Genomic DNA, 72089 nt, shown 5'->3' on the forward strand with positions numbered 1-72089 from the left:
ATCAAAATCTGTAAAAAATGGCCTGCAAAATCTGAAAGGTGCACTTTGGAATATGTGCCCCTTTGCCCACCTTGGCAGCAAAAAAGTGTGAGACATCTGGTATCGCCGTACTCAGGAGAAGTTGGGGAATGTGTTTTGGGGTGTCATTTTACATATACCCATGCTGGATGAGAGAAATATCTTGGCAAAAGACAACTTTTCCCATTTTTTTATACAAAGTTGGCATTTGACCAAGATATTTTTCTCACCCAGCATGGGTATATGTAAAATGACACCCCAAAACACATTCCCCAACTTCTCCTGAGTACGGCGATACCAGATGTGTGACACTTTTTTGCTGCCAAGGTGGGCAAAGGGGCAGAGGCGTACATAGGAATCACTGGGCCCCATAGCAAAAATCTGAATTGGGCCCCTTAACCCCGCCCACTACCCACCATGGCCCCTCCCACTTCCTGACTTTGCTCCTCCCATGCCACACCCCCATTAAATAAATTTATACATGACCTACAGAAACTGTTAGGGGTTTCCTGGGGGTGACCTGTCACATGGGATATCTGCTGCAGCCTGCAGGTCTCCTTATTTGGGGTGCCATGTTAGGCTACTTTCACACTTGCGTTCGGGTCTCCGCTTGTGAGTTCCGTTTGAAGGCTCTCACAAGCGGCACCGAACGGATCCGTCCAGCCCTAATGCATTCTGAGTGGATGCGGATCCGCTCAGAATGCATCAGTATGGCTCCGTCTGTCCTCCGCTCAGCAGGCGGACACTTGAATGCTGCTTGCAGCGTTCGGGTGTCCGCCTGGCCGTGCGGAGGCAAACGGATCCGTCCAGACTTACAATGTAAGTCAATGGGGACGGATCCGTTTGAAGTTGACACAGTATGGCTCAATTTTCAAACGGATCCGTCCCCCATTGACTTTCAATGTAAAGTCAAAACGGATCCGTTTGCACTATCATGAAAAAAAAAAAAAAAGTGTTTTTTTTTTGTTCATGTTAATGCAAACGGATCCGTTCTGAACGGATCTAAGCGTTTGCATTATAGGTGCGGATCCGTCTGTGCAGACACCAGACGGATCCGCTCTGAACGCAAGCGTGAAAGTAGCCTTAAAGGGAATCTGTCACTAGCAATTTACCAATTTTTTTTTCATGAATCCATGTTTAACAGAGTACCTGTTTTCCATCTGTCTTGTTCTTTTGATTGTGAGTCTTGTCATGTCTTCAAAAAATCGATTCTTATGATATGTAAATGAAGCTGTAAGGAGCCCAGAGGGGCGTTATTCTTTCTCCACGGTGCCCAGGAACGCCCCTCTGAAGTGCCGTGCCCGGCTAAGTTTGAAAACTAATAACGCCTCCAAGTTCATCTAAATCGCCTCCCAGAGGCACGGCTAAGTGCTCAACACCCCCCCCTCCTCAGTGCCACGCTCTGCGGCAAACACCCCGATCCTCCTCTCGCCGGCATCCCAAATCCCGCGCAGGCGCAGTGCCGTCAGTCATCTTATCATAGCGCAGGCAATCGCCGGCACTGCGCCTGCGCGGGATTTGGGATGCCAGCGAGAGGAGGATCGGATTTGGGAGGCGATTTAGATGAACTTGGAGGCGTTATTAGTTTTCAAATTTAGCCGGGCACGGCACTTCAGAGGGGCGTTCCTGGGCACCGTGGAGAAAGAATAACGCCCCTCTGGCTCCTTACAGCGTCATTTACATATCATAAGAATCGATTTTTTGAAGAAATGACAAGACTCACAATCCAAAGAACAAGACAGATGGAAAAAAGGTACTCATGGATCCATGTTTAATAAAGTACCTTTTTCCATCTGTGTTCTTCTTTTCCATGTCAGTCTTGTCCTTTCTTCTAAAAATCGATTCTTGCTGTAAGCCGGACTGGAGCCCAGAGGGGCGTTTTTCTTTCTCCACGGTGCCCCTCTGATTAGTGCCGTGCCCGCCTAAATATGAAAACTCTAACGCCTCCATCATTTAGCTGAATCGCCTCCCAGAGGCGCGGCTAAGTCCTAGACACCCGCCCCCCTCCTCAGCGCTGCGCTCTGAAACACCCGATCCTCCTCTCGTCGGCGTCCCAAATCCCGCGCAGGCGCAGTGCCGGCGATTGCCTGCGCCTGCGCTCTGATAATACGGCTGAGGGCAACAGCTTCAACATCGTCACTGGGCTCGGCGCATGCCCAGTGACGATGTTGAAGCTGTTGCCCTCAGCCGTATTATCAGAGCGCAGGCGCAGGCAATCGCCGGCACTGCGCCTGCGCGGGATTTGGGACGCCGACGAGAGGAGGATCGGGTGTTTCAGAGCGCAGCGCTGAGGAGGGGGGCGGGTGTCTAGGACTTAGCCGCGCCTCTGGGAGGCGATTCAGCTAAACATGGGGGGGGGGGGGCCCTGGGGAGAAAAGCAGCCGCATAGCCGGCTGCTGGTCATCAGTGGGCGGGGCCTTATCTGCGCTACGGGCCCCCCAGTGCCGCGGGCCCCATAGCAGTGGCGTGGTCTGCCTCTATGGGCGGTACGCCACTGCAAAGGGGTACATATTCCAAAGTGCACCTTTCGGATTTCACCGGTCATTTTTTACACATTTTGATTGCAAAGTTCTTCTCACACATTTGGGCCCCTAAATTGCCAGGGCAGTATAACTACGCCACAAGTGACCCCATTTTGGAAAGAAGACACCCCAAGGTATTCTGTGAGGGGCATGGCGAGTTCCTAGAATTATTTTTTTTTTGTCGCAAGTTAGTGGAATATGAGACTTTGTAAGGAAAAAAGAAAAAAAAAGAAAAATCATCATTTTCCGCTAACTTGTGACAAAAAATAAAAAATTCTAGGAACTCGCCATGCCCCTCACGGAATACCTTGGGGTGTCTTCTTTCCAAAATGGGGTCACTTGTGGCGTAGTTATAGTGCCCTGGCAATTTAGGGGCCCAAATGTGTGAGAAGTACCTTGCAATCAAAATCTGTAAAAAATGGCCTGTGAAATCCGAAAGGTGCACTTTGGAATGTGTGCCCCTTTGCCCACCTTGGCTGCAAAAAAGTGTCACACATCTGGTATCGCCGTACTCAGGAGAAGTTGGGGAATGTGTTTTGGGGTGTCATTTTACATATACCCATGCTGGGTGATAGAAATATCTTGGCAAAAGACAACTTTTCCTATTTTTTTATACAAAGTTGGCATTTGACCAAGATATTTTTCTCACCCAGCATGGGTATATGTAAAATGACACCCCAAAACACATTGCCCAACTTCTCCTGAGTACGGCGATACCAGATGTGTCACACTTTTTTGCAGCCTAGATGCGCAAAGGGGCCCAAATTCCTTTTAGGAGGGCATTTTTAGACATTTGGATCCCAGACTTCTTCTCACACTTTCGGGCCCCTAAAAAGCCTGGGCAGTATAGATGCAGTGTCCCAGGGGGTCAGTAGTGTGTGCTGGGCTTTGTAGTGCAGATTGACCACTAACCTGGGATCCACTGTCGTCTTCAATTGGGGCAAACACTGGAACAGGCAGGTAGTTAAAGAGTTCGTGACGCCAGTGTCAATTAAACGGTGACACGCCGTGTAAAGTATGGTGGACAAATGAAGCAAGCACAGGATAGCCAACAAAAACTGGAACTTTACTGAATATCAGCGATAATAATACATGGACACTGGTAGTGCACAGTTCCATACAAGACGGTTGGTTTTGGAAGAATACAGATGGTTCTTGACAGTACAGAAAGGCCGGTCTTAGCGATGAATTCTACAGAGTGTTAATTACAGGAGATGCAGTACAGGCGGCTTGCACACTATTCCTGTCTGGTCCCGCTATATGTGAATTTCTCCAAGGTCTAATGCCCTTTATCTGGCGTACCCTTGAAGCTGTCCTTATCTCGTACCTCCTCTGTTATCTTGAGTACCTCTCGCTTTATCTGATCGGCCTCTGTGGTAATCTGTGTCTTGGCTTGTGGCTCACTTATGCTGCTTCAGCTGAACGGATGGTGACTCAGGAGGGGAACCTTTTCCTTGGATCCGGAACCCGGTTACAGGGCCTTTACTACCCTCTCCTAGCCGGCAGGCTTCAGGCCTGCTATGCTCTCACAGGCCCATAGCCTGGCCTTCTCTCAGACACAGGATCATTTCTGACCTCTGCTTCCCACTGTCTGTCTCCTCAGCCTGCTATTACTTCCTGACTGGGCCTTATATAACCTAGGGTTCTCTAGCTCCCTCTAGTGACTCAGAGCTGGAACTACACCCTAGCCGGCCTGCAATGCACGTTTCACAGTAACAGGAAATACATAACATGACATTATAAATTTTCTATACCAACTTCCCCTTAAATACAGGGGGAACGACAATACCCAAGTGACCCTTCAGTAGTGACGGGCATCTCGCTCCTGTACACTACATACCCCGCTGCTTTAAGCTGAGTACGACCTCGTACTCCATCAGGGCCCGTCCAACTGGAATCATGACCTGCAATAGAGGAAGACACATGCATGCATACAGATATGTCATTTACACTCTAATCAGACCCAATTGGAAATGGCGAAGTGCGGTGACAAGGGGCGTCGTTCTCTTTCTTCACAGGATAGTGAGTGGAACGGGGGCGCTGACCTGGCACAGCGGATGTTGAAAGAACCAGGATAGTCCATGACAATAAATAAGTCCATAATAAATTAACCTCTCAGAGGCTTGCACATAGGAAGTCCATCTCTGGGCACATATACTTGAATAGAAAAACCGGTTATTAAATACTGTCAGCAGCACATATATAAAATGACAATACAGGACTCTGACAATACCAGGGCCTTGTTATCCTGGCAAGTCCTGCTTACCCTTTAAAATAGTGCTGACAAAAAAATGTCTTTTCAACCTGAAATGGGGGTGAAAAGGGGTTAAATTTGTGCAAAACTTCAAGGCACAACCGGGAATTCAGCAGCAAACCGGATGTCCCAAACAAAAACAGAGGCAGCTGGAAGCCTTGGTACACAGTGGCACGTTATAGAATTAGAATGCCACCGGCCGTGGGTAACTGGCAGCGAGCTTCACCAGCTCTGCCAAACTGGAGGGACAAACGGCCATTAAGGAAAGGAACAAGAGGGCAAAAGTACTCACAGCCGGGTATCATGTTCCTCTTCTGACGATGAGTCGACATATGGCACCTGCAGCAGTTCTCCTGGCAAGGCCGGCCACATTTGAAATCCATCTCCCCTAACGATTTTTAGAGGGGGAGGTTTGTCCTTCACGGCCTCCATGTCGGCCTCCGTCCTCGGGAATGGAAACCATCTTATGCCTCCTGCGATACCGAGGTCCGCCACCCAATACACCCTCTTTCTCAGGGACTCTAGTTCTGCCTTGGTACAGGTGGTCGGATTCACCGGAGGTCCAGGGGGTCCGGCCGCTGGGGGAACGATGGCAGCGGCTGCTTGACGCCGGGCCTCAGCACTTTCCTCGGCTCTCCGATAGCTGTCATGCCGCTCCTGCTCTTCCTCTCGTTTCACTGCAGCCGGAGGGGGGTACCGCTCCTCCAGGCCCTGCAGCACGATCGGCTCCCAGAAGACATCTGTATTGAGGTAGGCCTGATTTTGAAGATGGGTGGTCCGGGCCTTTTCCACATGCGCTCTCTCTGTCTCAACTGGCTGCAGAGTCGACACTGACTCCTCCCACACACGGGGTCGGTCTACCTCAATCTGTGGCCCGCCTCCCAGGCGTAACTCTTCAAAGTAGTCAGCCGCGTCGTCACTCCTCAAGGTGGGTGGCGCTCCAGGGCAATCGTCTCCTCCTTCTTCTTGGAAGGTTTCGGCGCCAAGTTTTCGCGCCTCTGTACATCCTGATGGCGCAGTAAAAAGCCTCATGGCGTCGGCGGCCATTTTAGATGTCCTGATGCTGCAATTCACTGACAGCAAGCAGGATGATGAAAAGTCCAATAAATCACAGTCCATAAATGCGATTTTCTCTCTGGGGGTAGCGCAACACAGTATAGCGTCTTTGATTCTTCCCAGGCACAATTGTAATCCACAAGTTAGAAATAAAGGTTGCAGTCTTTGTAATACGGTGGTGGAATATTCAAAGCACACAGTTCACACTTCTCTGCACTTCAGAAGTATGCGTATCCTGTTCGTGACGCCAAAAAGAGCGATGCAGTGTCCCAGGGGGTCAGTAGTGTGTGCTGGGCTTTGTAGTGCAGATTGACCACTAACCTGGGATCCACTGTCGTCTTCAATTGGGGCGAATGCTGGAACAGGCAGGTAGTTAAAGAGTTCGTGACGCCAGTGTCAATTAAACGGTGACACGCCGTGTAAAGTATGGTGGACAAATGAAGCAAGCACAGGATAGCCAACAAAAACTGGAACTTTACTGAATATCAGCGATAATAATACATGGACACTGGTAGTGCACAGTTCCATACAAGACGGTTGGTTTTGGAAGAATACAGATGGTTCTTGACAGTACAGAAAGGCCGGTCTTAGCGATGAATTCTACAGAGTGTTAATTACAGGAGATGCAGTACAGGCGGCTTGCACACTATTCCTGTCTGGTCCCGCTATATGTGAATTTCTCCAAGGTCTAATGCCCTTTATCTGGCGTACCCTTGAAGCTGTCCTTATCTCGTACCTCCTCTGTTATCTTGAGTACCTCTCGCTTTATCTGATCGGCCTCTGTGGTAATCTGTGTCTTGGCTTGTGGCTCACTTATGCTGCTTCAGCTGAACGGATGGTGACTCAGGAGGGGAACCTTTTCCTTGGATCCGGAACCCGGTTACAGGGCCTTTACTACCCTCTCCTAGCCGGCAGGCTTCAGGCCTGCTATGCTCTCACAGGCCCATAGCCTGGCCTTCTCTCAGACACAGGATCATTTCTGACCTCTGCTTCCCACTGTCTGTCTCCTCAGCCTGCTATTACTTCCTGACTGGGCCTTATATAACCTAGGGTTCTCTAGCTCCCTCTAGTGACTCAGAGCTGGAACTACACCCTAGCCGGCCTGCAATGCACGTTTCACAGTAACAGGAAATACATAACATGACATTATAAATTTTCTATACCAACTTCCCCTTAAATACAGGGGGAACGACAATACCCAAGTGACCCTTCAGTAGTGACGGGCATCTCGCTCCTGTACACTACATAAATACCCCACATGTGACCCCACTTTGGAAAGAAGACACCCCAAGGTATTCAATGAGGGGCCTGGCGAGTTCCTAGAAATTTTTTATTTTTTGCATATGTTAGCGGAAATTGATTTTTTTGGTTTTTTTCTCACAAAGTCTCACTTTCCGCTAACTTAGGACAAAAATTTCAATCTTTCATGGACTCAATATGCCCCTCACGGAATACCTTGGGGTGTCTTCTTTCCGAAATGGGGTCACATGTGGGGTATTTATACTGCCCTGGCTTTTTAGGGGCCCTAAAGCGTGAGAAGAAGTCTGGAATATAAATGTCTAAAAATGTTTACGCATTTGGATTCCGTGAGGGGTATGGTGAGTTCATGGGAGATTTTATTTTTTGACACAAGTTAGTGGAATATGAGACTTAGTAAGAAAAAGCAAAAACAAAAAAAAAATTTCCGCTAACTTGTGCCAAAAAAAATGTCTGAATGGAGCCTTACAGGGGGGGGGGGGGGGGGGGGTGATCCATGACAGGGGGGGTGATCAATGACAGGGGGGTAATCAATGACAGGGGGGTAATCACCCATATAGACTCCCGGATCACCCCCCTGTCATTGATCACCCCCCTGGTAAGGCTCCATTCAGACGTCCGTATAATTTTTACGGATCCATGGATCGGATCCGCAAAACACATGCGGACGTCTGAATGGAGCCTTACAGGGGGGTTATCAATGACAGGGGGTGATCAGGGTAATCAGGGTGATCACCCCCCTGTCACGGATCACCCCCCCTGTAAGGCTCCATTCAGACATCCGCATGATTTTTTACGGATCCATGGATACATGGATCGGATCCACAAAAAACATGCGGACGTCTGAATGGAGCCTTACAGGGGGGTTATCAATGACAGGGGGTGATCAGGGTAATCAGGGTGATCACCCCCCTGTCACGGATCACCCCCCCTGTAAGGCTCCATTCAGACATCCGCATGATTTTTTACGGATCCATGGATACATGGATCGGATCCACAAAAAACATGCGGACGTCTGAATGGAGCCTTACAGGGGGGTTATCAATGACAGGGGGTGATCAGGGTGATCACCCCCCTGTCACGGATCACCCCCCCTGTAAGGCTCCATTCAGACATCCGCATGATTTTTTACGGATCCATGGATACATTGATCGGATCCACAAAAAACATGCGGACGTCTGAATGGAGCCTTACAGGGGGGTGATCAATGACAGGGGGTGATCAGGGAGTGTATATGGGTGATCACCCCCCTGTAAGGCTCCATTCAGACGTCCGCATGTGTTTTGCGGATCCGATCCATGTATCCATGGATCCGTAAAAATCATGCGGACGTCTGAATGGAGCCTTACAGGGGGGTGATCAATGACAGGGGGGTGATCAATGACAGGGGGTGATCAGGGAGTGTATATGGGTGATCACCCGCCTGTCATTGATCACCCCCCTGTAAGGCTCCATTTAGACGTCCGTATGCGTTTTGCGGATCCGATCCATGTATCCGTGGATCCGTAAAAATCATACGGACGTCTGAACGGAGCCTGACAGGGGGGTGATCAATGACAGGGCGGTGATCAATGACAGGGGGGTGATCAGGGAGTTTATATGGGGTGATCATGGGTGATCAGGGGTTTATAAGGGGTTAATAAGTGACGGGGGGGGGGGGTGTAGTGTAGTGTGGTGTTTGGTGCGACTGTACTGACCTACCTGAGTCCTCTGGTGGTCGATCCTAACAAAAGGGACCACCAGAGGACCAGGTAGGAGGTATATTAGACGCTGTTATGAAAACAGCGTCTAATATACCTGTTAGGGGTTAAAAAATTCGGATCTCCAGCCTGCCAGCGAACGATCGCCGCTGGCATGCTGGAGATCCACTCGCTTACCTTCCGTTCCTGTGAGCGCGCGCGCCTGTGTGCGTGCGTTCACAGGAAATCTCGCGTATCGCGAGATGACGCGTATATGCGTGACTGTGCGCCAGCCTGCCACCTCCGGAACGCACATGTGCGTTAGGCGGTCCGGAGGTGGTTAAAAGGGTTGTCCAAGTTATATTTATTAATGACCTAGCCTTGAAATGAATGGGACGGCTTGGGTGTAATTACACCTGCTCACCGCTGCAGATGCAACGGCGAGCAGGTAAACAGTGAAGAGGAGGCAGCGCTATCACAGCACGCACCTTCTCTTCTAACAGCTGATCTGTGGGGGTGTCGGACCTCAGCCGATCTGATATTGATGACCTATCCTGAGGATAGGTCAGCAATAACTATAAGGCCTCTTTCACACTGGCGTGTGTGGCCCGTTGCCGTATTGCGGCCCGCATTTGCGCATCCGCAATACACGGGTGCCATTCCGTGGGCATTCCGCATCACGGATGCGGACCCACTCACTTGAACATGTCCTATCTTTTTGCGAAACGGCTGGATCGCGGACCCATTCAAGTGAATGGGTCCGCGATCTGCTGCGGCTGCCCCATGGACTGTGCTCGTGTATTGCAGGCCGCAATATGGCAACGGGCCGCACACGCCGTCGCCAGTGTGAAAGAGGCCTAACTCGGACAACCCTTTTAACACCCTGTGTTAAGTCACGCCCCCACAGCACAACCCTAACTTGGCTGCTATTTTTGTTGAGAAAGGTGGCAACCCTATTTTAGCTTTAGTCTCAAACCTGCTTTGCTGGTCTGCACAGCACCAGGGCTGTGACTGTATATACAGCTGTAGTATTCTAGTAAGAACTCTTCTTACATCCTGAAAATAGAGAGCCACACTCCTCAAAACCACAACTACAAAATAGGCACAATAAAGTGGGCGTGTCTCGCGCCACCACCAACATGGCTGCCTCATGTACGACGTCATATCCCAGCGTTCTCGCCGTCTCTTCTGTGATGACGTCACCGCAGCCCGTTGGCAAGATGGCTGCGCCCGCTGCAGGCGTGTCGAGCAAGATGCAGAAACCCGGGGGCAGCGAGGGAACCGAAGAGCGGTTGGCAGAGCCCATCCCCGGTTTCCCTGACACCGACGCGTTTGTCAAGGTCGGTTAGAGGAATCCGTGTTGTGACCGGGAGTGGGCGCTGTGCATCATGGGATGCGCTGTGGTTATATATGTATTACGGTCCACAGCTGCATTCATCATAAATAGTTATCTTAATAATATACTTTTGGATCACTTTTACACCATCTGCTTGCTGTCAGTGAATGGAGACATTTATATCCAGAAGCTCATTACAATGTGGATGTCTGATACATTGTAACAAACCATTGACCTGTTGTCAGCTGAGCATCTGGATGTATAGAAGATGGTTTACATCAGGCATCCTCAAACTGCGGCCCTCCAGCTGTTGTAAAACTACAACTCCCACAATGCACTGCTGTAGGCTGTTTGGGCATGCTGGGAGTTGTAGTTTTGCAACAGCTGGAGGGCTGCAGTTTGGGGATGCCTGGTTTACATTCATTGAGAGCAAGCAGAGATTTAAAGAATAGTGAGGAATTGAAATACAAGTTATAGTGAAAAAGTTGCAGAACTTTTCATTGCACATGGATTATACACCAATCAGCCTTAACTAAACTATTTAAAGAGTTTGTCCAGAAGGCCTTCTGTAGCTGACGGCAGAGCTGCAGTGACGATCGCCATTCACTACAATGTTGGTGGCGCCATCGTCTGTCAGCGGAGCTATACAGAACAGCTGATCAGCGGGGGTGCGGGGTGCCGGTCCCCTGACAATCTGCTAGTGATGGATTATCTTGGGGATTCAGCTTGGGCCCCCGTCCCTCAGTGCTTGTTGGCCAGGGGCAGGGGAGCACATAGCCTTCCTGCTGCCTGAGGCAAACATTGAAAGGGCACCCCCCCATGCCAAATTCTTAACCTAACCCCTTTCCTCCAGCCAGAGGTGTAAATTGACCAGTATGCACTTTCTATAATGCCAGTGTCTTAGGTGGCACAAGGGTCTTTGGGCCCCCTCAGGCTCCTGGGCCCGGTAGCGACTGCTACCTCTGCACTCCCTATAGCTGCGCCCCTGAGCTGAAGGCATCTGTGTTGGTCCCATGTTCATATGTGTCCGCATTACACCTAGAGGCTCTGCTCCCTCTGCACTTTGACAGGACCAGGTGCGATGATGTTTGCACCTCCTGTCAGTCAGAGTAGGAGTTGTTGGCAGTCAGAGGTCGGCATGGTCGCTCTGGCCAATCTGCACAAGCCTATACACAGCAAGCAGTGATGCATTGTGTCTTCTGTGTACAGGGACAGCACGTAATGATGACCCAAACAGTGGGGAGAAGTTCACTAGGAGCTCCAAATTAATCTACAGCGACGTTTGAGAAGTACAAGTCATCGGGGACCTCCAGGTCCTGATCTCTGTCACCAGGACTTGCATTATAAAATATCAGTTATTTTGGTGACTTTGGAGCCCCTAATAAACCCTCTCACCAGTGTTTGCATTTCTGTCCGCCTATCTCTGTATACACCCGGATGTGACGGTGGCACTACCTGGGAGGGCGCTGCCTTTGGGTCGGATGTTCTGACACCTTTCTATCCTAACCAGCGCTACCTTTTCCCAGCCGCTTGTCTGAAGCGCAGCAGCCCTTCTGTGGTATTGCATTGAGAGCCTGGAGCTCAATGGAGCCCCATTGATGCTTTTACTCAGTCCTCTAGGCATCACAATTGGCCCTAATCAGTCATTCATATCCTCCCGCTTGCCCATATTTCCTGCTACCAACACTGACTGACACCCCACTTGCTGCCTAATATAGCGCACCCTATGACAGCTGCTGTCACGTAATGATCAATGTTATTCACTTCATGGGCAAGTGGTTTTAATATTACAGAGGTAAGACTGCAGCTGAGCTCATTACGGGACTGTATTAATTATAGCCAAGTTTTTCTGTGCGGTGGTATTTACACCATAGACTCGGACTTATCCATTCCCCACAGGAACTTTTATTCAGCGAACATCTTCAGCATATTGCGCTATTATGTGCTGGATTTCAACCACTATTGTTCACATCAAGTCACTTTATTTTTTCACTATGTTTATAAATGTAATCTCATTTTAATCAAGTTTATATTTCAGCACCAGACATTCAGTCAATTTATTTCATCTTATCACTTTGTATATTATATTATTGGAATCCCTATTTCTTGCTGCATTATTTTATGGTCGACCATAGCTATTGTTTTAATTGCTTTATATTATCTTATCCATTTTATGTCATTTAAATTAGTTATTTTAAGTAATAAAATCTGAGTGTGTGCCATAGTTCTGAGTGCTCGCTTCTATATTTCTATAAGTGGTTTTAATATTATGGCTGCCGGATGTATGTTTCCATCATAAATATTTGACAGTTATGGGTCTCATTTTCCAGGAGAACCTGATTGCTTCTTCAGGTTGGCCGGTATCCCCCCTAGTCAGTGAGATGTTCGGAAACGACCAATTGCTGACTAGTTGGAGCAGGTTGTCCTGCTGTGTTCCTTCAAGTGGAGTCTCACTTTTCGTTTTCTTCTTGTTGTCAGCACGCTCTCGGAACAGTCGTCGGCGCCACAAAGACCTCCACTGGACTCCCGCAATGTGGGGATGAGTACGACTTCTACCGCAGCTTTCCCGGTTTCCGGGCCTTCTGTGAAGCACAGGGGGATCGGCTCCTTCACTGGTAAGAACAGTGTTCTACGTACCATACATTGTTTCAAGATCCCTGCTTACTGTCAGCTAATGGGAACATAGTGGGGAGTGTATCCAGCCCAGCACTCCAAAACTCTCATTTCAAAAAGCCACATCATATGGTTTTGCGACTTGTCCAAAAATATTAGACTTTTTGCATTTTCACATCTCTCACTGCAGTTTTGAAAAGTGGGCGGCAAAGTGAGTGTGGTTAGCGGTGTTACTCCAGATTTATTACTAATAGTCACAAGCTCACTCCATGACCTTCATCATTTGCATGTAAGGGATGTATGTAGTGGGCTGAACCTGTTCTATACGCAGCAGGTGTCGGCTGTGTAATGTGGCTGACACCCCGCTTCAATGACTGGTATCGGAGGTGTTTCCAATCCTGGTCATTTAAAGGGGTTGCTCATTTTTGTAATATTGATTACCTGTTTAAAGAGACCGCAGCGTTCATACGAGCACTGCCTTCTCTTCGATGTTGACGCTGCAGCGGTGAGCAGTGTAATTACAGCTGTGCAGTCCCCTTTCACTTCAATGGAACGGCTCCGTCTTATTCCCTTGAACTAAGGCTTGTGCGACTTTTTGTCCGGCAGAAAGCTAGCATTTATACCAGAAAGCAACGGGATAGGAAGGCAGTGGTTCCCGCAATTGTCTGGCTATGCCGGATATAGTGAATCCAGCAGGTTGTTCCTCTGCGGGAGCAGCTTATAAATGATGTGAACATAGCCTAAAAAGTGATCAAAATGTCACATGTACCCCAAAACGGTGCCGATAAAAGCTGCATCTCATCCTGCAGAAAAGCAAGCTCGCACGCAGCTATCAAGATGGAAGTATAAAGACGTTATGGAGGTCAGAACATGGTAGAAATTTGGTATAGGTGTAAAGATCAAAGTTCAAAATATGAGTAATTAAAGAGGTTGTCCCATAATTACTGTAAAAAATTATAATCAGACATCCTATAGTACATAACAGTCTCTATCTAACAAAGCTAGAACCAGCCCTGTACCTCACATGGATCCAGAGATCTCCCCATTCATTGATCTGCTAGATTTATATCAAGCTGACAGCTCAAGGGGAGTGTCTTTTGTGCTGCAGCTCAGGGGGCGTGTCCATGATCTCCCTATCACAGCTCAGGAGGCAGTTGCAGGATGAAACTGAGCATGTGCGGCCATCTCGGTGAGCAGGTCAAAGAAATAATAAGCAAAAACACAGCAAGTGGCGCTAAACAGATATATTTTATTGAATAACTCAGTGGCTGCACAAAATTTTTAATTACATGCAATTACAAAAGTATTCACATCCAGGTGCTGGTTTGAAAGCTGTGGGACAATCTAAAAATTAGCCCTCATACAGCTATGTGAAGGGAATAATTAAAAAGTTATGGCTTTTGGAAAGCAGGAAGGTAAATACAAAAAAAAAAAACGCTAAATAGAAGATTGGCTTGGTCCTTAAGGACTCGGGCAACACTAACTTGAGATATTGCCTTTATGATACATTCCCCCCATGGTTCAGAGGCTGAAATCCTGTCCGGACCTTAAACTGCTGAGGATCCTCTGAGAAGGCTATGGACATGTTTACCGCGTATCGGGAGCTTTTTCTGGTGCACATACGAAACAAAAATTGTTTACGTCGCAGAGCATTGTCTACACGGGATACAATTGTAACAAACCCTCAGCTGTGAGAAGTATTAGATCAGGATGAGATTTCAGCCTCTGAGTTTAGACAGTAATGCTCCCACGCACTTACAGCAAGCAAAGATCTTGAAAATGGCAATAAATAGATATAATGTATAAAAAGTTGTTTAACTTTTCTATATTTTTTTCATGTGTTTGTTCTTCTCCCCGTAGTATGAGTCGGATTATGCAGTATCACGGCTGCCGCAGTCATCTGAAGGATCGTGGCAAAGTCACAGCACTGGAAGATAAATATGATTTGCTGGTGGATGCCAATGATGCGGTCCTGGAAAGAGTTGTAAGTTCTGCAGTCCTCAGCTGCAGGTGTCGCAGCGCAGACTATTCAATGATCTCTGAAAAGAGGCGTCACTGCTGCTCATATTACATTATTAGAGATTAAAGGGACCTTTCATTTCAGGGTATTTTACTTGATGAGGCCTCTGGCGTCATCCGGAATCAGCAGCCAATCCTCCCTGCTGGACTGCAGCCCCCGAAAACTATAGTCTCCAGCTGGAATCGAAAGGTGAGAAACTGAAGCGGCTTGAAGCGGCTCTCCAGGCTCCTCCACAGTCTGCATGCAGCAGGCTTACGGAAATGGCCGAACAGTCAGCGATCGGAGCTACACTATGTAACTAGATCCCATTCACTGCTACAGAATGTTACGGAAATCACGGATCACCGGACTATAAGAGGTTTCTGTAATTCCGGACACCCCAAACCAGCGCTTACTGTGGTTATTGCCATCTTGGCCGTGAAAGGCAAAGATGTGACAACCCCTTTAAGTTGCATGTAGTTTGCAGTTCAGCATGCACTGACTTCCTCCTAGGCTTATGCAGATCAGCTGTCTGAAAAAAAACACAGTGCTGCAGTGTAAAGCATGAAGGAGGGACAGAGCAGGCAATAGATTTATTTCAGACTACTTAAATGGACCCTGCAGCTAGGCTGGAGTGACTGACTATAGCTGTGTCCTAATGGAGCAGAAATGTAAGGGTAGATGGACCAGCCTCCTGAGACAGTAAGATGATTTTCCATTACATGGGGGCCGCAGTAGACAAGTGTGTGTGTAATTCATTTTGTGCTCTGTCTGTAGAGTGACCTATCCAAGAAAGGCAAAGCGGAGACGTTCCGACTGCTGCATGCCAAGAACATCCTCAGACCACAGCTGAAGTTCAAAGAGAAGATCGATAGCTCTAATACCCCATTTGTCCCAAAAATCTTTGTGAAACCCAATGCGCAGAAGCCACTGCCTGAAGGTGAGTTTACAAAGGCTCTTCCTAAGTGTCCTGCCAGAGTGCCAGGAAATACTGTCTGTAGGTACTGAAGGAAGTAACACATGACTACATAGGGTTTGTTTGTAGTCTGTAGCCGTAGAAACACAGTCCTACATAGGATCTGTAGACACAACACAGGAGTTTTTTGTGTGGATTTTATTGTCAATATTTCCTTAGTGCTCAAGAGCAGGCGGGACAAGCAGCAGCGTCCTGAAGACATGGATGTCTCCCCGGCTCTTGCCGACTTCATCCATCAGCAGAGAATGAAGCAGCCTGAGGAAGACATGTAAGCTAAAGGGATTGTCCCACCAGTAATTATTATATTTATTGTACAGATCAAGACAAATTCATGATATTTGAAATTCATAGGCATTAACCCCTTAAGGACCAGGCTCATTTTCACCTTAAGGACCAGGCCATTTTTTGCAAATCTGACCAGTGTCACTTTAAGTGCTGATAACTTTAAAACGCTTTTACTTATACAGGCCATTCTGAGATTGTTTTTTCGTCACATATTGTACTTCATGACACTGGTAAAATAAAGTCAAAAAAATTAATTTTTTTGCATAATAAAATACCTAATTTACCAAAAATTTGGAAAAATTAGCAAATTTCAAAGTTTCAGTTTCTCTACTTCTGTAATACATAGTAATACCCCCAAAAATTGTGATGACTTTACATTCCCCATATGTCTACTTCATGTTTGAATTATTTTGGGAATGATATTTTATTTTTTGGGGATGTTACAAGGCTTAGAAGTTTAGAAGCAAATCTTGAAATTTTTCAGAAATTTACAAAAACCCAATTTTTAGGGACCACTACAGCTCTGAAGTCACTTTGCAAGGCTTACATAATAGAAACCGCCCAAAAATGACCCCATTCTATAAACTACACCCCTCAAGGTATTCAAAACTGATTTTACAAACTCTGTTAACCCTTTAGGTGTTGCACAAGAGTTATTGGCAAATGGGGATGAAATTTGAGAATTTCATTTTTTTGCCTAATTTTCAATTTTAACCCATTTTTTCCACTAACAAAGCAAGGGTTAACAGCCAAAAAAGACTGTATCTTTATTGCCCTGACTCTGCCGTTTACAGAAACACCCCATATGTGGCCGTAAACTACTGTACGGCCACACAGCGGGGCGTAGAGTGAAAGCTGCGCCGGATGGTTTTTGGAAGCCAGATTTTGCTGGACAGTTTTTTTGACACCATGTCCCATTTGAAGCCCCCTGATGCACCCCTAGAGTAGAAACTTCCATAAAAGTGACCCCATCTAAGAAACTACACCCCTCAAGGTATTCAAAACTGATTTTACAAACTTCGTTAACCCTTTAGGTGTTGCACAAGAGTTATTGGCAAATGGGGATGAAATTTGAGAATTTCATTTTTTTGCCTAATTTTCAATTTTAACCCATTTTTTCCACTAACAAAGCAAGGGTTAACAGCCAAACAAGACTGTATCTTTATTGCCCTGACTCTGCCGTTTACAGAAACACCCCATATGTGGCCGTAAACTACTGTACGGCCACACAGCGGGGCATAGAGTGAAAGGTACGCTGTATGGTTTTTGGAAGCCAGATTTTGCTGGACAGTTTTTTTGACACCATGTCCCATTTGAAGCCCCCTGATGCACCCCTAGAGTAGAAACTCCATAAAAGTGACCCCATCTAAGAAACTACACCCCTCAAGGTATTCAAAACTGATTTTACAAACTTTGTTAACCCTTTAGGTGTTGCACAAGATTTAATGGAAAATAGAGATACAATTTCAAAATTTCACTTTTTTGGCAGATTTTCCATTTTAATATTTTTTTTCCAGTTACAAAGCAAGGGTTAACAGCCAAACAAAACTCATTATTTATGGCCCTGATTCTGTAGTTTACAGAAACACCTCATATGTGGCTGTAGACCGCTGTACGGGCACACGGCAGGGCGCAGAAGGAAAGGAATGCCATACGGTTTTTGGAAGGCAGATTTTGCTGGACTGGTTTTTTGACACCATGTCCCATTTGAAGCCCCCTGATGCACCCCTAGAGTAGAAACTCCATAAAAGTTACCCCATCTAAGAAACTACACCCCTCAAGGTATTCAAACTGATTTTACAAACTTTGTTAACCCTTTAGGTGTTGCACAAGATTTAATGGAAAATAGAGATACAATTTCAAAATTTAACTTTTTTGGCAGATTTTCCATTTTAATATTTTTTTTCCAGTTACAAAGCAAGGGTTAACAGCCAAACAAAACTCATTATTTATGGCCCTGATTCTGTAGTTTACAGAAACGCCTCATATGTGGTTGTAGACCGCTGTACGGGCACACGGCAGGGAGCAGAAGGAAAGGAATGCCATACGGTTTTTGGAAGGCAGATTTTGCTGGACTGGTTTTTTTGACACCATGTCCTATTTGAAGCCCCCCTGATGCACCCCTAGAGTAGAAACTCCAAAAAAGTGACCCCATTTTAGAAAGTACGGAATAGGGTGGCAGTATTGTTGGTACTAGTTCAGGGTAGATATGATTTTTGGTTGCTCTATATTACACTTTTTGTGCGGCAAGGTAACAAGAAATAGCTTTTTTGGCACGTTTTTTTTTTTTGTTATTTACAACATTCATCTGACAGGTTAGATCACGTGGTAATTTTATAGAGCAGGTTGTCACGGACGCAGCGATACCTAATATGTATACAATTTTTTTTATTTATGTAAGTTTTATACAATAACTTCATTTTTAAAACCAAAAAATTGTTTAGTGTCTCCATAGTCTGAGAGCCATAGTTTTTTCAGTTTTTGGGCGATTATCTTGAGTAGGGTCTAATTTTTTGCGGGATGAGATGACAGTTTGATTGGCACTATTTTGGGGTGCATATGACTTTTTGATCGCTTGCTATTACACTTTTTGTGACGTAAGATGGCAAAAAATTGCTTTTTTTTGCACAATTTATTATTTTTATTTTTTATGGTGGTCACCTGAGGGGTTAGGTCATATGATATTTATATAGAGCCGGTCGATACGGACGCGGCAATACCTAATATGTATACTTTATTTTTATTTATGTAGGTTTTACACAATGATTTTATTTTTGAAACAAAAAAAATGATGTTTTAGTGTTTCCATAGTCTAAGAGCCATAGTTTTTTCAGTTTTTGGGCGATTATCTTGAGTAGGGTCAAATTTTTTGCGGGATGAGATGACGGTTTGATTGGTACTATTTTGGCGTACATGCGACTTTTTTGATCACTTTTATTACCTTTTTTGGGAAGTAAGGTGGGCAAAATTTCAATTTTCTCATAGTTTTTATTTTTTTATTTTTATGGCGTTCACTGTGCGGGGAAAGTAACATGACCGTTTTATAGATCAGGTCGTTACGGACGCGGCGATACCTAATATGTGTAGTTTATTTTATTTTTTTAAATTTTTATTCAGTGATAAATGTTTTTTTTTTTTATCTTAACTTTTTTCACTTATTTTTTATTTTTTTTTGACCCAGACCCACTTGGTTCTTGAAGATCCAGTGGGTCTGATGTCTGTAAAATACAGTACAGAACCTATATAGGTATCTGTAACTGTATTTTACTTACACTGAACAGATCTATGCTTTCAGCATAGATCTGTTCAGCACCATGGACAGCAGGACGCCTGAGCAGGCGTCCTGTTGTCATGGGAACCTTCCCCGTCTGCTCAGTTATGGTCAGAACTGCGCAGACGGGGAAGGGTAAGGACGGGGCTCTGGGGGGGCTGTCTGGGGGCTCTCTCCCTCTCCCATCGGGGGGCTGCAAAGGCACAGCAGCCCCCCGATCGGAGAGGGAGGGAGCTCCCTTTTACTGTTAACCTTTTCCATACAGCGGTCCGTACGGACCGCTGTATGGAAAGGGTTAAACGGCTGACATCGCATCAACGATGTCAGCCGTTTATACCAGGGTGCCAGCAATGTGCTGGCACCCTGGTATACCCACTGTACACCAACGATTATTCAATGGGAGGCGGGCGGGGGATCGCGATCCCGCCTGCCGCACCGCCCGCCTCCCGCAACGCCCCCACCGCCTGCGACACCCCCCCTGCACCACCCGCTGCCATCAAATCATGCAGGGGTGCGGGGGGGGGTGTACTATATTGATTTTAGACACTCTAAAGTTTCTGATCCCCGCGGTCAGGGACCGCGGGGATCAGAAACTGCAAAAAGCGCAGCAAACCGCAGGTCTGAATTGACCTGCGGTTTGCTGCGATCGCCGACACGGGGGGGTCACATGACCCCCCCTGGCGTTTTAACAGGATGCCGGCTGAATGATTTCAGCCGGCATCCTGTTCAAATTAACCCCTGCGGCGCCGGAATGCCGATTTTAAAGTCAGGACGTACCGGTACGTCCTTGGTCCTTAAGGACTCGGGAAATAGGGCGTACCGGTACGTCCTATGTCCTTAAGGGGTTAAAGGGGTTGTCCGGGTTCAGAGCTGAACCCAGGCAGCCCCCCTAACATGAGCATCTGAGCTTTTTTTTTTTATTTTTTTTATGAGATCCGGTGACGTACCGGGCTTTCCATAGGGACTGTTAGGCGGAGGCATCCGCCCAGCATTGAGCCCGGTGACATCACTGGCCTAGGAGAAGGCTGCAGACCCCCACCGATCAGATACTCATGATGTATCCTGAGATAGGCCATCAGTGTCAAATTCCTGGAAAACCCTTTTAATAGCCCTTTGAACTTGATTCATGGGAAAACCTGCTGAAATGATGCCTGTCCTGAGCCATAACCAGATGTCCCCTGCTGTTGTCTCCTTTATCATGAACACATGGAGGTGGTTGCTATGGTTTTCAGCATTTGTCACATGTGCCCAAGGACCATCTCATTTCTGTAATCTATTTACTCTATTTTAGGTTCTCACATCCATATCGGTATGAACTGGATCACTTTGTTCCTGTGGAGTCATCTCTAGAAGTCCCAGAGATCCAAGTGAGTGTGACATAATCGGAGGAATTTATAGCGTAGGGAATTCCTGCGCCAAAGATGCTGCATTCGCACAACAGTGAAAAACATCCGTGTGACAACCTTAATTTTTTTATGGTCATGTGAATGTCCCCTAATACATCAGAATGTATAGCACCTAATAGGGCGCAAGGAGAGGGGCATATTCAGTATGGTAGGCCTTCTGCTATATATAAGCGTCCTGTACTTTACTGTCGTAAAGTGGTTTTAGTGGTTGACAGAATATAAAGTCAACTCTTTTCTGTTTTGCACCATCTGCCAGTTCTATAGACAAGGTGTAAAGTATGGACGTTTCCTTTTGGTTTGCCATGACTGTCAAGAGTTGTGTATTTCTCGCACCTTAAAGCGGTTGTCTCATCACAGACAGTGGGGGTATATTGCTAGGGTATGCCCCCATTGTCTTATAGGTGCGGGTCCCACCGCTGGGACCTGCACCTATATTGGGAACGGAGCCCCGAAAGTGGTGGCTGGAGGACTCCAGTTCGGCCACCACCATGCGCTCTCCCCATAGAAGTAAATGGGAGCGCACCACGCATGACCGGCCACCACTCCCATTCACTTCTATGGGCCCGACTGAAATGGCCAATTTTCCGGCGCCCCCATTGAAAATAAATGGAGGGCGGCCGCGCACGCGCGGTGCGCCGCCACCACTTTTGGGGCTTAGTTCTCGATATAGGTGAGGGTCCCGGTGGTGGGACCTGCACCTATAAGACAATAGGCGCATATTTTATTGATATGACCCCATTGTCTGTGACGAGACAACCCCTTTAATATAGTGTGTGAGTTTATCTAGTGTATATATGATCATGGACATAGCCTTGGCAGACAGAATCTAATCCGCCATACTTTACATTGTTGGCTGCAGTTTATGCATGGTTCTAATCCCTACATCCTCTGTCCTCAGCTCTACCGCCCCCTTAACGAGACCCCCTTTCACTTCATCACCACTCTGGATGAACTGGTGCAGTTGAATGAGAAGTTGCTGCAGTGCTCGGAGTTTGCTGTAGATCTGGAGGTGAGGAGAACTATGGGAGGGCTTTGAAGACTTTAGTGAATAACATGAGGGTGATTAAAGGGGTCTGCTATCCACATAATGGGTCATAAATGTAGGATTGCGGGAATCCAGCCACAGGGACCCCCAGTCATCCTACATTTATGGCCTATTGTGATAATTGATGTTTATGGGATATCCCCTTAAAATATTCTTCCTTGTTCCGCAGCATCACTCGTACAGAAGTTTCCTGGGTCTCACCTGCCTCATGCAGATTTCTACCCGCACAGATGACTACATGATCGATGTTCTGGAGCTGCGCAGTGACCTGTATATACTGAACGAGAGCTTCACAAACCCTGCTATTGTCAAGGTCAGAAGCCAAGGAAATGATGCCATGGGGTAAAGCTGCTGCAAGAATAGAAAGAGGAGGGACAGAAGCTTCAAGACATTGAAGACCCCAATTAAGCAGCGGCTAGTTGGGGGGTTGTAATGTATGTACACTTCGGTCCCAACAGAATAGTGAGTGCAGCTCTGGAATATGATACGGACTCAGGATGCGTACAAGTAGTATATTCACTTCTATGGGCCCGGCGGAAATAGCCAATTTAGTATATAGTATATTACACGGTAACTCCACCAACAGAATAGTGAACAAAGTAGTAAAGGAAAAGCCGGTGCTGCGTGGGTTCTATAGAAACTAATTTATTAACGGTAATAGGCTCAATCAAAGCCTGAGAACACGTAGCCCATCATCCGTAATACATTAGTTTCTATAATACTCAAGCAGCGCCATCCTTTCTTCTCCTACTTTGATGTACTCATTGGGGCAGTGAATCCTCCCTGGTACCCCACTTCAAATGCAGCTTGCGTCTATACACCACATATTTGATCAGCGTTGGGCCTAAGGTGAGTGTTTGTTTCTTTTGGCTCCCCTACCCCTTCTGTGTGGTTGCAGTTTATGCACGATGGTGGTAACAGAATAGTGAGTGCAGCTCTGAGGTATAATAGACTCAGAATCTGTACATTTGTAATATAAACTGTAAATGTTGAAGGACACTGAATACAATTCTGTAATTCTTCAGGTTTTGCATGGCGCAGATTCAGACATTGAGTGGCTCCAGAAGGACTTTGGCTTGTACGTTGTGAACATGTTTGATACCCATCAAGCAGCTCGTCTACTGAACCTGGGGAGGAATTCTCTGGACCATCTGCTGCGATTCTACTGCAGTGTGGAGTCTGATAAGAAATACCAGCTGGCTGACTGGAGAATCCGGTAAGTAAAAACCTCATGTGCCTCCGGCTTCACCAGGGAGGATACCCTGTAACTCTAATGAGCTGTATGTGGTTAACAGACCACTGCCAGAAGAAATGCTTCAGTATGCCAGAGCCGATACCCACTACCTGCTCTATATCTACGACAAGATGAGGACGGAGCTGATGAATGCCGCCAATGGTCAGCAGAACCTTCTCCAATTAGTCTGGCAAAAGAGCAAAGAGATCTGTCTGAAGGTAATAATGTTGTCATATGATGAATAATGTTAAGTCTGTGTGGTGGCTGTATTGCATGACAGGGGGCAGTAGTATAGTAGTTATGTTCTTAAACATATTAGTTATATTATAGTTATATTTTTGTACATAAGGAGCAGTATTATAGTAGTTATAATCTTGAACATAGGGGGCAGTATTATAGTAGTTATAATGTTGTACATAGGGAGCAGCATTATAATAGTTCTATTCTTGTACATAGAGGGTGGTATTATAGTAGTTATAATCTTGTACCTAGGGACAGTATTATAGTAATTAATATGCTTGTGCATAGGGAGCAGCATTATAGTAGTTCTATTCTTGTACATAGGGTGCAGTATGTAGTAGTTAATATTCTTGTACATAGGGGGCAGTATTATAGTAGTTATGTTCTTGTACATAGGGGGCAGTATTATAGTAGTTATATTCTTGTACATAGGGGGCAGTATTAGTAGTAGTTATATTCTTGTACATAGGGGGCAGTATTATAGTAGCTATATTCTTGTACGTAGGAGCAATATTATTGTAGTTATATCTTGTACATAGGGTTCAGTATTAGTAGTAGGCCTTGCACTATATGAAGCTACTTTGTTTGTTACACAGAGATTTGTGAAGCCAATCTTTACAGAGGAGTCCTACCTTGAACTGTATCAAAAGTTAAAGAGGCATCTCAACACACAGCAGCTGGCCGCCTTCCGCCTTCTCTTTGCCTGGAGAGACAAGATGGCACGACAGGAGGATGAGAGCACGGGGTGAGCATATCGATATGCTTATCTGTAGAGCTCATTATAGCCAGGAAGCCCCCAGCTTGTTTGGACAAGCTCGTTGTTTTATACTCATGGTTTCTTTTCACGTTACAGATATGTCCTACCTAACCACATGTTGATGAAGATCTCCGAGGAAGTTCCCAAGTAAGTGCTGACTACAGAAGCCCAATAATAAGAAGGACATAGGAAAGTTTATGTTAGGTCTCAAATACAATGAGGAACAGAAGTACAAAGTATATTATAATTGTTGTGCAAGTGTTAATTATACAATGAGCTTTTCTAAAAACTGAAAAAACACAATAAATCATAAGGTTATTACCAAATGGAGTCACAAAGCTGTGTAGTCTACAGTACTCTCCTCCTCTAGTGTCTGTTTTGTACATATGAGGGCAGGAGTGACTAGGTTCTTGGTCACTGAATTTGCCTGTTATATTCCTTTTTTTCTTTAGGGAACCCCAGGGGATAATTGCCTGTTGTAACCCAGTTCCTCCTCTCGTAAGACAACAGATAAACGAGTTGTCTCTTCTCATTCAGCAAGCTCGGGAGAAACCGTTAATGAAGGTATAATAGATATTTGGTGCTGGAACCTGTTTTCGCTTTGTTTTCTAATGATATCTATAAAAGTTCTTACTGTTGGCCATGAGAATGGTCAATTTGGCTACTAAGGGCTGCAATATTTTGTTCATCTCTGGTTGCCAGGTACATTGAAGGAACCACTTAAAATTAAAGGCACAATTCAAACACACAAAAAACTCATAGGAACGTCCTCTCGTTAGCTATGATCTGGCAGTGTAATACCCAATGAACAAGCTTTTGCTGGCGGCAGATTGTGCTGTTTAGTTACAATCTGCTGCCAGCAAACAGCTAGTCGGAATGGGCAAGAGTGATGGTGTGACAATCGCTCCTGTCCATACTATGGAGAAGATTGTTGCATGTAATGGTACCGTCCACTGATGAGCAGGCGATTCGCGGAAAGGAACGCTTCCTCCCGACAATCTCCTGCCACATTGCTGTATGTAACACAGCCTTAACTCTTTTTAGTATTCATCCCATTATCACAAAGAGGATTGCAATGACAAGCTAGGTCTATAGATAACACAGGATTCACCATTCATGATATATGATGGTTGCAGCTTATCTACTCCCCCTTCCTGCACAATAACCTCTGCACAGGTCACAGAGCATATCTAGAAAACTCTCCGATCTATTGTGCCTGTGGTCCATGTGGCTGCATTAAAGCATATTTTTAAAGCCTGTTAACAGCATATTATGGGAGATGGCTGTCCCCCTAATCACATACAAAGGAGAATAAATAAATAAAAAAAAAAATACACAAAAAAAACCATAAACAGTATAGGTGAATATATGACAGTATAGGCGATAAATTCCTTTTGTCTTGCTTGGATTGAGAAGGTTATTCTTTTACCTTCCCCTCTTTCTTTTTCTATACAGTCAGAAACCAGCTCTGCAAAAAAGAAGGGCCCGATGCCAAACCCTGAGGTTGGTTGACCACCTGTGTGCAGTAAATGCTATCCCACAGTGGCCTGCGGTTAGTAACATCCCGTCTTCTCTCCTGCAGAAAATGGAGAATATCTTGTTTGGTCCTCATGATTTATCAAACACTCCCATGGGGCAGCTTCTTTTGGACGGGGCAGGTAAAAATACCTTGTGTTTGTTTGTTACTCAGTGTAGATACAATTCGCAACGCTCAGTTTCCTTTAGTCTGCCAAACTGTAAAACGAAAGGAAAGGTATGCAACACAAAAAGGACACTTTTGACCTCTGTTGGGTGAAGGGGAGACCTATAGATATGTTTGACGTACATGTCAAGAGCTCCAACCTTTGTGCACATAGCCTTAGGCTCCTATGTCAAGGTTTCCAGTGCATACACCAACCTTATGCAAAGATGTAAGAGCCGAAGGCTATGTTCATGTCGAGTTTGGAGCTAAATTTATCGATATGACTCCTTTCACTTAAAGGGGTTCTGCACTTTCATTTAACTGATGATCTATCCTCTGGATAGATCATCAGCATCTGATCGGTGGGGGTCCGACACCCGAGACCCCCACCGATCAGCTGTTTACAGCCTTCTCACTGTTCACTTGAATGGAGCTTAGCCGCGCCATCGCTAGTTGATACTAGTCGTGACGTCAGTGGGCCGGCGGTAAACAGTGAGAAGGCCGCGGTGCTGCTGGAGCACCGCTGCCTTCTCAAACAGCTGATCGGCGGGGGTGCCGATCAGAAGCTGATCTATCCAGGGGATAGATCATCAGTTAAATGAAAGTGCAGAACCCCTTTAAGTGGGGGGCTTTTTGTGGAGGATGGGATGGCGTAGTACACTATTCTGTTCAAAGTTATACAGTAAAAATAAAGCTTACCAAACTTAGGGTCCATTCACACGTCCGTTTTTTCTTTCCTGAACTGTTCAGTTTTTTGCTGAACAGATCTGGACCAGATCTGGACCCATTCATTTTCAATGGGTCCTGAAAAAAATCAGACATTGTGCTGTCCGTTTTTTTTCAGGACCCATTGAAAATGAATGGGTCCAGATCTGGTCCAGATCTGTTCAGCAAAAAACGGAACAGATCAGGAAAGAAAAAACGGACGTGTGAATGGACCCTTAGTATGTTCTGTTTACAGTGGTAGTGTAATGCCAACCCACTGTGGGGTAAGTCACAGCCTTCTGCCAGAAGTATACATCGGGAAATTCTCCTACAGTACATATCTCCTACATAGGCTATAAATGTGATGTAAACCCTCTAATCTAATTTGTTCTTGTCCAGCTGTAGAAATCTCAACAGGAAGCCTGTTCAGTGAGGAAGATCCCGCTCCTCCTGCACCACACAGTCCTGTTGCTGTGCGGGCCAAGGCTGTCATCACATTCTTCAGTGTAAGTACCACATAAGATGCACTAAAATGACTGTATAGGGTTCTTAGCAGCTTGAAAGAGGACCGCCTAATTTTCTCAAGAGTGTTCCTTAAGGGCTCATGCACACGACCGTATGCCCTCCGAGATGTACGGTCTGTGAGCGGAGTAGCATACATCGAGCGCACAGCATCATAGGTTACTATGATACTGTGCGCATCGGGCCGCCCGCGGGGCTATTGTCCTGTGCTCCTAAGATCATATGAGTGCAGGACAATAGTCCCACGGGCAGCCCGATGCGCACAGTATCATAGTAACCTATGATGCTGTGCGCACTATGTAGGCAGCTCCGGGACATATGGCCCCCTCACGAACTGCATGTCTCGGAGGGCATACGGTCGTGTGCATGAGCCCTTAATCCTTAAATGCATCTAAGTCGTGGTGCAGTGTGACGAGTATGGAGTGGGCTCAGGCGCTGAGCCTGCTCCATATGCACCACAATGATTGGGATCTCTGATTCCAATCCCAGTCATATAACCCCTCAGAAGATGCTGCGATCATTGGACCTGTGAGGTTAGGTAAAGGGTAGGGGCTCCCTCTACCCTTCTGATCGGAGCCCCTGTGGCAAAATCGTAGGATTCTGATCAGTAGGCATGACAGCCTGCGTCCTTGGAAAGTTCCCAGGCCTGTTGTGGATAACTGCATGGCTTCTCAGGGAGAGTGTCAGAATCCCATAAACTGCAGTAGTATTCTTTTGCGGTCTATGTGACAAGTTATCAGAAGATCGCATTCTCAAGTACTCTTAGGAACTAAAAATTACTGAAAAAAAGTTTTTTTATAAAAATAAACACAAAAGTAACAAGACTTCAAATCACCCCCTTTGCCAATTTTACATGTAATTATAAACAATAAAAAAATAAACATAACAGGTATCGCTACATCTGAAAGCATAAAAATATTTTTCCTGCATGGTGTATGTCATAACAGAAAAAAAAATCACTTTGCTATTTTCTATTTATTTTTGGTCAACTTGTTCCCCCCCAAAAAATGCGTGGCTGTCAGAATATAGCTATGCAGAGAACAAAAAAAACTTTGTTTTGAAAGTGTTGTTTTTTTTTTTAAGTAGTAAACCATAATAAAAACTATATTAATTTGGTATCGTCATAATAATACTGACTTTCCGAAAAAGATTTTCATTTTCAGTGGCTAAAAAACGGAATCCTAAAAACTGACGGAATTGCCATGTTTGTCCATATTAAATGTTGCCTTTAAAAATACTAACTTTTCCCACAAAAAGACAAGGCCTTATACGGGTATGTGAACAGAAAACAATACAAAAAAGTTATGATGTTAGGTAAGGAAGGAAAAATAAAAATGAAAAAATAAAATTAGGCTGGGTCTCGAAAGGGTTGAGAGACTTTCATACTGCCCCCTAATTACAGAGTGCTGAACAACAACTGGACAATGAGCCATGCTGTAGATAATTGATGAATGTGAATAAATGCTGCGGTTTTTGAGGCGAAAGCCACTTCCCTATGAAGCGCTAGGAGATGTTTTCTTCTTTTCTTAGGATCCTGAAGAAGAAGCTGATGAGCTGAACAGACTCTCTCAGTCCCAGATGAAGGCTAGAAGTATATTGGAGTCCTTTGACAACCCATTCCGCATGGTGAGATATTTTGACCTTTTGAATGCTCATCTTGGGTTACAGAAAGCTTAATTGGTGCCCAATAAAAAAATTCTGCAACTTTCTATGTTACGTTTCACTATTTTCAGGATCTCTGCTTGCTTTCAGTGTATGGGAATTCATGCTTGTATCTAGATGCTGAAAACCTTAATCTATAACTCATTGCTGTGTATCAAACTATAATGGGATCTCTGCCCAGCTGGATGAGGTGGCCGCCAGCTGCCACATTCAGATGGAGAATAAACGGCGAGTGTGCTCAGCTCTCTTCTTGTAGTTATGAAAACAGCTTTGCTGCCATTAAGCATTTTGTAATGGAAATATATCAATTTTCAAGATCTGTTTGCTGTCAGTGAATAGCGACCTGGACAGATCTATATCTACTCATACAGATGCACACTTTGTTACCCAGCTCTTTCTTGTAACATGCATGGCTGCTTCCTGTGGAATTGAATAGAGAGCAGCACACGTGCACCACTCCATTCATTCTCTGCCTGGATGCTGTGGCTGGCATCTGCCCCATCAGGCAGGAAGGAGACACCCCTTCACATATGTGTGGGTCAGACAGGAAGATCCAAGGTGGGAATACCCTATTAAGATGTTTAATGTAACCTAAACAGTGGGTACCATCTTCTTTGGGTTTTATGTTAATAAAGCTAAATATCTCCATGTCAAGATCTCTGTTTGCTGACGGTGAATAGATACTGAGTTTACATCCAGAAGCTGTGATCCAGTCCTGGAGGAGACCAACTGACATACAAACAGGGCTTATCGCAATTAAAGGCTATGTCACCTTTTGGGGGGCATTTTTTAATTATTGCATTGTACTCATTTTAAGCTGCAAATCATATTTTTTTTATTTGTCTTTATTACACACATGGAGCCCTTTTTTCTGTACAGAGCTGAGATGCTCTGATAGAGGGATCAGAATATTCTCTTTACCAGTTAATCTGACTGGCTCCTTATCTCTGCTCTCTGACATTAGAAACTGATAAGAATGTGGCTTAAATAAGTGTTTATGCCCTCTCAAATCAATAAATTAGGGATAAGGGTTATTAGATGACACAAAGTGAAAGTAAAAAGTACAATTCACACAGCTAGACAAACAGTTAACCCTTTGTGACAGAGCAGCTCAATATTTTTAATGAAGACCAATTGAAAAAAAGATTTTTAGCCCAAAATGAGTAAAATGCAATCATTAAAAAAAATTGCCTCCGGAGGTGTAGATGGCCTTTAATATGCACTGTAATGAGTCATGCATCTACGTGAGCAGAAATACATCTGTACGGGTTTTTAGCCTCTGGCTGATTCCATTCACTGGCAGCAAAGAGATTGAGAATGGGATGAAGTGTTTCACTGCACAATGATTAAGCTTTATTTGTATGAAATTAGAATTTCTGCTTCCCTGTGTTTGAGGTTCATTAAGGGTTAACTCATGTCTTTCAGTTTCTTCCATCCGATATCCGGGGTGCTCATGCCTCCCAAGCAGCAAAGTGCGACCCCAACACAAAGATGTTTGAAGTGAGTGATACAATATATCCCGTGCTGTGCCCGACCCTCCAGCCATAGGGCTGAGTCTCATCTTCTTCCTTGTAGATCAGTAACCGCTGGAAGCTAGTGAGCATAGCACAGCAAGAACGAGAGGCAAAGGCCAAGGAGGAGGCCAGGCAGAGGAGGCAGGCTGACAAAGGTACCCAGTGCCCGCTGTTTGTGGCTGCTGTGCTTAAGGTTCACTGGCAGTGTCCTTCATCTTTTGTTTTCTTTACAGCTGCTCGAGAGAAGGCCAAGATGGAGTTTCAAAGCAAAGCAGCAAATCTGAAGTCTGTGCGCGAACAAGTGATGGTGAGTGAGCGGGGTGACTCCTTATAGGTGTATTCCCAACTGAAACCTTAATGGCACACCTACAGGATATGTCATACATGTCTGATGGATGTGGGACCTGCACTAATCTTTAGAGCGGGCCCCCACATGTCACAAATTTCAGAGTTGGGAATGTCATCTATGAGACATTTATGTATATTCCTGTGGATATGCCATAAGTATCCGAGAAGGGAAAGCCCCATTAGTAGCGGTAATATAGATGTATGCTGTACTGCAGATTAGAGTCCATCTTTCAGCCAACTTGAATTATAAACCTTACTGTATAAGATATGCTCATGTCTTGAAGAAACACATCCACCTTAGGATACTACCACCATTTTATGTATAAAATAAGCCTTCTTAAACAGATGATTTGCTTACTTATCATGTACCGTTCTCTTACAGCCTGCATTTTGCTCCAGAGCTGCATTCACATATGTAATGTATGTACACAGTGATTCCACCAGCATAATAGTGAGTGCAGCTCTGGGGTATAATACAGGATGTAACTCAGGATCAGTACAGGATAAGTAATGTAATGTATGTACACAGTGACTCCACCAGCAGAATAGTGAGTGCAGCTCCGGGGTATAACACAGGATGTAACTCGGGATCAGTACAAGATGAGTAATGTATGTACACGGTGAGTGCAGCTCTGGTATATAATACAGTATGTAGGCTAATAAAATAAGTGTCATGACCAGTTAAAATTTTAGCAGTTATTGTTAATTTTTCTTTCTGATATTTTACGTTTTTTTAATTTATATTATTGTGGCAGTGTAAGGCTACTTTCACACTAGCGTTTTTGCTGGATCCGGCAGTGTTCAGCAAAAACGCTTCCGTTACTGATAATACAACCGTCTGCATCCATTATGAACGGATCCGGTTGTATTATCTGTAACATAGCCAAGACGGATCCGTCATGAACTCCATTGAAAGTCACTGGGGGGCGGATCCTTTTCGATTGTGTTAGAAAAAACAGATCCGTCCCAATTGACTTGCATTGTGGGTCATGATGGATCCGTCTTGCTCCGCATCCCAGGACTGAAAGCAAACCGCAGCATGCTGCGTTTTTCTCTTCGGTGTGAGAACGGAATGCATTTTGGAGCATTCCGTTCAGTTACGTTTTGTCCCCATTGACGATGAATGGGGACAAAACTGAAGCGTTTTTTTCCGGTATTGAGACCCTATAACGGATCTCAATACCGGAGAATAGAAACACTAGTGTGAAAGTAGCCTTATGGTTGTTATTTTGTAATAAAAGAACTTCAGGATGTAACTCAGGATAAGTAATATAAAATATGTACACAGTGACTCCACCTCCAGAATAGGGAGTGCAGCTCTGAAGTAAATACAGGATGTAACTCAGGATTAGTACAGTTCTAATCTAATGCCATTTGATGCATTTAATAATACTTTACTTCATATACACAGTAAAGTCACATTATTATGACCACCAGCTAATATCCGGAGTAACAGCCGTGTGCAGCACGGACAGTAGCTAGACAGACTGGGAGTGACTCAGTGAGGTCTTGGTAGGTTGTCACAGGTATCTGGAGCCATGCTGACTGCAGTGCATCCACAACTGCTGTCTAGGAGAATCCAACAAGATGATTTTGAGGTGTTTCCACAGTTGCTAATTTGGGTTCAGTAATAAGGGGTTCAGAGTAGTACTTGGTAGACTTGGTCATCCTCTTCCAACCACGTCACATTGTCAGATTACTTCTGTCCCAAGGAAGACAATCGGCATGTAGGGGTGTACGTGATCTGCAGGGATGGCTTCATATCTAAATCTGTTGAGAGTGCCTTCAACATGGATGAACAGGCCCAGAGAATGCCACAAAAAACATTCCCCAGACCATAACTGCCACCACCAGCTTGTGTTCTCTCAGCAATGGCTGCAAGGTGTTTATTCTCAGTTTCTCGTTAATGTCATTGGGGACACACAGCACCATGGGTATATGCCCAGGTACCACTATGGGAGGCGACACTAGATATGAAAAAGGTTTGCTTCGCCCAGGTGGGCTATACTACCCTCTCCACAGACACTAGGCTAACCAGTTTTAGTCTAGTGTCCGTAGGAGACAGACATGACCTGCTGTTTTTTTGTTTGTTTTTTGCCGGTCTTGCTGCTTTTTTTTATTTTTTATTCCTTTCTTTTCGTCTGCAGGATGGGGCTCCATTGTGGATAACCACTTTAGTTGCACCCCCTGCAGGCATGTACTTTGAGTACCTCGCCGGTCACCCAGTCCCCCTTTACTGTATCCGCAGTGGCTTGCCGGCACACACACATTAGTGCGAGTTTGCTGAAGGGGTGACCCTGCGACGCCTGAAGACGCTGTATGGTAAGTATTTCCCCTGCGTCCCCTGCCTCATTCCCCCGGGTTAGCCCCCCCCATGTATCGCTTTTCCACAGGAGGCCCCCCACCTGTTTTTCTTTCTCCGGAGGGCCCTCATTTTCCAGCGGTTCCTACCCGCCGACGGCGCACCTTTTTCGGCCACTTCATAAATCGAGGCCAGCTTTTCCTCCGTCTAGGTTTGGTTCTTTTCCCTCCTGGGTCCCCATAGGCTTGTTTCCCTGTTATGATTCTAATCTCTCTTCCCGTCTCCCTAGGTTCAGGTCCTGGTACCTGGGAGTTTGTTGCTACGGTTTGCAACTTAAATTCATATTGGCCACTTCTGGGAGGGAGCTTTCCCTCGATTTGAGAACTGTTCCTCCTTAGGCTGTTTGGAGTCCTCTCTCTTCTACTCCAGTATCTCTCAGACGAGTGTGTCTCCACTTGTATTACCAGGGCCTGTGACTGGATCCTTTTTTCCTGAGACATCATCTGGCCAGGGATTTCTTTGGTCTTAAATTTCACAGTGATGTTTTGTTCCAGTTTTTCTGAGGCTCGATTCTCGCCTCCTTTGTACGTGAAGCATGTCTTTACGTTCCCTTCTCCTGGCCATTACCGAAGACCCCCCTTCTCCCCTAGAGGTTGGCTGCTTTCTCTGGCACGATAGGGTTTCCACCTTCTCCTAGGGTGTATCTCTTTTCCCACCTGCCTTGCAGTGGAAGGAGGCTTGCTCCCTTTCCATGGTGAGTCTTTGCTATTCTTTCTCTCAATCGTTCAGCCTCCAGTGCTTCCTTGTTTCCGCTCTACCCTGGCCTTCAAATGGTGTTTGCCACCAACAGGCCATGTTTTGGGTCTGAGACAATTTAGAGTTTTTTCCTTGCCGGGTCCTCTTACTGGTCGGGTTCTCTTGCTTCCAGGCCTTATGAAATTGCCTTCCTTTTGCCGAGGGGTGGTCCACAGGGTCTTCCTTTTAGCTTGTCTCCAGGAAGTCTTTTTCTTGGTTCAGGACTGCTCCTGTCCTTTTCCCAGGCATTTTCTCTCCTGCCAGGTTCCCTCCTAGTCTATTTTTCAGGGGGAGCCCTGGTTCTTCCAGATCCTTCCTCGGGCTCTCTAGTGCACACTTGTTCAACTCTTGGTTCTTGCGTAGGACTTCTAGCCCTGCTCCCTATTCTCTAGCTTCTTAATTTTTCCCACCTTTTGGTGGAGCTGGGTGTTTCCCTTTGTTCTTTTTCTTGCATATGGCCTTTTTTTCCCAGGCAATTGTCCTTGGGATCCTGGCGGTCTCTCATAATTTTTTGGGGGGACTCTTCCTAGTCCTGGAGCCTCACTTCCTTAGTTCCTATCTACCATTTCATGCTATGGCCTCCCCTGGTCCTGTAAGAGAACCATGAGACCCAACACCTGTGCGCCCAACTTTTTACTCTGAGATTTCCTTCCCACCCTTGTGGACTGCTTTGGGACGTCCCATGGTGCTGTGTCCCCCAATGACATTAATGAGAAAATGTTGATTTTTGTACTTACTGTAAAATCAGTTTCTCGTTCAATTTATTGGGGGGCACAGATCCCACCCTTTGTTTTCATTTATCTTTCTGTCAGCGGGCTGCTGTTCTTTTTCCTTCCCTGGTTCAGGACATGTTGGTTCTTTGCTTTTGTTTCTCTCCTACTGCTTTTGGTACAAACTGATTAGCCTAGTGTCTGTGAAGAGGGTATAGCCCACCTGGACGGAGCCAACTTTTTTCATATCTAGTGACTCCTAGTGGTAGCTGGGCGTATACCCATGGTGCTGTGTCCCCCAAGGAATTGAACAAGAAACTGATTTTACGGTAAGAACAAAAATCCAATTTTCTCACCTAACACCTCTAAAGTCCACCCGTTCAATGAACCAGGAAATGTGACTTTTCAGAGAAGGCAACCCTTTGACAATCAGTGGCGAAAATTGAAGCCTTTTCTGCTGAGGCAACTTCATTAGCAGAGGTGCAGTGACCATCTGTCTGCTTTGGAGCCCCATGCACAGTAGGGTTCACTGAACTGTTTTAGGCAGACATCTGGTAGCCTCCTGGTTCATTTTGGTGGTGAGCTGCTCCACTGTAGCATGCCAGTCTGTCCTCATGCACTGTCATGGTCAGCGTTTACCTCTGACATCAGTGGCACATAGTTCTCCGCAGTTTCCATGTCCCTGATTCGTAGTGGTGCCATTTGTCCACTTGTGGTACACATTCACCACAGCAGCACGATAACTGCTCACAAACTGCACAGTTTCAGAAATACTGCCTTCCTTTGCCTCTAAGGCAATAATCATCCATTACTGTGAGTCTAATAAATCGCCCCTTTTACCCAAGACAGCATTAAGGGATATGTGTGCAGACAGCCTATTGCACACCTTTTATATACCCACCAAGCCTGCTCACGAATCGTGACTTCCTTCAGGGGCTACATGCTGCTGTGATTGTGGTAGTAAGTTTATTTTTATTTTGATGTCTCCCTTTTCTTCAACAGGAAGAAGCTAACAAGAAGCGTGAACGAGTAGTTAGTGAATCAGGGACTGAAACCCCAAAAGTGGGCAAGAAACGCGCCAAACACTCAGAGTCTGTGAAACCAGCATCTCAGGCTCCATTTACACCATTCGACTACAGCAAGTCAGATTTCAAAGTATTTGCAGGTATGTTTGGCAGTACATTGAGGCAATAAGTCTGTTGTCCACCAGATTGCATGAGACATGATTGAAGTATATTCAGTAAGGGATCAGCTCTTGTCTTCTAGTTCTGTCCTGTAATGAATGCCTAACTTCATATCCCTTGCAGGCAGCAGCAATCTGAAGAGTCAGTCTGACTTCGATCCCAATAAGCAAACTCAGCAAGGGAAGGTAAGCTGGAACAAAACCATTCTGCTAAAAAAGTGGCAGTGGCAGTAAAACGGATGATGTGCATTTTGCCTAGTTCGGGGCCGAAGAGGCAGACCATGATGTAGGAACTGAATCCCTGTCGCACACTGTCCTATCAGGGCATCTTATGATCTGATAATCAGTTTTTTGTTTGTATAGTCTGGATGGACAGGAATTTACCAGATATTGTGGCACTTCAGGCCCTCTGTGACAAATGTATTGGTTACCCCTGGTGGGTATTCCCAACCTCCTTCTAGGCAGACTGAAATGCGTAGCTCACTAGTTAGAGCATCAGTCCTCCTCGCAGTTTTTTTCCGGCACGGTCCATAATGTGTGAACCTGACATCAGAATTGATGTTTCTCCTGTTTTTTCTTATGCAGAAAAATCAATCGGCAAAGAAGGCTCACCAAGCAATGGGAAACAAAAGCATGTCCTTCACTGGTGGGAAATCAAACAGGTCTGTAACATGATGCCAGAGCGCCTGCTAAGTGCTTTCAGATAAGTTTGTATGTGTCTAGCATCCGGCGGAAAGGGACATTGGGGAGGAGCACTGTAAAGAGTTGTCAGCTGCTGTCCGCCAATCTGCATGTCTGGGGGGAGTTGTCAGCAATGTTGATTGGTAGCTGACAGGACCCTTTTTACAATTCGTCTCCTACATGTCCTTTTCAGCTGGACCCCAATGTGTTTCTTAACTCCTGTATTTTTGTGATACGGTTTATTTCTAGGAATATGGATATACATAACATCTTATCTTATCTCTCACGTTCTTTATTTAGGGGCTTCAGGCACAGCTGGCCTAAAAGATAACAAGATCCTTGTGGAGGGAGTCACGTTGGAATATGCCCATATTATTTTCTGCATTCTTTTGTTATTAAAGCTTTTAATTAGTGAAGGATTCTCTGTTGTCATTAGGTTATAATGGTGGATACTTCTTATCTCTGTGGTCTTCAAGCAAAACTCCAGCTGTTCCTTAGAATGGTTGCTGGATTTTTATTTTATGTCATATTTTCATATATCATTGTAGGATCAAGCACCTGTTATTTCTGTCCTAGGAATATATCTTGGTCTTGTAGATGGTCAGTGTACAAATACTTAACAGTAACTCCACACATTAACGTGAAGGTGCATAAAAACCTACAGTGCCTTAAAAAAAAGTATTCACACCCCTTGAACTTTTCCAAATTTTTTCACATTACCCCCACAAACGCTAATGTATTTTATTGAAGTTTTATCTGATAGACCAATAGAAAATAGCAAGTATGTGTAAAGTGAAAAGAAAATGAAACATGGTTTTCAGATTTTTTTATGAAAATCTGAAGTGTGGCGTGCATTTGTATTCAGCCCCCTGTACTCTGAAGACCTAAATAACATCTAGTGTGACCAACTACCTTCAGAAGTCACCTAATTAGTAAATGGAGTCCACCTGTGTACTGTATGATTTATTCTCAGTATTACTACTAGGGATAAGCGAATTTCATGTTATGAAATTTGTTCACGCTTCGTTTGGTGGTAAAAGCAGAATTGCGTTATGGATTCCATTACCACGGACCATAACCTAACTCTATGACTGAATGCATAATGGAATGCGTATAGAGGCATTCCGTTATTCATTTAGTCATAATAGAAGTCTATGACCTGCATAACGGAGCCTTCCCGTTTCCGTTATGCAGAAGAGGACTCCCCTGCATAACGTAAACCGGACGGATCCGTTATGCTGGCCATAGACTTCTATTATAACGGAATGCCTCTAAACGCATTCCGTCGTAGAATTGTGTTATGGTCCGTGGTAACGGAATGCATAATGCAATTCTCCTTTTACTACCAAACGAAGCGTAGCAGCCAAGAAACATGCGGGGAGGAGACTCGAGCACCTGCAGTACTCGGCCAAGTACCGCCAAGTGCCGAACATCGAGATGCTGGAGCCGAACAGGTGTTCGGCCGAGCATGCTCGATCATCACTACTCCTGACTAGCTGGATCGCAACCACCTATTCAGAACCTAGCTTTTTTTTTATCCAAGACACTTTGACACAACATGCAATTTATGGATTTAGTTTGCCATTACCTGCCACTGCACTCATATAACTAGCCTGGCGCACGCTGGCCTTTATATAACTTCACACACATTTCTTTATCCACATGCAAAGTCCATTTCCAAACACACTGCTGTGGTCTCTACAGAATGTACAATCATTTTGACTGGTCTAGGTTCCTTCTTTAGGACACAATTAGACATTGCACAATAAACCAATTATTTCAAACAAAACTGCAATTAATTATGTGTGACCAAATTCCAAGATCTCCTCATCTGTTAAAAAAAACTTAGTATATATTATTCCTGGATGTCCTAGAGCAACACAAGCACTAATGGGTTAAAGCCCCCCTTGGTACAACTAGACAGACAGGAATAATCAGTCACTGTGACCCCTATAAAGCTGAGGAGATGGAAGGAGCCAGTGTATTTTATTTCTCTCTAGGGTATGATGGAGACAAGATCTTACAACATAAAGAAATCTCAGGATCCTGCCTTACTAAACTGTATACAGGGAGTGGTCTCTGTCCCTCAGCTTGAAGGTGCAGCAGATGGTGCTTCCCTGTGTGAGATTGAGAAACAGCCATTGTTTGAACACTGTGTGTGGATTAAATTAAATGTTCTGGACTAACTTTCTTCTGTTTGGCCACAAGATGCTACTGTTTCACAGCTACTGACTGCATATACATTCACCTAAAGAATTATTAGGAACACCATACTAATACGGTGTTGGACCCCCTTTTGCCTTTAGAACTGCCTTAATTCTACGTGGCATTGATTCAACAAGGTGCTGATAGCATTCTTTAGAAATGTTGGCCCATATTGATAGGATAGCATCTTGCAGTTGGAGATTTGAGGGATGCGCATCCAGGGCACGAAGCTCCCTTTCCACCACATGCCAAAGATGCTCTATTGGGCTGAGATCTGGTGACTGTGGGGGCCATTTTAGTACAGTGAACTCATTGTCATGTTCAAGAAACCAATTTGAAATGATTCGAGCTTTGTGACATGGTGCATTATCCTGCTGGATGTAGCCATCAGAGGATGGGTACATGGTGGTCATGAAGGGATGGACATGGTCAGAAACAATGCTCAGGTAGACCGTGGCATTTAAACGATGGCCAATTGGCACTAAGGGGCCTAAAGTGTGCCCAGAAAACATCCCCCACACCATTACACCACTACCACCACAGTGGTAACAAGGCATGATGGATACATGTTCTCATTCTGTTTACGCCAAATTCGGACTCTACCATTTGAATGTCTCAACAGAAATCGAGACTCATCAGACCAGGCAACATTTTTCCAGTCTTCAACAGTCCAATTTTGGTGAGCTTGTGCAAATTGTAGCCTCTTTTTCCTATTTGTAGTGGAGATGAGTGGTATCCGGTGGGGTCTTCTGCTGTTGTAGCCCACCTTTCTTTCCCATTCTGACATTCAGTTTGGCGTTCAGGAGATTGTCTTGACCAGGACCACAACCCTACATGCATTGAAGCAACTGCCATGTGATTGGTTGACTAAATAATTGCATTAATGAGAAATAGAACAGGTGTTCCTAATAATTCTTTAGGTGAGTGTATATTTCCATATTCATGAGAGGTGTGGCTTGAGAACTTGCTAGAAGAAGCTGCAGCTATCTTAGTAGCGAGCTGAGGAGCTGTGTGTGATCAGGCAAACTGATGGATCCAGGAGAAAGAGGACTTCCTCAGTGACCACAGCTGCAACTGAGTGAAGCTGATCGTTAAAGACCCAGATCCTGTCCAGGGAAAGAAGGATTGTTTCCAGGAAGGCTGACAAGAGCTAAGGAACAAAAGCTGCATACTCTGTGGGACCTCATGTTTGCTGGAGAGACTGGTTGTTCGGTGCAGAGACATCAGTGGGTAAAGAGCAGACCCGAGTTGGTAAGATCGTGCATGCATCTCACTGCAGTTTGGCGCCTAGAGACTTAGACCAGGCCTGTAGTTAGTTATGGTCTCTGCTTTGTGTCAGGTCTAAAGTGTTGCTACTGTACTACAAGGACTCAATTACTAAAAGGGACATTGCACATTTGAGAGCTGATAAATACCTCACGAACTCTATTCAGTTCAGCATTTTGCTCTGGAGAAATAATCAGGCACGTGCTACCGGACTAGTTATGGGAGGGGGAATAATATAGAGCATGGTAAGATTATGAACTGCTGTGTTGCACTGCAGGCCAGCCAATACTAAGCACCCAACCAATTGTTCGTGTTTGTTCCAGGGTAATAATAGGTACGGCGAGGCAGTTTTAGTTGTGCCTGCCAGTAGGTAAATTACTGCAAAATTTCCGCTGGAATCTATCAAGGGGTGCTGTGCTGTGCAACACAGGGGTCTTAGCCTTTGGGCTGGGTTTTTGTAAACTTATTTTATGTTCTCAGCATTTGTGGTTGTGTTTATTATCACGTGTTAGTAAAAGTTCGTTTTTGCAAAAGCTGGTGTCAGAGTTGCTTTCCACGTTCGTGACCTTGCTGTATCCTAGGGAGCCCACCCCGGTACACGGCTTACACCCTGATGTTTATTACATTGCACCTCTTGCAGCACATTATCCACCCCTTACACAGACATATCTCCAGCACTCTCAAAGCCTTTTCTTGCTCCCGGTCTGTATACGATACGAGCTTCCTGCTCTTCGCTGAAGCCTATGCCAGTCTATGTGACTTTCCTGAGTATATTTCATGAAGTGGAGGGGAGCAGATAATATGATACATGCATGGAAATATCCAGTGTGATATCGGATGTGATGGAGTGTATCTTCTGGGTTCTGTATGAACCAGTGGCGTGCTCAGCCAGCAAAGGGGGTAAGTCAGGCGAACAATGTAAGTGCAATTATCACTTATATGGTGTTAGGCCGAATGTGATGGTATGACCGACAGTTCAGAATGATATTGCACTCGGTAACGTGTGCCCACTATTTAACAGGGTGAGTAAGGCAAATGTCAGTGCACTTACCAGAGCTACTGTATGTTTATTCTGCTATTGTATGTTACCTGGTGGTGTGCTAGATATGATGGTGGGAGGCCACACTCAGACAGCAATCTGTGCCCACTGCTTACCAAGGTAAGGCAGACAATGTCAGTGGATTTACCAGAGCTATTCTTACTCTGCTGCTGTATTTTACCTGGCACTCCTTGCTGCCATTCTCTGGGGTATGTCTCTGCTCTGACTATGCTGTGGTCACCTCCAGTGTTTTCACACTGGGTATCTGTAATGACCCGGAGTGCCATTACTACTACTTTTGGCACCCTGCTACCATTTCCATGTGCTAAAGTCATGTCATCTAATGTATTTCCTATAATGTGCATATCTATTACTAAAACTGTTATGGTCAAGTGTAATAACCTGGTCCACCAGCAGATGGCCGCAACAACATTGGCAGTATTAGCTTCCCTGGAGAGGAACCTTCTGGTTCGTCCCAGTCCTGTGTAGCTAAAGGGGGGGGTTTTAGTTAGGGTCAGTCTAGCCTACCCCCTCCTGGGGAAAGGTTGTGTGTTGGCTAGCAGAGCACTGCCTGCTCTGCTAGGCCCAGAGGCACTGCCACTGAAGTCTACATGGTTGCTTGTCTCGCATTGCCTCCTTCCAAGCTGAGCTGAAGCTTGAGGTACTCTAAAGCCAGGACAAGAAGTTCATAGGACTATAAGTAAGAGATGGACTACAGCTAACTTAAGTTCCAGTAGAAGAGGATGAGTTTCTTATTTATACAGCCAAGCATAGCCGACTTGAGAGAGCTACTGCATGGCTGAGCTGAGATTGTTGCAGAGAAATATTTGACTGCCAAAGTTAAGCCAGTACCTGCTGATGACCAAAATAATGTTTGGATTACCAATTTACGCTAAGTAAAAGCAACTGTTCAATGTTACTACAAAGTCTGAACTCCATTTATTCTACTCATCCACCATCCAAGTTCAACTACCCCTTTTGCACTGCTTCGGACCACATCATGTCTGGGATCCACGGATATATAGGTAGGAACACCGTGAAACATGTATATAACCTCTACAGAGACTGTAGGCCACCCTGCACCACTCTGGCAATCCTACCTCTGGGTACCAACATTACCATCTACAAAGGGAGCCCTGTGCTTCCGCTGCTTAACCGCACCTGGCGTCATGTTTACTTGCTCTATAAGAGGGACATATTTCGTAGAAACCTCCTTAAGGGGCAAGGGATATCCCAGCCGTGGCCCTGTGGGTGTGTTGCATATCTGTCACCGCCAGTCCTGTGAGAAGGTCTGGCAGACGTTCTTCTCTACCTCTTGTATGATGATCTTTGTTTTGGTTTCACTTTCTCATCTCCTTTCCTTCTGCCAGGTGCCACTTATTCAGACTAATCCTTTTCCTTTATATTCCCTCCCATACTGCCTCACTTTGCGCTTTATATTACTTCCTGGATGAAGTGGTCATTGCTGGAGGCTGTGTCTGCTGTTTGTTCAGATAAGTCCTTTACTTTATTGTGTTTCCTTGCTGGCTTGATTCTAGGTGACCCTGACTCCCTCTGTATTAAGTGCAGGGAGCCGGTGGTTGTGTCCCCTCACTATTATAGGGTTTTCAGGTGTCACACAGACTTAGGTACCTGGGCATGCAATCGTCTACCATAAAGATCTTTGGGCATAGCAGTCAGGGAGAGCTCTTAGGGTTTTATAGGGCTCACCTATATGCTCCTTAGTTTGGGATCAAGCCAGTTGCTCGTTTATTTATAAGTTCCAGATTTCTGCTAACTTCATCCGTGACATTATAAACCGCCATAACCGTCTTAAGCGTGGATCCAGTTTCAGCCTTGATTGACCGCATGCAAGGTCTTTCGCTGGAGGTAGCAGATCTCCGTAAAACTGTCTCTCAGTTTCAGGTGACCGGTTCTGCTTGCGTTCATGGAGTTTGTTCCGAGCCTAAGATCTTGCTTCCGGATACGTTCTCTGAGGGTAGTGAGAATTTTGTTCGCTTTAGAGAGGCTTGCAAACTCAATTTTCGCCTACTTCCCCATTCCTCTGGTGATGAGGAGCAGAGGGTGGGGATCATCTTCTCGCTGCTCAGGGATAACGCTCAGTCTTGGGCCATTTTGCTGCCGGTGGGGGCACGGCCCCTTCGATCGGTGGATTAATTTTTTGTAGCCCTGGGGCAGATATATGATGACCCGGATCGTATTGCTCTGGCTGAATCTAAACTGCGTTTTTTATGCCAGGGTAAACAGTCAGCAGAGATATATTGTTCTGAATTTCGGAGATGGGCAGCTGATGCTGGTTGGAATGATGCTGCACTCCGAAGTCAATTTTGCCATGGTGTTTCAGAAAGATTGAAAGATGCATTCGCTTTTTCATGAGAGACCAGCGTCGTTAGAGTCAGCCATGTCTCTAGCTGTTCATATTGACAGGCGTCTTAGAGAGAGAGAAAACTACTCTTTCCTGTCATATTCAGCCCAAGGACAGTGGGGCTGTCTCATTCAGTGCGCAGGGGTCTCAGTCTGTCTCAATCCCCTCTGAGGAGGAGGCCATGCAGCTGGGTTTGCTTGCCTCTGATAGTAGAGGATTCAGCTCTCAGAGGAGGGTTTGTTTCTGTTGTGGGGGAATAAATCATTTAGCTAATGTTTGCCCCTCTAGGAGATTCATGAAGTTTTCTGAGGGTAATAAAAACAAAACAATACAAGAAAAACCCTCTAAAAACTTTCCATTTGCTACTATTGGCAAGGTTGATGCGGAAATTGAAGGTTTGCCGTTTGCTTGTAGTTCCCGTTTTCTCCTACCTGCCAGGGTGGCGCTAGACAGCAAGAATATTGTTTGTGAGATTTTTGTAGATAGTGGAGCAGCTGTCAATCTCATTGATAATCAATTTGCAACAACGCATGGTTTTCAGGTATGCACTTTGGAAAAGGATATACCTGTTTTTGCTATCGATTCCGCTCCACTTTCTCAAAGATCGTTAAAGGGCATAGTTCACAATATCCGTTTGACGGTGGGTGACGCTCATGTTGAGGATATGTCATGTTTCGTCTTAAGCGGATTACCTACTCCTCTAGTGTTGGGGCTACCCTGGCTCACTAAACATAACTCCACCATTGATTGGCAAGCAAGGCAAATAAATGGTTGGAGTGAGTTTTGCAGAGAGAATTGCCTCACGGCGTCTCTTTCAGAGGTTTCTACCAAGACTGTGCCATCTTTTCTCTCTGAATTTTCGGATGTGTTTTCCGAGAGTGGTGTCCAGGAGTTGCCCCCTCACCGGGAGTACGACTGCCCTATTAATCTCATCCCAGGCGCCAAGCTGCCAAAATCACGACTATACAATCTCTCCCAACCTGAAAGGGTCGCTATGCGTACTTATATCTCTGAGAGCCTGAGAAAGGGACACATCCGACCCTCGAAGTCGCCTGTTGCCGCTCGTTTTTTTTTTTTGTTAAGAAAAAAGATGCTTCTTTAAGACCTTGTCTGGATTTCAGGGAGCTGAACCGTATCACGATTCGTGACCCATATCCGCTTCCTCTGATCCCGGACCTGTTTAACCAGATTGTTGGGGCTAAAGTTTTTTCTAAGTTGGATTTAAGAGGGGCATACAACCTAGTCAGGGTCAGGGAAGGGGACGAATGGAAGACGGCCTTCAATACCCCTGAGGGTCATTTTGAGAATTTGGTTATGCCCTTTGGTTTGATGAATGCTCCGGCCGTCTTCCAACATTTTGTGAACAGCATTTTTTATCATTTAATGGGGAAATTTGTACTGGTGTATCTAGATGACATTTTGATTTTTTTCTCCTGATTTCAAGACTCATCGGGACCACCTATGTCAGGTCTTGCTGATTCTGCGGGAGAATAAATTGTATGCTAAACTGGAAAAATGTGTGTTTGCGGTTCCGGAGATTCAATTTCTTGGTTTTCTTCTCTCCGCTTCTGGTTTTCGGATGGACCCTGAGAAGGTCCGCGCTGTGCTTGATTGGGAGCTTCCTGAGAATCAGAAGGCACTGATGCGGTTTTAGGGTTTTGCCAATTATTACAGAAAGTTCATTTTGAATTATTCCTCTGTTGTTAAGCCACTCACTGATATGACTAAAAAGGGGGTGGATTTTTCCTCGTGGTCGGTAGATGCGCTTAAAGCCTTTTCTAGTATTAAGAGAGTTTTGCTTCCGCTCCCATTTTGGTACAACCTGATGTCTCTCTACCTTTTATTGTTGAGGTGGACGCTTCTGAGGTGGGTGTGGGTGCGGTCTTATCTCAGGGTCCCTCTCCTGCCAGATGGCGACCGTGTGCCTTTTTCTCAAGGAAACTATCCTCTGCAGAGAGAAATTACGATGTGGGAGATAGGGAGTTGTTGGCCATCAAATTAGCTTTTGAGGAATGGCGCCATTGGTTAGAGGGAGCCAGACACCCTATTACTGTCTTTACCGACCATAAGAATCTGGCCTACTTGGAATCGGCCAAGCGTCTGAACCCGAGACAGGCCAGATGGTCTTTGTTCTTTTCTAGGTTTAATTTTGTTGTTACGTTCCGCCCTGGGGTTAAAAATGTGAAGGTGGATGCCCTGTCACGTTATTTTCCGGGAGGGGGGAACTTTGAAGACCCGGGTCCCATTTTGGCTGAAGGAGTGGTCGTCTCTGCTCTTTATCCTGATTTGGAGGCAGAGGTTCAGGCAGCCCAGGCAGAGGCTCCTGATCTTTGTCCTCCTGGGAGGTTGTTTGTGCCTCTCGCTTTACGACACAAGGTTTTTAAGGAGCACCACGATACTGTCCTTGCTGGGCACCCGGGCAGTAGAGCCACAGTGGATCTCATTGCTCGGAGATTCTGGTGGCCGGCTCTTCGTAAGACGGTTGAGGGTTTTGTGGCAGCCTGCGAGACCTGCGCTCGTGCCAAGGTCCTTCATTCACGGCCATCGGGTTCTCTCCTCCCGTTACCCATTCCTTCCCGTCCTTGGACGCATCTGTCCATGGACTTCATTACGGACCTGCCTTGTTCCTCGGGGAAGACCGTGATTCTGGTGGTAGTGGACCGTTTTAGCAAAATGCCACATTTCATTCCCTTTCCTGGGTTACCCAATGCTAAGACGCTGGCGCAAGCTTTTGTTGATCATATTGTTAAATTGCATGGCATCCCTTCAGACATCGTTTCTGATAGGGGCACGCAATTTGTTTCCAGATTCTGGAAGGCCTTCTGTTCTTGCTTGGGGGTTCGGTTGTCGTTCTCTTCTGCTTTTCACCCGCAGTCGAATGGTCAGACCGAACGCGTCAATCAGAATCTGGAGACATACCTGTGCTGTTTTGTGGCGGAGAATCGGGAAGATTGGTATTCTTTTTTTGTCCCTTGCTGAGTTTGCTTTAAAAAACCGTCGTCAGGAGTCCTCTGATAAGTCACCATTTTTTGGTGCATATGGGTTTCATCCGCAGTTTGGGACGTTCTCTGGAGAGGGGTCTTCTGGTTTTAATAGAAGTATACTCAGGGTCACAGGTTCAGTAGTCGTGGCCCAGTGTATAATTACTCAGAGGTTTCTTAAATTGTCACTATTGAGCTGAGTGTGCCTTATTATAGTTATTTAAAACATAACTTTTATTCAATTTGATATATTAGAATATTGTGACACTGTTAAAACAATATAATAGAGAGAATGGGCACTCTTATAGCTGGACCACAGTCTGTAAAGCGATAATGGTTTATTAATAGCAATATATCAGCAATAATCACCGTACATAAAAATTAATAGCAATAATGAACGATGTTCGCCATACATAAGACTTATATGCCCTGTATAAAATCTGACTCTAAAATAATAGTAAAAATTGATAATTCAGTACAATCGTCAATCCACTGGTATAGCTGGTAAAATACAAAGGTCAGGAGGCCTGTTGTCCCGGCCAAAAAATGCAAATAAGGATAGGGAACCTAGGTCTGTTCCAACTACCTATGTGTATTCGCTCAGCTATAGCGGTAATTGATACCAAAAATGTCCCCAAAAAAATGTGTCAATTGTGATAAAGAATTAAAGAATATATACAATCCAAAATACACCAATAAATATACCATGTGCAAACATTAAAGGAAAATTGTGTATATCAATTATATTCCAAATAAGAAATTCAAGTGCAAATGTATGCAAATACAGATGACTAAATATATAAATATAATAATAATAATTATAAGCTGACAGTGTCCAAATCTTCAACCCCCGTGTAACAATAAAAAATATAAAATATAAAAAAGTGTCTTTGGAGACTAAATGTTGGCAATAGGCAGTCCGTTTCTTGGTTGCCGATAACACTAAAGTTCAGTATTCCGCTAAAGTGATGCAGCTTACCTAGAGTGCGCTTGAAAATTTCGATATTAATTCGCACAATGCTATTGATGCACTGCTTTATTAGAGGGGTGTCAGGTAATACTAGCAGCTTCTAGTCCCATATCAGTCAAGCGGCAGTTTTATCAGAGGGGTCACTTGAAACCATGTATTATGTGGGTTGCTCGGCCTAGGTTCTTTCCCTAAATAAGCTTAGTCCAAGAGAGCTGTGAGAACCCTAACAGGCTGTATTCTGGGCACCCGCCCTTAGAAGGGCAACCCACAGCCGCTGGAACCTTGGGTCTATTTCTGCTAAAACCCTGACAACTAATCCCTCATAAAGATTGTCCGACGCATTTCACCACAGAGAGTAGTGGTTCTTCAGGGACATAGAACGTACCGGCAGACCGTCTAGTGCAGTGGCAGCGCTCCCACACGTACAGTACAGACCAAAAGTTTGGACGCACCATCTCATTCAAAGAGTTTTCTTTATTTTCATGACACTGAAAATGGTAGATTCACACTGAAGGCATCAAAAACTATGAATTAACACGTGGAATTATATACATAACAAAAAAGTGTGAAACAACTGAAAATATGTCATATTCTAGGTTCTTCAAAGTAGCCACCTTTTGCTTTGATTACTGCTTTGCACACTCTTGGCATTCTCTTGATGAGCTTCAAGAGGTAGTCACCTGAAATGGTTTTCACTTCACAGGTGTGCCCGGTCAGGTTTAATAAGTGGGATTTCTTGCCTTATAAATGGGGTTGGGACCATCAATTGCGTTGTGGAGAAGTCAGGTGGATACACAGCTAATAGTCCTACTGAATAGACTGTTAGCTGCTTTTTTCTTGCCATAATACAAATTCTAAGTAAAGAAAAACGAGTGGCTATCATTTCTTTAAGAAATGAAGGTCAGTCAGTCCGAAAAATTTGGAAAACTTTGAAAGTGTCCCCAAGTGCAGTCACAAAAACCATCAAGCGCTACAAAGAAACTGGCTCACATGTGGACCGCCCCAGAAAAGGAAGACCAAGAGTCACCTCTGCTGCGGAGGATAAGTTCATCCGAGTCACCAGCCTCAGAAATCGCAGGTTAACAGCAGCTCAGATTAGAGACCAGGTCAATGCCACACAGAGTTCTAGCAGCAGACACATCTCTAGAACAACTGTTAAGAGGAGACTGTGTGAATCAGGCCTTCATGGTAGAATATCTGCTAGGAAACCACTGCTAAGGACAGGCAACAAGCAGAAGAGACTTGTTTGGGCTAAAGAACACAAGGAATGGACATTAGACCAGTGGAAATCTGTGCTTTGGTCTGATGAGTCCAAATTTGAGATCTTTGGTTCCTACCACCGTGTCTTTGTGCAATGCAGAAAAGGTGAACGGATGGACTATACGTGCCTGGTTCCCACCGTGAAGCATGGAGGAGGAGGTGTTATGGTGTGGGGGTGCTTTGCTGGTGACACTGTTGAGGATTTATTCAAAATTGAAGGCATACTGAATCAGCATGGCTACCACAGCATCTTGCAGCAGCATGCTATTCTATCCGGTTTGCGTTTAGTTGGACCATCATTTCTTTTTCAACAGGACAATAACCCCAAACACACCTCCAGGCTGTGTAAGGGCTATTTGACCATGAAGGAGAGTGATGGAGTGCTGCGCCAGATGCCCTGGCCTCCACAGTCACCGGACCTGAACCCAATCGAGATGGTTTGGGGTGAGCTGGACCGCAGAGTGAAGGCAAAAGGGCCAACAAGTGCTAAGCATCTCTGGGAACTCCTTCAAGACTGTTGGAAGACCTTTTCAGGTGACTACCTCTTGAAGCTCATCAAAGAGAATGCCAAGAGTGTGCAAAGCAGTAATCAAAGCAAAAGGTGGCTACTTTGAAGAACCTAGAATATGACATTTTCAGTTGTTTCACACTTTTTTGTTATGTATATAATTCCACATGTGTTAATTCATAGTTTTGATGCCTTCAGTGTGAATCTCAGTGCTCCAGACAAAAAAAAATGACCAGGAGCCATTGGCTCCTAAACTAAAAAATTTAGGAGCCAAATTACATTTTTTAGTCGCCAAATTTAAAATGCTTATAATTTAAAAAAAAAGGACTTTGAGAAGATGAGACGCAGGTCACAGTAGTGAGCCAGCACTACATATAGGAGAAAACGGCACCACATACCTCTCACATCCAGGGACATCTTCTGGGGGACAAGGTGACTAAAAATGGCGAATTGCGTGGTTTATATATATTATTTTTTTTTCTGTTACGGCCTTCACCGAGCGGAAATATTTTTTTATATTTTAATAGCTCACACTTTTTGGGATGTGGCGATATGTAATATGTTAATTCTTTATTGTTTGTAAATTTTATATGTAAAACTGGGAAGGGGGCCATTTAAACTTTTAGTATTTTGGTGTTTTTTTTGTTTAACTTTTTATTTAATAACCATTTCTTCCCTTAGGACTAGAACCTGGATCTTTTCACCCCTTGTGCTATTCACCCTGATAGAGATCTATCAGGGTGAATAGGATCTCACACATCTCCCTGCTGCCCTGTGCTCTGTGCACACAGCAGCAGGGAGCTGAACATGGCAGCCAGGGCTCCAGTAGCGTTCTGGCTGCCATGGTAACGATCTGAGCCCCAGCAGTGTAATCTGCCACTGCCACCAATGGAGTGGATGGGGCCCTGTGGCCACCATATAACAATGGGGGGGAATGAGGCTTTGGGGGGGGGGGGGGCGCACTGCATCACCAATGAATGTAATTAAAGAGGACCTTTCGTGGGTCCAAAGAATATTAACTTATTAGTAGTAGGCTGCATAGAGCGGCGCCCAGGGATCTAAGTGCACTTACTATTAGTCCTGGGCGCCGCTCCGTTCACCCGCTGTGGCCCCCGGTAATTTCAACATTCAGAGCAAGGAGGAGGAGACGCCAGTGTCTGTCCTTCCCCCTGACAGCAGCGCTGACCAATCACAGCGCAGAGAGAGGGAGTTGTTTTTTTCTTCCTCTCTCTGCGCTGTGATTGGTCAGCGCTGCTGTCAGGGGGAAGGACAGACACTGGCGTCTCCTCCTCCTTGCTCTGAATGTTGAAATTACCGGGGGCCACAGCGGGTGAACGGAGCGGCGCCCAGGACTAATAGTGAGTGCACTTAGATCCCTGGGCGCCGCTCTATGCAGCCTACTACTAAGTTAATATTCTTTGTACCCATGAAAGGTCCTCTTTAACTCCTGTCGGCAGCGGTATAACAGACCCGGCACCCGGCCTCAATAACAGGGCATGCGATCTGTGGCACCTGAGGGGTTAATTACCGCAGATCGCATGCCCTGTTATTGAGGCTGGGTGCCGGGTCTGTGACACCGCTGCCTATACTTATGTTTTAAATTCATTGGTGGCGCAGTGGCGACAGCTCCTCCCCTCCTCCTCCCTATCTGCCCATTGGTGGTAGTGGCGGCCGCGTCACAGTGGAGAGGGAGGGACTCCTTCCTTCTCCACTGACTGTGCTGTGCTACTGAAGAGAACATAGGCTGCGCAGGATCGCGGCGGTACAGTCGCAAATGGCGACAAGACTAAAAAGTCTTGTCGCCATCTGCAAATTTTAAGGCGCATTGGCGACCGTTTTGGTCGCCATCTGGAGCCCTGAATCTACAATTTTCATAGTCGTGAAAATAAAGAAAACTCTTTGAATGAGAAGGTGTGTCCAAACTTTTGGTCTGTACTGTATATATACGGACTGACTGACCTTCATTTCTTAAAGTAACGATGGCCACTTGTTTTTCTTTATTTAGCTGCTTTTTTCTTGCCATAATACAAATTCTAACAGTCTATTCAGTAGGACTATCAGCTGTGTATCCACCTGACTTCTCCACAACGCAACTGATAGTCCCAACCCCATTCATGAGGCAAGAAATCCCACTTATTAAACCTGACAGGGCACACCTGTGAAGTGAAAACCATTTCAGGTGACTACCTCTTGAAGCTCATCAAGAGAATGCCAAGAGTGTGCAAAGCAGTAATCAAAGCAAAAAGTGGCTACTTTGAAGAACCTAGAATATGACATATTTTCAGTTGTTTCACACTTTTTTGTTATGTATATAATTCCACATGTGTTAATTCATAGTGTTGATGCCTTCAGTGTGAATCTACAATTTTCATAGTCATGAAAAAAAAGAAAACTCTTTGAATGAGAAGGTGTGTCCAAACTTTTGGTCTGTACTGTATATAAAGGCAGTGGCAACTAGCTGAATCTAAGTATCCATTTTTTTTTATAGCAATTCGACCCTGCCCCCCTGGTTAATTAACCTATCGTTGCAGGGTGAGTGCTCTTAGAACCCCTCCTACTCACGTGTTCCCTCTTGAGCGACAACGCGCTGTTATTGGGTCTTCTCTTTTAGTCCTGCCCAATCAGTGACGGCTTGCTTGCTTCCGGATGTGACGTCAGTGGAAGGCGTCTCAGTTACTATGGTTTACCTCATGAGGAGAGATTTTCCTCGTCTTTGTCATTTATTTGGCAAAAGATTCAGGGTAATCTGAAGAGGATGAGTGAGAGATATAAGCGTGTGGCGGATAAGAGACGTGTGCCTGGTCTGGACCTGAATGTGGGTGATCTGGTGTGGTTGTCTACAAAGAATATCAAACTGAAGGTTCCCTCCTGGAAGTTGGGTCCTAAGTTTATTGGGCCTTACAAGATCTTGTCCGTCATTAATCCCGTTGCCTTCCGCCTTGATCTTCCTCAGACTTGGAAGATCCATAATATTTTTCACAAGTCCCTATTAAAACCTTATGTCCAACCCACTGTACCCTCCTCTTTGTCTCCTCCTCCGATTATTGTTGATGGTAATCTTGAATTTCAGGTCTCTAGGATTGTGGATTCTCGCCTTATCCGCGGTTCTCTTCAGTACCTCGTTCATTGGGAGGGTTATGGTCCTGAGGAGAGGATGTGGGTCCCAGTGGCGGTCATTAAGGCCACTTGTCTCATCAAGGCTTTCCATAGGTCTCATCCTGAGAAGGTGGGTTCTGAGTGTCCGGAGTCCACCCGTAAAGGGAGGGGTACTGTCACTGCCAGTCCTGTGAGAAGGTCTGGCAGCTGTTCTTCTCTACCTCTTGTATGATCTTTGTTTTGGTTTCACTTTCTCATCTCCTTTCCTTCTGCCAGGTGCCACTTATTCAGACTAAGTCTTTTCCTTTATATTCCCTCCCATACTGCCTCACTTTGCGGCTTATATTACTTCCTGGATGAAGTGGTCATTGCTGGAGGCTGTGTCTGCTGTTTGTTCAAATAAGTCCTTTACTTTACTTGTGTTTCCTTGCTGACTTGATTCTAGGTGACCCTGACTCCGTCCGTATTAAGTGCAGGGAGTCGGTGGTCGTGTCCCCTCACTATTATAGGGTTTTCAGGTGTCACACAGACTTGGGTACAAGGGCATGCAATCGTCTACCATAAAGATCTTTGCATGGGCATAGCAGTCAGGGAGAGCTCTTAGGGTTTTATAGTGCTCATCTATATGCTCCTTAGTTTGGGATCAAGCCAGTCGCTCGTTTATTTATAAGTTCCAGCTTTCTGCTAACTTCATCCGTGACAATATCTTTCTTATTACATGTCTGGCTCTCATGGAGACTCCAGGAAGAGATCTTGGAAATTTAGACACTACAAGGAATGCAGGTAATTTTTATTTTGATTGGGGAGATGGAGGGCTCTAGTGCTCACATATTCTGCCTACGCTGGCGGAGCGACACAAGTATTTGTCGCTCCTGCAGCATGGGGAGAGTATGTTGTCAAGAGAAGACTAGTGTTGAGACGAGAGTCCTGACATAATCTCCCAACGCTGGCGGAGCAACACAAGTATCTATGCATAAAGACTCGGTATATTGTATAAAAAATAGTTTAATAAACAAACAAATTTTACAAAACAGGTTTTGAAAATCAATAAACACTCTACTGTATCCACCCACATAACCACGAAACCACACCCACATTACCATGCAACCAAACTACATCTAGAATATATTCAAATTACATAAATTTTTCATGAAACCCCCCCCCACAAATAACTTAAATCACTTGGTCCTGACAGTCCACTCTTCCTGCAGCGGAGCAGAAATATTTAGCAAAGGAGTCTCTCATCCTGAAAACTGCTACAGTGGTCCTTGGTCCCAAATTTTCAATACTGGCCAAATCGCTATCTTCATGGATCTGTTTGACATGAAGCGGTTCTTTTATGGGGAGGTAGTTGTGTAACACCACACATGGCTTTACTACCTCATCAACAGTTTCTATTTTTAGTTGAATGGGCTTGGTGAAAATCTACAATTTAGCCACCAGAATGCCGATTGCGCATTCCACCTTTCTTTTGGCCCTAGTCAGGCGGGGGTTAAAGGGCTTCTGTCACCCCACTAAACTTTTTTTTTTTTTTTTTGCTTACTGATAATCCCTACACTGCAATTTATGGCTACATGATCTAATTAATCATTTTGGTCCTGTAGATTTTGTTAAAAACATGCTTTTAAAATATGCAAATTACCTTGCTACCAGCAAGTAGGGCGGCTACTTGCTGGTAGCAGCCGCATCCTCCGATCCCAAAGACGCCCCCTCCGCATTGTGATTGACAGGGCCAGGGAACGGAATCGTTCTCTGCTGGCCCTGCCTGTTTGCATTTAAAATCTGGCGCCTGCGCCGCGGCCGTACCTGTCTTTAATCGGCGCAGGCGCACTGAGGCGGCCGCTCCATCCTCAATGCGCCTGCGCAGATGACGTCACATCTACACCCGGCGCAGGCACATTGAGGATGGAGCGGCCGCCTCTCAGTGCGCCTGCGCCGATTGAAGACAGGCACGGCCGCGGCGCAGGCGCCAGATTTTGAATGCAAACAGGCAGGGCCAGCAGAGAACGATTCCGTTCCCTGGCCCTGTCAATCACAATGCGGAGGGGGCGTCTTTGGGATCGGAGGATGCCATAAATCGCAGTGTAGGGATTATAAGTAAGCAAAAAAAAAAAAAGGTTTAGTGGGGTGACAGAAGCCCTTTAAATATGCATTTGCTCCAGTTTAATCCGTGGCTGCAATAAGGTTTAATTAGATTGCCACACATCTGAAACGCTTCGTCACCAACCAACACGAAGGGCATGGGGGGGAGCATCAGTATCTGGTAGAGGTTGAGGAGGTGGAAAATTAAATTGTTTATTATATACCCTTCGCCCCATGTCAGAACTTTTGAAGACCATTGAATTATTGGTTCGGCCATAAGCCCCAACATCGATTGCCACAAATCGGTACTAGGCATCAGCGATGACCATTAATATAATGGAAAAATATTTTTTGTAAATAAAGTACTCAGAACCAGCGCCTTGGGGCTTGATAATACGTATATGTTTCCCGTCCACTGTCCCAAGACATTTAGGAAACTGGCACACCTCCCAACATTTTTCTGAAATTTCGATCCACTGTTGTCTACTTGGATGAGGTATAAACTCTGCATGCAACTGCTCCCACAAAGCACGGCAGGTATCTTTAACAATCAAGGAAACTGTGGTTATTCGTAGACTAAATTGATGATGAAGGGACGTCAAACTCTCTTCTGTTGCCAGAAATCTATCATAAAAAAAGAGTGTAAATAAAAATGAGCAAATATATTTAAAAAAAGTCCAAAAAACAATACAAGCTATATAATTTGGTTGGCCTTGTTTGGGACCTTAAACTGGCCATACCACCGTTAAATGCTTTCCTTTGTTTTGTGGTCATTCTCACAGGGCAAACGACATTTTTTGGAAATCCAGTGATGGAATGGGCTCTCCATAGAGAACGATAGGCGTATGCTTCTGGCTAGCATTGCTCACAGTGAAGTCGACATAGGGGTAAAGCCGGACCATAGGAGGCAGTGAAGTCACAGTGAACATTACTTATGCAGAGCCTCCAAAGCCTTTGGCCTGCTCAATTAAGAGCTGCGCTAGGTAGAGTACAGTACCAAATACAACATTTTTTTGTACCATGCGGTAGGGAAATAATGTCTGGGTTTAGCTTTGAACCTGGAAAAGCTACGTTAAAAAAAGTATACAAAAAAAAACAGTTACTAGCAAAATATAAAAAAAAAATAAAAATATGAATGATTACCTTATGGTAAGCATTAACCGTTCTGCAGGTGAAATACTTCAACGGAAAATGATGTCCTGTAATTTGATGCGATGAGAGACCCTTTCTAGCAAATCGGCAAAACTGGAGACTCTCATCCATAGGTAGTTAAGAAACTTGTCGGGATAATTCCGCAGTTCGGGAAAAAGAACTTCAAATGTACCCCTTCTCATTTGGGCAGAAGTGATCGGATGAACCAAATAGCGATGGCGCCATCTGTCTCGAAAATGTCTCCTTCAGCCGGAAACAAGGATTATAGCCTGAAATCCTGTCATGCTTCGGTGTGGAAGGGAAACACCACACAGAGCATAGGAGCGAATGAGGGAACAGGGAATCAGGCCTGAGAGCTAGGGAGGGTCCAAAGCTCCAACACAGACGTCATTTGATTCAAGCGGAAAACATGTCAGATCAAACCACGTGTTGCCAGTCTCACCGATCTCCTGCCACCTGTCGCGGAAACGTCCTTGACAGTACCCCCCTTCTACGGGTGACCTTCATTCATAAAGTAGGCGGCGCAGGCACGTGAAGTCAGTGAGTTACGACCGCCCGCCCTGCTCTGCCTGCTACAGGACATTTAGTAAGTAGTACAGATGGGGCTGGGGATCGGAACTTCAATTAAACTTATTATTATTATTATTAAATGTTTAGGCAATAAAGCAGTGAGTGATCTGCGGGGCCGGAGTACAGTGACCGCACCGGCCCCGCCGCATTTGCATGCCACCGGCCCCTCCCACAGGTTTAGCTCCGGTATATTAGGGCATCTGTGAATGCCACTATTATGGGGTGGGGGATATGTGGATGGCACTGTTATGGGGGGGGGTGATCTGTGGATGGCACTATTATGGGGTGGGGGATATGTGGATGGCACTGTTATGGCGTGGGGGATCTGTGGGTGACATATATAGCAGTGCCATCCACAGATCCCCCACCCCATAACAGTGCCATCCACATATCCCCCACCCCATAACAGTGCCATCCACATATCCCCCACCCCATAACAGTGCCATCCACATATCCCCCACCCCATAACAGTGCCATCCACATATCCCCCACCCCATAACAGTGCCATCCACATATCCCCCACCCCATAACAGTGCCATCCACAGATCACCCGTCCAATAACAGTGCCATCCACAGATCTACCCTCCATAACAGTGCCATCAACAGTGCCCCCCTCAGATCACCCCATAACAGTGCCACCTGTTATGGGGGGTGATCTGTGGATGGCACTGTTATGGGGTGGGGGATATGTGGATGGCACTGTTATGGAGGGAGATCTGTGGATGGCACTGTTATGGAGGGTGGATCTGTGGAGGGCACTGCTATATATGTCACCCACAGATCCCCACGCCATAATAGTGGCATCCACAGATCACCCGTCCAATAACAGTGCCATCCACAGATCTACCCTCCATAACAGTGCCATCAACAGATCCCCCCCATAACAGTGCCCCCCTCAGATCACCCCATAACAGTGCCATCCACAGATCACCCATAGTAGTGTCATGCACAGACCACCATTAGTTCAAAACCCACCAAAAGCACACCTTTTGGTAAAAAATTTTTTTTTTTTATTCTCCTCCTCAAAAACCTAGGTGCGTCTTATGGGCACCGTCTTAAAGGGCAAAAAATACGGCATACCCCCCCCCCCCCCCCGTCAAGTACAGAACGCTTTCCAGAATCTGGGAACAAACTGAGTCCCACGATCTGAGACCACATCAGAGGGAATGCCATGTACAGTCAGGTCCATAAATATTGGGACATTGACACAATTCTAACATTTTTAGCTCTATACACCACCACAACTGATTTGACATGAAACGAACAAGATGTGCTTTAACTGCAGACTGTCAGCTTTAATTTGAGGGTATTTACATCCAAATCAGGTGAACTGTGTAGGAATTATAACAGTTTGCATATGTACCTCCCACTTGTTAAGGGACCAAAAGTAATGGGACAATTGGCTTCTCAGTTGTTCCATGGCCAGGTGTGTGTTATTCCTTCATTATCCTAATTACAATGAGCAGATAAAAGGTCCAGAGTTCATTTCAAGTGTGCTATTTGCATTTGGAATCTGTTGCTGTCAACTCTCAAGATGAGATCTAAAGAGCTGTCACTATCGGTAAAGCAAGCCATCATTAGGCTGAAAAAAACAAAACAAACCCATCAGAGAGATGGCAAAAACATTCGGCGTGGCCAAAACAACTGTTTGGAACATTTCTAAAAAGAAGGAACGCACCAGTGAGCTCAGCAACACCAAAAGACCCGGAAGACCACGGAAAACAACTGTGGTGGATGACCAAAGAATTCTTTCCCTGGTGAATGAAACCCCCTTCACAACAGTTGGCCAGATCAAGAACACTCTCCAGGAGGTAGGTGTATGTGTGTCAAAGTCAACAATCAAGAGAAGACTTCACCAGAGTGAATACAGAGGGTTCACCACAAGATGTAAACTATTGGTGAGCCTTAGGCTGGGTTCACACCTGAGCGTTTTACAGCGCGTTCCTACGCGCTGTAAAACGCTCAACAAGGAGAAACCAATGATTCCCTATGGGAATGGTTCACACCTGGGCGTTTTACAGCGCGTACGATCGCGCTGTAAAACGCCCGACGCTCAAAAAAGTACATGAGCGACTTTGGGGCGTCTTGTCGCGCGTTCCCGTACATAGACTTCCGGGAACGCGCGACAATGGGCGTTCGCATACTACTGGAGCCGCGTAGGTGAGACGCCGGAGAATCGCGCATACACAGCGCTCAGGTCAGGACGCTCAGGTCTGAACCCAGCCTTAAAAACAGGAAGGCCAGATTAGAGTTTGCCAAACGACATCTAAAAAAACCTTCACAGTTCTGGAACAACATCCTATGGACAGATGAGACCAAGATCAACTTGTACCAGAGTGATGGGGAGAGAAGAGTATGGAGAAGGAAAGGAACTGCTCATGATCCTAAGCATACCACCTCATTAGTGAAGCATGTGCAATGAGCAGGACACTGGGTCAGTTGGGTTGCTATGCAGTGGGTCAGTTCTATATGTGTTTAAGTTCGTGACGCCAGTTGCAGCTTGCGGAGGTACTGTAGCAGGGACCTTTAAGATGGTATAGCTCATATACCAGGTGAGGAATCCCAGAGGGGGAATAATGTCTCTGTATAGTGTCAATGGTGTATCCTACCTTGGTACGGCTGGACTCCTGTATCCTGGCTCACATGCAACAAAATGATTGCTGTTAATAGGAGTCTTGATGGAATAATTAAGATCCAGACAGGGAATATCGTCCAACTCGTCTTTACTTAATGCAGCTTTAAATCCGTACAAGTTACAGCAATAGTCTTTAGGTCCCAGCAGGTATTGGCAATATGTGGCAGGAATTTATATCTATTCTGCATCTGGTACATACGCCTATAGATTTGGCAGGAATTAATCTTCTGCTCTATCTGTATTCTGCTTGGTAAGGGGCCTGACTAGCTGAGGAGGAATTTGGCTTCTCCTGGACTTGGGAAATGTACTCACAGGACAGCTCGCAGGGTATGGTGTCTTCTTCCTGGAGATCTATTGTTCTGTGGATGCTGCTTCTCTGGTCGTCCAGCTGAGGTAGATGACTCAGGCTGGGAAGATGGATCCTGAACCTCAGCCGAGGTTGGGATCCCTGATTCTGGGAGCTCCAATCCACACAACCTACCCCAACAGGGGTGGCTGGTACACTCACTAGACTTTCTTCTCCTCCTCATGATACAGGACCTGGGAACGTCCCACTTCTTCTGCTCATACAGGGGAGCCTAGACTGGAATGGACTATTCCGGTCTAGATATACCAAACTGTCCTAAAGACTGTCTATATATTGCCGCCACCTACTGGTGTACATAAATAATTACAGCAATTTACATAAAACAGTCACAGAAAATCCATATAAGGCAAATGTAATGTCAGATTACACCAGATGATAACACATTTACACTTTAACATAATGTAGCAGGGTGAACAGAGTTTTAGTGACATACTCTGGGATGTTACACATGGGGGCGGTAGTGTCATGGCATGGGCATGTATGGCTGCCAATGGAACTGGTTCTCTTGTATTTATTGATGATGTGACTGCTGACAAAAGCAGCAGGATGAATTCTGAAGTGTTTCAGGCAATATTATCTGCTCATATTCAGCCAAATGCTTCAGAACTCATTGGACGGCGCTTCACAGTACAGATGGACAATGACCCAAAGCATACTGCAAAAGCAACCAAATAGTTTTTTTTAACCGCCTCCGGACTGCATAACGCACGGATGCGTCCGGGAGGTGGTCGATTCATTCCTCCTGGACGCCTCCATGCGTCATCTCGCGAGACGCGAGATTTCGGACTGAGCCGAGGGCCGGCAAAAGTACAAGCACTATTTCGTCACCAGCCTGCCAGCCAATGATCGTAACTGGCAGGCTGGCGATTTTTAAAATCACAAATCAGAAGCCATTTAACACATTATATTTGTAAATATAATGTGTTAAATGGCTTCCCTGCTCCTCTGCTGGTCCTTTTGGTCGGTTGGTCTCAGCAGAGGAGCAGGCATCACAGTGAGTAGCACCAAACACCACACATAGCCCCAAATCACCCCCCTGCACCCCAATTAACCCCTTGATCACCCCTTCTTGCCCCTGTCAATCACTAGTGAAAGGGAAAAAAGTGATCAGTGTAAACTGACACTTTTTTTTTTTCACTGGTATTGACTGTTAGGTTTTAGGGATAGTTTAGGCCCCTTGGTTAGGTAGTTTAGCGATCGTTTAGCGCCCAGCCCACCGCACCGCAGTCACTTATTCGCTGATTAGCGTATCGCTAATCAGCATTTGTACTAGGGATCGACCGATATTGATTTTTTAGGGCCGATACCGATAATTTGTGAACTTTCAGGCCGATAGCCGATAATTTATACCGATATTCTGGGAATTTTCATTTTTGAAAAAAAAAATTAAATTCCCACAAATCTGCTGAAAATTTATGTTTATTGTTAATGTGTATTTTTATTTTTTTGTAAATCTTTCTTTTTCATTTATATTTAATATTTTGGTGTTTTTATTTTTATTACTTTTTTTTTTTTTTTAAACTAACTTTTAGCCCCCTTAGGGACTAGAACCCTTGTCCTATTCACCCTGATAGAGATCTATCAGGGTGAATAGGAGCTCACACTGTCCCTGCTGCCCGATGCTTTGTGCACAGAGCAGCATGGAGCTTATCATGGCAGCCAGGGCTTCAATAGCGTCCTGGCTGCCATGGCAACCGATCGGAGCCCCAGCATTACACTACTGGGGCTCCGATCGGAGGAGCAGGGGAGAGGGAATCCTGTGGGGGGCGCACTGCGACTGGGGGGGGGGGCGCACCACTGCTTAATACTGGGGGGGAGGGGGGGGCGCACTGCGCCACCAATGCTTAATACTGGGGGGGCTTGGGGGGGGAGGCGCACTGCGCCACCAATGCCTAATATTGGGGGGGAGGGGGGGCGCACTGCGCCACCAATGTCTGATACTGGGGGGCTTGGGGGGGCGCACTGCGCCACCAATGAAGCTTAATCTCTAATTTATTCATATACAGGAGGCGGGAGCTGGCTGCAGGATCACATAGCCGGCTCCCGACCTCTATGAGCTGTAGCTGCGATCCGCGGCACCTGAGGAGTTAACTACCGCAGATCGCAGCTACAGCTCATAGAGGCCGGGAGCCGGCTGTGTGATCCTGCAGCTCCCGCCTCCTGTATATGAATTAATGTGAGATTAAGCTTCATTGGTGGCGCAGTGGCCATAGCTCCTCCCCTCCTCTTGTCCCCTGTCCTCCCATTGGCTGGAGCGGCAGCAGCAGCACAGGGGGAGGAGACACTGCTCCTTCTCCCCTGTGCTGCTGCTGAGGGAACACGGAGAGCGCTGTCAGCAGCGCGATCTGTGTTCCCAGGACGTTATCGGAATATCGGCAAAATAAATGCCGATACCGATAACGTTCAAAATCCTGAATATCGGCCGATAATATCGGTAAATCCGATAATCGGTCGATCCCTAATTTGTACTTTTATAGTATCTGTAAGTGATCAAAACTGATCACAGTCAGATCTATAATAGTATTAGTGTCACCTTAGCTAGCCCTCCACCCAAAACGCAGTGTTTGCCCGATCAGGCCTGATCGGTCGCCCACACGTGCGTTCACCCACGCCCGCCCCGCCGCAGTGACAAAAAATATATATATTTTTTGATCACTGCACAATCACTTTACAAGCGCTGCGGCGATAAAAAAATCAGTTTTGATATTTTTTATCAACCGCAGCGGCCTCCCATTTGTAAGACAGGCTTGCTTTTTTTCTTGGGTAGTCTCAGGGAATACCCCTAAATTTAGTAGCCCAAATGTCAAACAGGGGGTATTCTTCTGAAGAGGCCTACAGGCTTCTGACCCAGTCGGATGAGGAATGGGAACCCTCATCTGATGAATCTAGCGGGTCAGAATATGAACCTGTAGAAAGCAGTGGCAGTCTGACTCAAAGTTCGGACGAGGAGGTTGAGGTCCCGTACCCGGCCCAGTGTCGCTAGACCGCAGGTTGCGCAGGATCCGCTTCAAGGGCAGCAGAGTGGGGCTGGCGCTGTCGGATTACGTGGTGAGGCATACACCAGCAGCGCAGCCCATCCTGGACCTAGTACCAGCACTGCCGTACAACATGGTGAAGTGGCGAGCACCAGAAGGGCAATTAAAGCTGGTACGGTGGCACGTGCAGTACTTACCCCGTCGCAGCCACCGCACAGACAGGCCCGTAGAGCCCCTAGAATCCCTGAGATGCTGGCAAACCCTGATTGGCAGTCCCCAACTTCAGCCGCACCTGTAGTTCCCCCTTTCACCGCCCAGTCTGGAGTTCGGGTTGAGACAGCTCAGATCGGTTCGGCCCTAGGATTTTTTGAGCTGTTCTTGACTGCGGAGCTCTTGGACTTAGTTGTGGCAGAAACAAATTGGTATGCCACACAATTTATATCCGCCAACCCGGGAAGCTTTTATGCCCAGCCTTTCCGGTGGAAACCAGTCCAAGTTTCCGAAATTAAAACTTTTCTGGGCCTTCTGCTTTAACATGGGTCTAACCAAAAAGCATGAATTGCGGTCATATTGGTCCACGAACCCAATTCATCACATGCCCATGTTCTCTGCTGGTATGTCCAGGACACGATTTGAGACCATCCTGCGTTTCCTGCACTTTAGCGACAACACCACCTTCCGTCCCAGAGGCCACCCAGCTTTTGACCGGCTCCACAAAATTCGGCCCCTCATAGACCACTTGAACCAGAAATTTGCAGATTTGTATACCCCTGAGCAAAACATCTGCGTAGACGAGTCCCTAATACATTTTACCGGGCGCCTTGGCTTCAAACAATACATCCCAAATTGTATAAGCTCTGTGAAAGGGCCACAGGCTATACCCACAAATTTCGTGTCTATGAGGGAAAAGATCAGACCCTGGAGCCGGTCGGTTGCCCTGACTACCTGGGGAGCAGTGGGAAGACAGTCTGGGACTTGGTGTCACCCTTATTTGGCAAGGGGTACCATCTTTATGTGGACAATTTCTACACAAGTGTGGCCCTCTTCAGGCATTTGTTTCTAGAACAGATTGGCTGCTGTGGCACTGCGCGAACTAGTCGCGCGGGCTTCCCCCAACGGCTCGTTACCACCTGTCTTGCAAGGGGGGAGAGGGCTGCCTTGTGTAACCAAGAACTGCTCGTGGTGAAATGGAGAGACAAGCGTGACGTTTACATGCTCTCCTCCATTCACGCAGACACGACAATCCAAATTGAGCGAGCAACCAGTGTCATTGAAAAGCCCCTCTCAGTCCACGACTATAACCTTCACATGGGAGGGGTGGACTTCAATGACCAGATGTTGGCTCCGTATTTAGTTTCCCGACGCACCAGATGCTGGTATAAGAAGGTGTCTGTATATTTAATTCAATTGGCTCTGTATAATAGTTTTGTTCTCTACAGTAAGGCTGGGAGAACACGATCCTTCCTCAAATTTCAGGAAGAGATCATCGAGAACCTTCTGTATCCAGGAGGTTCCGTGGCCCCATCCACCAGTGTAGTGAGCCGTCTACACGAGCGACATTTCCCCAATGTCGTTGCTGGTACCTCAACCCAACCGTCACCCCCGAAAAAGATGTCGTGTCTGTAGCAGGAGTGGAATAAGGCGTGACACCTGCTATTTCTGTCCTGACTGCCCTGACCACCCTGCCCTATGCTTTAGGGGAGTGTTTCCGGAAGTACCACACACAGGTACACCTAGCATAGGGATCACATCTCACCAGGACAGGCACACAGGGCTATTAGGGCCCATTCACACACAGCTGCTGCAAACCTCTCCTTTCACCTGGGGCAAAGTGCATAATGCACTTCGCCACATCTTTGGGCGATTTGCACATTGTCCCATGGGGAAGAAGAGGTTTGTCCTATAAAGGTAAAAAAAAACAAGCAAAAAATACACCAGTAAGCAAAAAAGTTAACGTTCAGTTCCAAAAGTTAAATAAAGTTTATATGTTCTGTTGAAAGGTTATTATAAAGTTAATAAAATTTATTGCGTTGCGGCCTGGTTTTTACTTTTTTTTTTTTTACCTTCCAGGTGGACCAACCGATCGACTAGCTGCAGCACTGATGTGCATTCTGACAGAAGCATTGCGCTGCTGTCAGATTACACAAAAGTCGGTGTATGCGGCGCTGCAAGACGAGATTTCTCCTCTGCAGTAAAAGATACGTTTGCCGAGGCATATGAGCTGAGGAGGTGACGGTGTTCATATGCTTTGGCAAACACTTTGTGTATATAAAAAAAAAAAAAAAAAAAAAATACCGGCAATTATTTATTCATCCACATCGATTGATGTGAATGGAGAAATCTGGTTTGCCAGGGCATACGAGCTAAGTGGGTATGGATGTTGGGCGGAGCTCCTATGTCCTGGCAGACGCCTTTCCCCTCCTTTTTTTTTTGGGCAGAGATTTTTTCATCCACATTGATCGATGTGAATGAAGAAATCTGTGCCGTTCATTTTTTTCTTTCAGCCCAGAGGCTGAACGGAAAAAAAAAAATCTCATTACCTGTATGCTCAATATAAGGAGAATAGCAGAAACTCCTAATGCTGGCCATACATGTAATGATTGCGGAGACCCTCAAATGCCAGGGCAGTACAAACACCCCACAACTGACCCCATTTTGGAAAGAAGACACCCCAAGGTATTCGCTGAGGGGCATATTGAGTCCATGAAAGATTTGAAATTTTTGTCCCAAGTTAGCGGAAAGTGAGACTTTGTGAGAAAAAACTAAAAAAAAATCAATTTCCGCTAACTTATGCCAAAAAAAAAAAAATTCGATGAACTCGCCAGGCCCCTCATTGAATACCTTGGGGTGTCTTCTTTCCAAAATGGGGTCACATGTGGGGTATTTATACTGCCCTGGCTTTTTAGGGGCCCTAAAGCGTGAGAAGAAGTCTGGGATCCAAATGTCTAAAAATGCCCTCCTAAAAGGAATTTGGGCACCTTTGCGCATCTAGGCTGCAAAAAAGTGTCACACATGTGGTATCGCCATACTCTGTTCCTAGAATTTTTTATTTTTTGTCACAAGTTAGCAGAAAATTATGATTTTTTTTATTATTTTTATTACAAAGTCTCATATTCCACTAACTTATGACAAAAAATAATAAAATTCTAGGAACTCGCCATGCCCCTCACGGAATACCTTGGGGTGTCTTCTTTCCAAAATGGGGTCACTTGTGGGGTAGTTATACTGCCCTGGCATTTTAGGGGCCCAAATGCGTGCAAAGTAGTTTGAAATCAAAATCTGTAAAAAATGGCCGGTGAAATCCAAAAGGTGCTCTTTGGAATATGGGCCCCTTTGCCCACCTAGGCGGCAAAAAAGTGTCACACATGTGGTATCGCCGTACTCAGGAGAAGTTGGGGAATGTGTTTTGGGGTGTCATTTTACATATACCCATGCTGGGTGAGATAAATATCTTGGTCAAGTGCCAACTTTGTATAAAAAAATGGGAAAAGTTGTCTTTTGCCGAGATATTTCTCTCACCCAGCATGGGTATATGTAAAATGACACACCAAAACACATTCCCCAACTTCTCCTGAGTACGGCGATACCACATGTGTGACACTTTTTTGCCGCCTAGGTGGGCAAAGGGGCCCATATTCCAAAGAGCACCTTTTGGATTTCACCGGCCATTTTTTACAGATTTTGATTTCAAACTACTTTGCACGCATTTGGGCCCCTAAAATGCCAGGGCAGTATAACTACCCCACAAGTGACCCCATTTTGGAAAGAAGACACCCCAAGGTCTTTCATGATGGGCATAGTGAGTTCATGGAAGTTTTTATTTTTTGTCACAAGTTAGTGGAATATGAGACTTTGTAAGAAAAAAAAAAAATCATCATCATTTTCCGCTAACTTGTGACAAAAAATAAAAAGTTCTATGAACTCACTATGCCCATCAGCGAATACCTTAGGGTGTCTACTTTCCGAAATGGGGTCATTTGTGGGGTTTTTCCACTGGGCATTGTAGAACCTCAGGAAACATGACAGGTCCTCAAAGTCAGAGCTGCTTCAAAAAGTGGAAATTCACATTTTTGTACCACAGTTTGTAAATGCTATAACTTTTACCAAAACATTTTTTTTTATCAAAAATCATGTAGAACAATAAATTTAGCGAAAACATTTATATATGGATGTCGTTTTTTTAAAAAAAATTTACAACTGAAAGTCAAAAAATTCGTTAAATTTCGATTAATAACAAAAAAGTAAAAATGTCAGCAGCAATGAAATATCACCAAATGAAAGCTCTATTAGTGAGAAGAAAAGGAGGTAAAATTCATTTGGGTGGTAAGTTGCATGACCGAGCAATAAACGGTGAAAGTAGTGTAGTGCAGAAGTGTAAAAAGTGGCCTGGTCATTAAGGGTGTTTCAGCTAGGGGGGTTGAAGTGGTTAAGGGAAAGAAGTGAAATGTTATGCAATGGCCAAGTCAATCACCTGACGTGAATCCGATTGAGTATGCATTTCACTTGCTTAAGACAAAAATAAAGGGGAAATGCCCCAAGAAGAAGCAGGAACTGAAGACAGTTGCAGTAGAGGCCTGGTAGAGCATTACCAGGGATGAAACTCAGCGTCTGGTGATGTCTTTGCGTTCCAGACTTCAGGCTGTAATTGACTGCAAAGGATTTGCAACCAAGTATTAAAAAGTGAAAGTTTGATTTATGATTATTATTATGTCCCATTACTTTTGGTCCCTTAACGAGTGGGAGGCATATATGCAAACTGTTGTAATTCCTACACCGTTCACCTGATTTGGATATAAATACCCTCAAAATAAAGCTGTCAGTCTGCAGTTAAAGCACATCTTGTTTGTTTCACTTCAAATCCATTGTGGTGGTGTATAGAGCCAAAAATGTTAGAATTGTGTCGATGTCCCAATATTTATGGACCTCACTGTAGTTTCACAATGTTGTCAACAAACACTTTTACAAGTGTTTTGAGCATTTGGTAGGCCCGGCAACGCTATAAAGTGCACCATTTTACTAAAGTGATCAAATACCACCAGAATAACTGTCTTTCTTGAAGAATTAGGTAGATCAGTGATAAAATCCATGGATAAGTGAGTCCATGGTCTGGACGGGATGGGCAACAGAAGTAGAGATCCGGAAGGCCGAGTATGTGTCACCTTAGCGCGTGCACGGGTACTACAGGCTGACACATAGTCCTCAACACACTTACGCTACCCCGGCCACCAGAATCTGTGAGAGATGAGGTCAGCAGTGGATCTGCTCCCAGGGTGTCACGTAAAAACGGTAAAGTGATGTTCCTCAAACACCTTGTGACGCAATTCCGATGGCACAAACAGTTTCCCAGAGGGACAAGAATCTGGTGCGTCTCCCTGGGCCTCTAACACCTTCATCTCTAGGTCAAGGTAAAGAGCGGATATCACCACCTCTTCTGACAGTATAGGACTCGGATTTTCAAAATCACCACCTCCAGGAAAACTACGTGACAAGGCATCTGCCTTGACGTTCTTAACCCCAGGACAATAGGTTACAGTGAAATTGAATCTGGTGAAAAACAAAGACCATCTGGCCTGCCTTGGGTTCAGTCGTTAGCCGGCTCAAGGTAAGCCAGGTTTTTGTGATCTGTGAACACCGTGATCGGATGAATCGCCCCTTGCAACCAATGATGCCATTCCTCAAAAGCCAACTTAATGGCCAGTAACTCTCTGTTCCCCACATCATAATTTTTCTCTGCGGAAGAGTTTTTTTTATTTTTTTTAGAAAAAGGCACATGAACACCATTTACCAGGTGATGGGCCCTGAAATAAAACTGCTCCTACCCCCACCTCAGACACGTCCACTTCCACAATGAACGGTTGCGATACATCCGGCTGCACCAATATAGGGGCGGAAGAGAAGCATTCCTTAATCGCAGAAAAGGCTTGCAACGCCGAATCAGACCACACTAAAACATCTGTCCCTTTTTTTAGTCATGTCAGTTAAGGGTTTAACTATTGTCGAATAGTTCTGAATACATTTTCGGTAATAGTTGGTGAACCCCAAAAACCGCATAAGAGCCTTCAGATTTTTAGGTCGATCCCAGTCCAATACAGCAAGGACTTTTTTCTGGATCCATTCAAAAAACCTGAAGGTGACAGCAGGTAGCCCAAAAACTGCACCTTGTGTACAGCAAAAACATGCTTCTCTAAATTTGCATACAACTGATTATCTCTTAGGATCTGTAACACCTGTCTAACGTGATCTTGATGTATCTCCACGTCTGGAGAATAAATTAGAATGTCATCCAAATACACGACTACAAACCTCCCCACAAGGTGATAAAAAATGTCATTCACAAAATGCTGGCAAACCGCAGGAGTATTGGTCAACCCGAAAGGCATGACGAGGTTCTATTAAAAGCCGTCTTCCATTCATCCCCTTCCTTGATCCTAACCAGATTATATGCCCTCCTTAAGTCCAATTTGGAGAACACCTTGGCACTATCAATCTGGCTAAACAAATCGGGAATCAAAAAAAGAGGGTAAGGATCACGGACAGTAATCCGATTGAGTTCACGGAAATCCAGACATGGCCGAAGACCTCCATTCTTTTTTTTTTTAACCAAAAAGGACCATGCTGCCACTGGAGATTTGGAAGGTCTTATGTGTCCTTTAACCAAACTCTCGGCAATATACTCTGTGGCGAAAATAACCTCGCCACTGGGTTTTGGAGGAGCCTGTTTGCCAGCCTCTTGCGTTAGGATTATGGCCCATACTAACTTTGAAGGAGAAGACAGACTTGTGGCCGGCCAAATGTGACTTCCATGGAATTCGGGAACCCTGCTCGGATCTGGGTGATTTTTGGATATGTTGTTCACCCAGATCAGAGCTATCCATGGATGTATACATTATGGGGATATGTGGGGTTTTTAGGTGTTTTCTGTGTTTTGGGAAAAATGTGTGGTTTCTGTCTGTGAGTGATTGTTAGCCCATTATGTTGGTAATTGTATTTTGTTGATTGCGTCAAAGACAATGCCCATTGTATTTTGTTGATTGCGTCAAAGACAATGCCAGTGTGTTTGTTGAATAGGGTTAGTTTTGTGTTTAAACTGTACAGGATTGGCTACTATGTCATGTCCTCAGTATGTCATGTGTATATAAGTCAATGCTGTGTGTTCAATAAAAAGCTCCTGTTTTACATTCAACATGAAGCTTCGTCTGATGTGTATCGGTATTGCTATACGCTGTATACTCCCCGGGCTATAACTCCTAGCTCTTGTAAGAGCTGTTCCTGCTCTCTGGATTTAGGAGCGGTTCACCCACTGGAGCCTGGAGCCTTGTCGTAGGTCCAGGGTGGGTAGGAGACGGTAAGACCTCAACCAAGCTTCGGCGGTTCGTGGGGTCTGCAGTGCTTACGGTGTCAAGTGGAGTGCTTGGAGTCCTCGGGAAGCGCTAGGAGCATCCATCGACGGAGGTACCCGGTCAGGGTGCCAGGAGATCCGTTACATACTCTCTCATGGCCAGTCTTTCCGGTCCAGAAAGGTTATACAATCTAGATTTTGGCAACTTAGCTCTGGCAATAAGGTTGATAGGACAATCATATTCCCGATGCGGAGGTAAATCCTGGCATCCACTCTCAGAAAATACATCGGCGAAAAGAGGGTAATGTCTTAGTAGTTAAAACAGAAAAAGATGTATTCAGACAATTGTCTGCAATAATCACCCCAATCCAAAATCTGTCTAGCTTGCCAATCGAGGATTGGATTGTGCTTGCTTAACCACGGTAAACCCAGAACCACCGGAGCAGGTAGACCCTCCAACACAAATCACAAGATAAATTCTTTATGAAAGTCACCCACTCTTAATATGATATCATGCACCACTTGAGATAAACACTTCTGAGTCAGAGGTGCAGAATCAATAGCAAAAACTGAAATGTTTTTTCTAATGCACTTGGTGACAACCCATGCATACGGATGAACTGAGCATCAATCAGGTTCACCCCGGCCCCGCTGTCGATAAACACCTCAATCCCCACAGTTTTTTACTTTAGCGCCACCTCAGCAGTCAGGAGAAATCGGGTCCTACCAGTCAAAGACAAATGCAGATTTTCTGACTCTCCTCTCACCCCTCCAAGAGTCAGATGGGAATTAAAGAGGACCTTTCATCTGTTTTACTTATAGGAGATAAATACCTGTACTTGCGGGTAACCCCCTGCGATTGCTGCCACCCAGTTTTGTTTTTTTTTAAACATCGCTCCTACTCCTCGCTGTGCCCTTCTGAAGTTTTCGCGCTGAGAATGCTAATACTGAGCATTGGAAAAGGGAGGAGGAGACGCCAGGGTTTCTCAATAAGCGTCTCCTTCTCCCTGGCTTTGCTGCGATCCAATCACATCAGAGAGCATCACAGCCAGGGAGGTTTTTCCTGCCTGGCTGTGATGCTCTCCGATGTGATTAGATCGAAGCACAGCCAGGGAGAAGGAGACGCCCATTGAGAAACTCTGGTGTCTCCTGCTCCCATGCTCAATATTTTATTTACTAAGCACGAGAACTTCAGGCGGGCACAGCGGAGCGTAGGGGCGATGTTTAAAAAAAAATGGGTGGCAGCATCAGCGGGGGGTTACCTGCAAGTACAGGTATTTAGTTCCTATAAGTAAAACAGATTAAAGGTCCTCTTTAAATGTCCCTCTTTTTTCTTTTTGCCGTTGAGTGTATGGACATACTCTGAGCAAAATGTCCCTTCTGTCCGCAGAAAAAACACACTCCCTTCCTATTACCAGTATGCTTAACCACTTCAGCCCCGCTAGGTGAAACCCCCTTCATGACCAGAGCACTTTTTACACTTCGGCACTACACTACTTTCACCGTTTATCGCTCGGTCATGCAACTTACCACCCAAATGAATTTTACCTCCTTTTCTTCTCACTAATAGAGCTTTCATTTGGTGGTATTTCATTGCTGCTGGCATTTTTACTTTTTTTGTTATTAATCAAAATGTAACGATTTTTTTGCAAAAAAATGACATTTTTCACTTTCAGCTGTAAAATTTTGCAAAAAAAACGACATCCATATATAAATTTTTCGCCAAATTTATTGTTCTACATGTCTTTGATAAAAAAAAAAATGTTTGGGCAAAAAAAAATGGTTTGGGTAAAAGTTATAGCATTTACAAACTATGGTACAAAAATGTGAATTTCCGCTTTTTGAAACAGCTCTGACTTTCTGAGCACCTGTCATGATTCCTGAGGTTCTACAATGCCCAAACAGTAGAAAAACCCCACAAATGACCCCATTTCGGAAAGTAGACACCCTAAGGTATTCGCTGATGGGCATAGTGAGTTCATAGAACTTTTTATTTTTTGTCACAAGTTAGCGGAAAATGATGATGATTTTTATTTTTATTTTTTTCTTACAAAGTCTCATATTCCACTAACTTGCGACAAAAAATAAAAAATTCTAGGAACTCACCATGCCCCTCACAGAATACCTTGGGGTGTCTTCTTTCCAAAATGGGGTCACTTGTGGGGTAGTTATACTGCCCTGGCAATTTAGGGGCCCATATGTGTGAGAAGTACTTTGCAATCAAAATGTGTAAAAAATGACCGGTGAAATCCGAAAGGTGCACTTTGGAATATGTGCCCCTTTGCCCACCTTGGCATCAAAAAAGTGTCACACATCTGGTATCGCCGTACTCAGGAGAAGTTGGGCAATGTGTTTTGGGGGGTCATTTTACATATACCCATGCTGGGTGAGAGAAATATCTTGGCAAAAGACAACTTTTCCCATTTTTTTATACAAAGTTGGCATTTGACCAAGATATTTTTCTCACCCAGCATGGGTATATGTAAAATGACACCCCAAAACACATTCCCCAACTTCTCCTGAGTACGGCGATACCAGATGTGTGACACTTTTTTGCAGCCTAGATGCGCAAAGGGGCCCAAATTCCTTTTAGGAGGGCATTTTTAGACATTTGGATCCCAGACTTCTTCTCACACTTTCGGGCCCCTAAAAAGCCAGGGCAGTATAAATACCCCACATGTGACCCCACTTTGGAAAGAAGACACCCCAAGGTATTCAATGAGGGGCATGGCGAGTTCCTAGAATTTTTTTTTTTTTGCATAAGTTAGCGGATATTGATTTTTTTTTTGTTTTTTTCTCACAAAGTCTCACTTTCCGCTAACTTAGGACAAAAATTTCAATCTTTCATGGACTCAATATGCCCCTCACGGAATACCTTGGGGTGTCTTCTTTCCGAAATGGGGTCACATGTGGGGTATTTATACTGCCCTGGCTTTTTAGGGGCCCTAAAGCGTGAGAAGAAGTCTGGAATATAAATGTCTAAAAATGTTTACGCATTTGGATTCCGTGAGGGGTATGGTGCGTCCATGTGAGATTTTATTTTTTGACACAAGTTAGTGGAATATGAGACTTTGTAAGAAAAAACAAAAACAAAAACAAACAAAAAATTTCCGCTAACTTGTGCCAAAAAAAATGTCTGAATGGAGCCTTACCAGGGGGGGGGGGTGATCAATGACAGGGGGGTGATCAATGACAGGGGGGTGATCAATGACAGGGGGGTGATCACCC

The 72089-nt window shown here is 45.2% G+C and overlaps 1 protein-coding gene across 1 annotated transcript; it reads left to right on the top strand.

Annotated features, from left to right (window-relative positions):
• Window positions 1-9986: 9986 nt before the first annotated feature.
• Window positions 9987-36467, top strand: EXOSC10 (exosome component 10). The gene is made up of 25 exons (XM_044278330.1): window positions 9987-10126; window positions 12601-12737; window positions 14596-14719; window positions 14840-14944; window positions 15512-15674; window positions 15870-15978; window positions 20558-20633; window positions 21571-21681; window positions 21887-22030; window positions 22743-22933; window positions 23013-23169; window positions 23788-23936; window positions 24045-24095; window positions 24401-24512; window positions 25404-25451; window positions 25531-25606; window positions 26734-26840; window positions 28387-28482; window positions 29944-30018; window positions 30094-30187; window positions 30266-30339; window positions 35190-35352; window positions 35495-35556; window positions 35956-36032; window positions 36352-36467. Exons 1-25 carry the CDS (start codon window positions 10007-10009, stop codon window positions 36380-36382), a joined length of 2652 nt encoding a protein of 883 aa, XP_044134265.1. The 5' UTR covers window positions 9987-10006; the 3' UTR covers window positions 36383-36467.
• The last annotated feature ends 35622 nt before the right edge of the window (window positions 36468-72089 follow it).

This window comes from Bufo gargarizans, chromosome 2, assembly GCF_014858855.1.
Source record: "Bufo gargarizans isolate SCDJY-AF-19 chromosome 2, ASM1485885v1, whole genome shotgun sequence".
Lineage (NCBI taxonomy): Eukaryota > Metazoa > Chordata > Amphibia > Anura > Bufonidae > Bufo > Bufo gargarizans.

What these genes read in the sequence shown, in the direction of transcription:
- EXOSC10 (XM_044278330.1), top strand. Translation starts at nt 10,007, where the DNA reads ATGGCTGCGCCCGCTGCAGGCGTGTCGAGCAAGATGCAGAAACCCGGG. An exon ending in GCAGAAGCCACTGCCTGAAG is followed by an intron (nt 15,675 to 15,869) that starts GTGAGTTTACAA and finishes ATATTTCCTTAG; the next exon opens with TGCTCAAGAGCAGGCGGGAC. An exon ending in AAGCAGCCTGAGGAAGACAT is followed by an intron (nt 15,979 to 20,557) that starts GTAAGCTAAAGG and finishes ACTCTATTTTAG; the next exon opens with GTTCTCACATCCATATCGGT.